Source organism: Phaseolus vulgaris, chromosome 8, assembly GCF_000499845.2.
Source record: "Phaseolus vulgaris cultivar G19833 chromosome 8, P. vulgaris v2.0, whole genome shotgun sequence".
NCBI lineage: Eukaryota > Viridiplantae > Streptophyta > Magnoliopsida > Fabales > Fabaceae > Phaseolus > Phaseolus vulgaris.
The window spans coordinates 55325034-55397122 of NC_023752.2; the positions used below are offsets into that span (position 1 = coordinate 55325034).

The 72089-nt window shown below is 31.1% G+C and overlaps 6 protein-coding genes across 11 annotated transcripts; 4 read left to right on the forward strand and 2 right to left on the reverse strand.

The window, feature by feature from the left end:
• Positions 1-4876: 4876 nt before the first annotated feature.
• On the forward strand, positions 4877-12089 carry LOC137824233 (CBL-interacting serine/threonine-protein kinase 3-like). 3 transcript variants are annotated; one of them, XM_068629772.1, is made up of 15 exons: positions 4877-5033; positions 6612-6822; positions 7074-7136; positions 8004-8075; positions 8385-8492; positions 8607-8687; positions 9474-9527; positions 9622-9747; positions 9830-9919; positions 10271-10393; positions 10485-10595; positions 10850-10963; positions 11062-11118; positions 11202-11276; positions 11709-12089. In XM_068629772.1, exons 2-15 carry the CDS (start codon positions 6652-6654, stop codon positions 11787-11789), a joined length of 1326 nt encoding a protein of 441 aa, XP_068485873.1. In that variant the 5' UTR covers positions 4877-5033; positions 6612-6651; the 3' UTR covers positions 11790-12089. The 3 variants fall into 3 exon arrangements, with proteins under 3 accessions (XP_068485873.1, XP_068485871.1, XP_068485872.1); XM_068629770.1 differs by having other exon boundaries at positions 4880-5356; XM_068629771.1 differs by having other exon boundaries at positions 5020-6110.
• A 10360-nt stretch (positions 12090-22449) lies between these two features.
• Positions 22450-25395, forward strand: LOC137824235 (protein TRIGALACTOSYLDIACYLGLYCEROL 2, chloroplastic-like). 3 transcript variants are annotated; one of them, XM_068629774.1, is made up of 6 exons: positions 22450-22520; positions 23116-23704; positions 23977-24306; positions 24581-24696; positions 24907-24997; positions 25081-25395. In XM_068629774.1, exons 2-6 carry the CDS (start codon positions 23180-23182, stop codon positions 25171-25173), a joined length of 1155 nt encoding a protein of 384 aa, XP_068485875.1. In that variant the 5' UTR covers positions 22450-22520; positions 23116-23179; the 3' UTR covers positions 25174-25395. The 3 variants fall into 3 exon arrangements, 2 of the variants coding, with proteins under 2 accessions (XP_068485875.1, XP_068485874.1); XM_068629773.1 differs by lacking the exon at positions 22450-22520 and having other exon boundaries at positions 22576-23704; XR_011083222.1 differs by lacking the exon at positions 22450-22520 and having other exon boundaries at positions 22647-23704; positions 24570-24696.
• A 376-nt stretch (positions 25396-25771) lies between these two features.
• On the reverse strand, positions 25772-33029 carry LOC137824236 (oligoribonuclease). Of its 2 annotated transcripts, XM_068629776.1 has the most exons (9): positions 32813-32983; positions 31330-31464; positions 30406-30482; positions 29610-29691; positions 29308-29363; positions 27739-27831; positions 27126-27216; positions 26922-26982; positions 25859-26115 (listed from the first exon to the last, which is right to left on the reverse strand). In XM_068629776.1, coding segments are annotated over exons 1-9 (669 nt in total). In that variant the 5' UTR covers positions 32886-32983; the 3' UTR covers positions 25859-26114. The 2 variants fall into 2 exon arrangements, with proteins under 2 accessions (XP_068485876.1, XP_068485877.1); XM_068629775.1 differs by lacking the exon at positions 26922-26982 and having other exon boundaries at positions 25772-26115; positions 32813-33029.
• A 950-nt stretch (positions 33030-33979) lies between these two features.
• Positions 33980-34942, forward strand: LOC137827144 (uncharacterized). The gene is made up of 3 exons (XM_068633363.1): positions 33980-34037; positions 34281-34382; positions 34596-34942. The coding sequence occupies exons 1-3, from the start codon at positions 33985-33987 to the stop codon at positions 34849-34851; spliced, it is 411 nt and encodes a 136-aa protein (XP_068489464.1). The 5' UTR covers positions 33980-33984; the 3' UTR covers positions 34852-34942.
• Positions 34943-48851: 13909 nt separating this feature from the next.
• Positions 48852-51014, forward strand: LOC137826289 (calmodulin). The gene is made up of 2 exons (XM_068632200.1): positions 48852-49134; positions 50302-51014. The coding sequence occupies exons 1-2, from the start codon at positions 49059-49061 to the stop codon at positions 50673-50675; spliced, it is 450 nt and encodes a 149-aa protein (XP_068488301.1). The 5' UTR covers positions 48852-49058; the 3' UTR covers positions 50676-51014.
• A 5850-nt stretch (positions 51015-56864) lies between these two features.
• LOC137826290 (SNF1-related protein kinase regulatory subunit beta-1) lies at positions 56865-61862 on the reverse strand. Its single transcript, XM_068632201.1, has 4 exons — positions 61359-61862; positions 58274-58452; positions 57987-58149; positions 56865-57342 (listed from the first exon to the last, which is right to left on the reverse strand). The coding sequence occupies exons 1-4, from the start codon at positions 61551-61553 to the stop codon at positions 57025-57027; spliced, it is 855 nt and encodes a 284-aa protein (XP_068488302.1). The 5' UTR covers positions 61554-61862; the 3' UTR covers positions 56865-57024.
• Positions 61863-72089: the final 10227 nt, after the last annotated feature.

Here is a 72089-nt window from a genome sequence, read left to right on the forward strand (position 1 = left end):
TTTGTCACAACCTCTTTTTCAGCTAAAATTTCTACACTTATTCTTCATTCAAGCTAATTTTATTTTAATTCAATACAATTAGTATAAAAGTAAAAATATTTCTTTCCAATATATAATAATCACATATTTGTCTAAAATAACATAATTTTATTAAAATATATTATTTTTAATATTTAATTTGTCTCTAATGGTTGGATTAGAAGTGAGACAAAGGAGAAAAAACAATCATCTTGTTTAAATTAATAAAGTAGAAATTGAATTATTAAGAAAGCATGAGAAATCTTAAAATTATAGTCAGAATTATTAGGCTTGCCTGCTGGCAATTAATATGACGGTGCAGGTTAAAATTTTAGGGTAGGTATTCTTACTTTATCAATTTATTTTAGAGTATTTTATATTATATAGATATAAATATAAATATTATTATAATTTAAATTATTGATATTTACAAATTAAATTTTAGTTAATTTTTTTAATTTAATTAAAATAAAATCAAATCAAACATATGATTTTCATATCACATCAATTTTTATAATAAATGTCCATTACACATATAATCATATAATTACAAATCTATCTATATATATATATATTATTTTCAATGTCATTTAATACTAATAAAAATGGACTAAATTACAACTAGACTTTATAACTTAAAATGAACATGTATTAATGGTTCAATAAAATCATATTCACATCATATTCAATAAAATCAAACACAACACATTGAACTTATAAATATTATAAATATAGTTAATAATACCATTATACACATTTATATAAATTCATCCACAAATGAAATGAAGTATTTAAATATTTTGAAACTTCACTAAACCAAAGGGGAATAATATTGTTGGAGAGTGCTCTTTTCACTTTGATGTGACTCAAAATCAAATCATCCACAATAAATTCCTATTATAAAATACTTTATCAACTCAAAATCAAATCATCCACAGTAATAATCATCATGACTAACCTAGAATTTATTTGCTAATAAAAAAAACCTAGATTTATTTTAAAGATAAAACTTCAACAATGTTTTAAATTATTCTTAGGAAATTTTATTCAAAAACTAAACACATAACTATAAACTTACTTTAACGAAGACTCATATTTGTACATTTAATCGCACATGCGACAATAAAATATCATTCATGCAACTAAAGCGAAAACAAAAGACTTGAAATAAATAAAAAAATCTTATTCATAAAAAAAATGGTTGAATAAAATTGATCTAAACTTTATTGTCTTATAAATGATGATTTTTTTAATAAAGAAAGAAAAAATAATTGAGTAAAAACTTAATAAAAAAATATTTTAATATTTTATAAGGTTGATGCTTGTTTAAACCATTATATATATATATATATATGAGGTGGATTCATATACACCTCTTCTTGTAATGTCCCATGAAGGAATGCATTGTGCACATCAAGTTGATGGTATACCATTTGCGGGAAGCAACACCATTTAATAAACAACAAAGAGTGGTGAGCTTGGTAGTAGGAGAAAAAGTTTCCTTATAGTCTATACCTTCAACCTGGGTGAAGCCCTTGGCGACCAAATGAGCTTTATATCATTCAATGGTTCCATCATAATTATACTTGATTTTATATACCCAACGACAACTGATTGGTTTGTGCCCTAGTGGAAGGGAAACCATATGCCATGTGTTGTTGTGTTCTAGAGCTTGAAGTTCAACAGACATGGCTTGGCGCCAAAGTGGATTGTGGCCAGCTTGCTCGAAGAAAGATGGTTTTTTTTTGTGTTCTTAAGAAGGCTAAAAAGGCACAGTGATGTGGAGAAAAACGAAAAACAAACAAATAAGAAGAAAGGGGATACCTTGTACCTTTAAGAGAACTTGATTGTGTCGAAGAATGATTAATATGGGAAGACAAGTCATAGTCTTTTTTCCATGCAGGAGGTTGAATATGATGAGTGGAACAACAGAGAGGAGGTTCATCGGGGGTCGAAATTGGTGACAGATTGGAGGGTTCTGACGTCACAAAAGATTGAGAAGACGGAGTAGGCAATGAAGAATGAGATGAAGATGGTATGGTTGTTTCTGGGGTTAAGGATTCTGGAATAACGACATCAGAGGAATGTGTAGTTGATTCGGGATTGTGATCAAGTAAAGGAAGCGTGAAATTGGAAGAAAAATCAAGAGAGGATATTAGTTGAATTCAGGATTGTGATAATGGAGATTTTTGGATAACAATGGTGTTGGAATTCGATTTATGAGGTAAATTGTAATTAAGACACATTCCTCCCAAAATTCAAGTGGGACATTTGATTGAAACATGAGAGAACGATCAACATTCAAAATATGATGATGTTTTCGTTCAACAACTCCATTTTGTTGTGGGGTGTAAATGCAAGAATTTTGGAGCTCAATTCCTTTATTTTGAAGAAAACTACAAAGAGGAATAAATTATGTGTCATTATCCACTCTTATTGTTTGAACATTTGTTTGAAATTAAGTTTTGAGGAATTGTATGAAATTAGTTAATAAAGTTATGTTCTAATTTATGATGCATGAGAAAAATCCATGTGCAACGAGAAAAATCGACAAAAATTGTAAGCAAGTAACGCAAACCAGTGTGTGTAGGAATTTTATGATGACCCCAGACATCACAATGCAAAAGTGAAAAAGAAAATTTTGTGGTTATTGAGCTCTTGGGAAAAGGCAGACGTGTCTGCTTAGCCTTTGGACAAATTGTACAATTATTTCCAAGTTCTTTAGGATGATTAGGGAGTAAATGTGACATTAATTTAAAATGATAAAAAAATGGATTACCCAGACGTAAATGCCATAAGTCGAACGACTGAGAGACATGGAAAATAGTTGATTTATTCTTTGATGAATGCATGTAGTATAGACCACCACACTTTCTACCCAAGCCATGTTTGTTGTGAGTTGATAGTTGATGCCATTTGATTTGATAGGAACCAAGACATGGTTTGGTTGATCTGAATGATGAATATAGAACTAGCGTGAGATATACCATGTCAAGAATAAAAAGATTGATTTCAAAATAGGAAAAATTCTCATGGAAGGAGTGTGGTATATATACAAACAAAATTGTAACTACTGAAAAGAAATATAAAACCTAATTATGTTTATTCAATCAACTAATTATGTCACGTAATAACTAATTATACTAATATGATAACTGATATTGAGTCATGTTTAAAGTTTAATTCTCAATATGACATAATCATTTTGAATCATTCATAACAATAATTGTTGGATTTTCGTACCACTCAAATTATCCACAAATATTTAATTTCACATATTGACAGTCTTAGTGTAAAAGATATGTTAAAAATTCTACCTTAGCTAAAGATAAAATAAATTCATATAAACATTTTTTTATCGATCACTTTAATCAGAATTATGAATAAAGTCAAACCATATACATATATAATTGTTTGAAAAATTAAAAGAAAAAAAATTAGAACTCCGACGTGTTTGACTAAGGAAATGTTAAGGTGCACTTATGATTTCTCTACATTCATATCCTTGTTTGTTATTCACGTGAACATAACAATTTTCTGAATAAGAAAAGTGAAGATATAATGTGTTTCTCAAACTTTGTTTCATAATAAAATAAGGAAGATATTTGGATAAGAATCAAAGAAACTTAAGGAAAAGGAGAAATATTACTACAAATACTTTCTTGTACGTAAAATAAAACAAATTTAAAATCATAGACTATGTCAACTTATCTAATATGAAATTTGACGCGCAACATAAAATATTATGCATGAAAAAATTATGGCAAGATGAACTGAAAAGTTGTTTACATGATTTATTTGTTGTTTAACGTAAATATAAAAATAATAAACATAATTTTATATATCATACATGAATTACATTTTTAAATTATAATAATATATAAAAACATTTTATGTTAATTATTTTGAATAATTACATAGATATTTTCAATATAAAAATGAATGAAGAAGTTTCAATATAAGTTAATAACTAATGTATAAAACGAATTTGTTGATTGTATAAACTATGTTATTTTTGTTAGTATTTTTTTAAAATATCTAGAGTCTCTTTCCTTTTGAGATATAAAATGAGTTAAAAATATATTAAAAATTTTAAAGTAATATTTTTTTAAATAAAATTAAAACAAATTAAAAATATATGGATTAAAATTAATTTCATATTCTTTAAATTTTATTATTTTTTCCATGTTAGTTTTATATATGTATTCTGTTTTTATCATGTCCATATTTTTACAACTCTACTCATAAACTCATTTGTTTAACATTTGATGCTTGAATAATCATTAACATGCAATTCATTTGTTCTTAACAAAATAACATAATTTTTTTACAGAAAATAATATAATACTAAAAATAAAAGATAACACCTTTTATAATTTTTTAACGTTGAAAATGCGTAGTAAAAATCAAGTCAAACATGTTGAAAATACCCCAGACTGTTTTTTAATAAAAAATTATACTAAGATTTAAAAAAAAAAAAATTCAGTTTTTACTGAACTTTACAAAATTTAGAAATTTCTGAGTCCTTTGTGATTTTTCTGAATTTCAAAGCAATTATATACAGTACGAACATACCTTGCATCATCATTCACCAGTTATAGACACAGTATGTTTTGAAAACAATGCTTTCTAAAATTCGTTTCAGGAGAATGGTTAAAATAGAAATTATATAACAAATTTTTTTGTAATACTCCTAAGAAGAAGAAACTTGTCTTTTTCACAGTGGAATAATTATTATTATATTTCCTTAACTGGCTGGTAGACGCCAATTACTGCCCACTCTGTCGTGTTCTTAGTGTTTCTCTAAAAAATCATTAAATTTCTCACTAAATCTAACTTAATAAATATCAAATTTATTGTGGGGGCAAATGAAGCTGTTCATTTCAATGCATCACTGTTATTTCTGCAAATTGAAATTTTGGCAGTGGAAATGTGGCAAACCAAGTGGCACTGTGATTTGTGACCACATCAAATAAATACTGTGTGCTTGTGGTTCAGACCAATCAACCCCAGAAGTATTCTCTCTCTTCTCTTCATTTTCCTCAAATATTTTATTATCATTACTAGACATACATTCCATGGAAACAGATAAACATTGATGAGTAACTGTTTGAAGTTGTTGCTCCCAGCATAAATAGCAGAAAATGCAAAACTAGACACTTTCTCCAGTTCTGTCCGATTGCATAACATTGGTTGGTAGTTGTTACAAAAATCTCTTGCCCTTTGGCCATAATCAAAAGCCAAGCAACTGTTCATCAAGCTACACAATCATCAAGCCAACCTTGCTTGGTTCCGCTGCAAAATTTCAGTTATTCTTATCTTCGTACGTTGGATTGAAGTATTTCTTCTCCTCTCTCTCTCTCTATATATATTTCTATCTCTCCACTTTCCACGTTTTTTTGTCTTTTGTCTTTTTTTTTTTCCATCTTCATGTCTATCTTCTTCTGGTATGAGCCTCAAGGTGTCGTATATATAACATACTGCCTTGTTCAGCTTTTGTGGCACTTGAATTTTGAAAACTTGATCTGCCTTTGCTTTGTTATTTCATTATCAGCATCCCTTTGGGTCATATACTGGTTACCTCAACTGTCTTTTGTTCATCTTTCCATAATTGTTTTAAAGTTCTTTTTTTTGTTACTTCTGTCTTTTCATTCCTTTTTAAAATCTCTTCATTTCTTTTGAAAGTAAAATTCTGGGTTTTTTTTTTTAATTTCAATTGAGGTCACAGAAATTAAAGAACTGGTTGAAATTTCCATTTGTGTTGCTGGGTCTTGAGATTTGAAGCTTTTTGGTGGGTGGATCCTAAGTTCATGAATGCCCCCTTTTCTTCTACCAAATTTTTTTGCTGCTGAATAAATTAACCCTTTCTGGCTAAGGTTTTTGAGTCTGTAGTGCTGGATAATTGATCTTTGTATATTGTTTTAACTTAGGACCTTCAGTTTTACCTTTTCATCATTGGTGGTTTTCTCACAAATCTAGTCTCCAAAGTTAGGGATTTCAAAGAGGTGTGCGGTGTTAAATTTCCTGTTTGTTTCATATTCAAGCTCAATTCTGGTTGAGGGTTTATCTTTTACTCGAAGACAGACTTTGAGGTTATCTTTCATCCCAACAATTGTTCTCTTCTCTGCAACTTAAATCCAGTATCAATGGATTTTAAATTTCTCGAAGTTCCCTCTAGTTTACTTCATTACTAGATAAAAGTGGGATCTCTGGGTTAAATCATCTATGATTGATTATTCATGTTAGAATAGGGACCGTTAATTTTTAGGATGTATGCTGAACATGAATTGAGAACTGTTTCCTAGTTTTCATCTTCGACATTGAAACTATTGCTTTGTTGTAAGATTTGTTTTTTATGCACTGTCATTTTACATTTACACTTTACACTGTTAATCAATCAAAACCCCATCATCTGTAATTGGACTCCAATGTAAAAAGTCTTTAACAATGTACACACTATTTTCTCTTGTTTTAATCCATAAAAATAGCAGCATTTCCTAAACATTAAGATTTGGATTAACTTTGTTTGTTGTTCTATGGCTTAAGTTGTGGATAAAATTTTGTTAGGAACTAAATTCTGATTTGCATTTCAGGTAGACTCCTCCTAAGTGTGCATAAGTTCATTTGTGAAGAATGAGTCAGCCTAAGATCAAGCGCCGAGTTGGTAAATACGAGGTGGGGAGGACAATTGGTGAAGGTACATTTGCAAAGGTGAAATTTGCAAGGAACTCTGAGACAGGAGAACCTGTGGCTCTTAAAATTCTTGACAAGGAGAAGGTGCTCAAGCACAAGATGGCTGAGCAGGTTGAATACCTGAGGAACTTCACTTGGGATCTCACTCTGTCCTTAATTTTATTACTTCATTTATTACTTCGTTTAATTAGGAAACAAACAGTTTAATGACATAATGCCTCCTCTCATTTTCCAAAACCTTTCAATATGTTGAGAAAGTCTAGTTTTTGGTCATATACTAGTATTTTATACTGGTAGATTCTCCACAGACTCTGACAAAATTAAGTCAAGTTTCTTAGATGTTTTTAATGTATTTTTTGCAGATCAGGAGAGAGGTAGCTACAATGAAATTAATCAAGCATCCACATGTTGTTCAATTGCATGAGGTCTCTCGCTCTCTCTCTCTCTTGCTGGACCACATATGCAAGGATTTGCCATTCCCTTTTTTAAATAACTTTTTTCTTTATTTTATTCTTGCTTGAAGTTTTGCTATTTTTAAAAGCAGCGTATGGTAGTGGTTGAGTATAGAACGTTCTTGTTTGTTTCACTAAGAACTCTGCCTAATGCCTACCATTCCAGAAATGGTTTAGAAAGTGTCTTGGTAAATAGTTAGTCATTAGATGATTTGAAATATTATATTTTTTAAAAAGCCAATAACTTTGTTCACCTAATTCTGTTATGTTTGGATAAACAGAAAAGAAAATACAGATAACATTCTTTTCTCTAGTTGAAGAGAAAGTGCAGAGTAATTGGAGAAAAAGTTGATTTCTAGAAATAAACATTCAAACCTTTTACTTCTATCTCTTCTCCAATTCAAATTTTAAACTTTTGTCTTCGCTCTCATTTTCTTCCCACCCTGCCAAACGTAGGGAAAGTTCTAAATATGTTGAATGCTTAAATCATCATTATGAAAAGAACTTTCCAATCCTCTGTTGCCACTGGCTTGATACATTCTTCCATCATGAATTGTCCACGTGAAGAAATTTTTTATATATGCAAAAAAAAAGTTATTAGTTAGAATACGTGTGAAATACATTTCTCTTTCAATGTTATTTCATCTCTTTAACTCACCATTCTCAGTGTGTCAGATAATTTGCTGATGGTGCTGTTTTGTGTGTTTATCTTATCATCAAGACTAAACAGAAATGATTTTCTTAGGAAGTAGTATACATGCAACTGGAAATCAAATTAATTATGAACACAGTTTACTTTGTTGCGTAACTCTATTTCTAATTTAACATTTTTGTTGGCAGGTCATGGGAAGCAAGACAAAGATATATATTGTTTTGGAGTTTGTGACTGGTGGGGAGCTCTTTGACAAAATTGTAAGTGTATAATTTTGTTGGTTTCCTTTAATTTTCAATTTATTCTACAATTTTGGAGAAAAAAAAGAACACATAGTATCTTTTTAACATATATTTGCAGTCAACCAATCCTATTTAGCTTATGAAACTAGGAAAGTGTTGGATCATGAGAATATGATCCTTATCCATTCATTCAACACATCATCATCATTCATTGTGTTGTTGTGTATAGGATTGTCTTAGAATTAGATCATAGTACATTACATGCTCTCCATCTTTATTACACCGAAAAGTTGTTGCATATGTTCCAATGGACTTTTTGTTGTGAAGGTAAACCATGGACGGATGAGTGAAAATGAAGCACGTAGATATTTCCAACAGCTTATAAATGCTGTTGATTATTGCCACAGCAGGGGTGTCTACCACAGAGACCTGAAGGTAAGGCTCCTTTACCTCACACACACACATGTGCAGGTGTCACAATTATTTTTGAGTTTGATTTTATAAGATATAACCTCTTACAATTAATACCTATTCACATGCTTTCTGCAGCCAGAGAATTTGCTCTTAGATACTTTAGGGAACCTTAAAGTTTCCGATTTTGGATTGAGTGCCCTCTCGCAGCAAGTTAGGGTAATAATGAATTTCATTGACTTCTGACTTTCACTTTTGTTTCGTGTTAATCTTTGTTCAGTAAATTATCTTGCTTTTTGAAGTAAAACTATGGCCCAATTAGTGATGTCGTAGAAGAACATAAAACAATTAGAAAGTATGAACACGTGTGTGAGAAATGGGGAGAATGCTATCTTATTCAGGTGATAGTAAAGTATATGTTCAGCAATTGCAGAAGGGAGATCTATGAAACACAGGAAGATACAACTTCCAACAACCTTTTAACCTTTTTATCAGTGATAGGTGATTTATTTTAACCAGAAACATGATTTGATTTGTCTTGAATCAGGAGCTTATGCAAGTAATTAGTTAAGATTTAGGAAGAGAAAGAATAATAGCATTATGAGTGTGACATTATTGAAGTTGGAACAAAGAAGAGTCAACAGCATCGAAAAATTATATTAGGATCATTCACTCATCATCCATAAAAATATTTAAATCCTTTTACTCACATTCATAATAGAATAGGACACAATTTTATTCGTGTGGAATATGTAAACTTGAAACTTTTGAATTTAAGAAGACAAGAAGATATGGTTATCAAGATTATTACGTTTTATTGTAATTAATATGCCAAAATTAGAGTTAGTTTTACTTAATGAAAACTAAGCTGGATCCTGTCTAAGACACTGCTCTCTCTTCCCCGCATGTCAATTGTTATAAATTTGAACTTATTCTATAATGTTAATGAAAAGTTGACAAAGTTTTCTTGCATTTGAAGAGATTTTATTTATTTAATCTTTATAGGATGATGGGCTTCTCCATACTACATGTGGGACACCAAATTATGTTGCTCCAGAGGTACAGACAAATGTCATGCTATTTTTGTGAGTTGTGTACCAAAATTCATACATTTTTAGTCACTCTTCTAACTGTATACTCTTGTTATATATAGGTCCTTAATGATAGAGGATATGATGGGGCAACTGCAGACTTGTGGTCATGTGGGGTGATTCTCTTTGTATTGGTTGCAGGTTACTTACCTTTTGACGACCCTAATCTTATGAACCTGTATAAGAAAGTGAGCACAATTCAAACTTTATTGCACTATTTTAGTCTTGCCTTTGTTTTCTCTCCATTACTTTTTATTTCTTGATCCACAGATCTCAGCTGCTGAATTTACTTGCCCCCCGTGGCTTTCTTTCACTGCCAGGAAATTGATTACACGAATCTTGGATCCCGATCCCACAACTGTAAGTTGCAACATTTGATATGTGCTTACTTATTATCATATAAAATTGCATGTTTGTTTTGTTCTGAATGTAAAAGGACACTTTTACTTATAACCAACTTGTAACTTTCTACTCATCCTTGGTGACTTCCAATAATCAATAATGACCAAGCTATATCAGTTTGATTTCATAATTAAAAAAATCAGGATAATAGTCCTTCCAGTTGCAGAATCACATTTAGCTAGTTCCCTGCACCACAATAAAATTGATGGAGAAAAGATAACTGATCCTCAATATACAGTATTATGGTTATTTTTTCTGTATTAGTTAAATTTTGCTCTTGATTTTTGATTCACCCTGACTGTATCGCAGCGTATCACTATACCTGAGATTTTGGATGATGAATGGTTTAAGAAAGATTATAAGCCTCCAGTTTTCGAGGAGAATGGGGAAACCAACCTAGATGATGTTGAGGCTGTCTTTAAAGATTCTGAAGTAAGTTGAAGATTACTAGATATGATTTTGGTATTGATTTTCTATGAGTTCTGGAATCTTCTCTCATAAAGGATTTTGCTTGCATAATCAGGAGCACCATGTGACAGAGAAGAAAGAAGAGCAGCCAACGGCCATGAATGCGTTTGAGTTAATTTCCATGTCCAAAGGGCTGAACCTTGAAAACTTGTTTGATACAGAGCAGGTTCACAGCTTCACATGATAAGATGCTTTTATTTAAAATTATTTCATGTAAAATTCAAATACAGGGAAATCATGCAAGTTACTATAATTTTGGCTTAAACTAATTTATTTATTTTATAAAACCTAGTTATTAATGTTGAAACTTGAACTTAATTTGGGAGAGAGCTTTCTTTTAAAGTCAAATTTGTGCAAATTATGAGATACCTTACTAAATTTACCATGTTTTCTTTATTCTTATGTCATTATTGACCGCAGGGGTTCAAAAGGGAAACAAGATTCACATCAAAATCACCTGCAGATGAGATAATCAACAAGATTGAGGAAGCAGCAAAACCTCTTGGCTTTGATGTGCAGAAGAAAAATTACAAGGCAAGCTATTTTTGTCCAACTTATAATGAGCTTCTCTACTACTCAGATAGCTTTATATGAAATGGTAGTTTGTGAAATTAATAAACCATCACCTGCAGATGAGGCTTGCAAATGTGAAAGCTGGAAGGAAGGGAAACCTTAATGTTGCCACTGAGGTATTGTTATTTGGTGATATGGAACACTATTTGTCACATTATTGTACCTGAAACTGAAACTTAAAAGTGCTAATCATAAACAGATATTTCAAGTGGCACCTTCTCTTCACATGGTTGAGGTACGGAAGGCAAAAGGAGATACATTGGAGTTCCATAAGGTTTGTCTCTGTCCCCTTCTTTGCTTAATTGCTTTACAAAGTATCTGCTTGCCACTTCATAAATAACTGTTCTATGGTTTATATACTTTTAAAGTTCTCTACAAGGGAATAATTTTCCCTGGAAGAATACATCAGCAGTTAGATGGGAATGGAGCATCAGAATTATTCATTTGTCAATATCAAATATTTTTCTTTTTTTTATGCTTGTACCATTAAGAATTTGTTTCTGCCTAGCTTATACTTCATATCTGTGTGGTACACAATTACATATTTCTGAAGAAAAAAGAACTTAATTCAAGTTTCTGATATCCTCATCATGAGGTTGTTGTTGAATTAAGAAAGGGATGTAGATCTTCTGTTGTTCTTGAATAACAAGGTCAGGCCCTGCTGGAAACAGAATCTAATTGAAATTGTTTGTTTGATCTTCTGCAGTTCTACAAAACGCTTTCAACAAGTCTGAATGATGTTGTTTGGAAAACAGAAGATGATATGCAAATGAGAGAAACAAATTGATATTGATATTTTTATTGCTATCATCATCATCATATTATCAAGTGTAATTTTCTTCATTTCTGAAGTAATACTATTTTCCAATTTCTTCATTCTTATTTCCTCTTAGGTTCCTTCCTGTAGGTTTGTTTCGACATTCTCATAATATATTTTGTACCATGCTATTATTTTTGGAAAGCATGCGGAGTTTGTGCAAGAATTTTACTCATCAACACTTCCAGTTATGTTTATGAAACAAAAATTGTAAGAAAATTTGGATATTGTATATACCTATCTATTTATCCATCTTTTCTTTTGCTGTCACTTTCTTTCTCATCCCTGTCCAGCAACATGGTAAAAGCCCATTGCAGCAACTGGAAACTAAAAACAAAAGATTGAAGAAAAAAAAAATATTTTGACAAAAAAAAATCAACCCATGTTGGAATTGATGGTTGAGAATGAAATGAGATAAATTGGAATATAATAGTAAATTGGGTTGAAATCAAAGTGTAACTCTATTGTTTGAATATTTTATAATGGAATAGAACAAAAGTTACAATTTCATCTTTAACAAAAACGGATGATCTTTTTTACAATATCATATGACCTTTATTTTTTTAAAAAAATAAAAGCTCTCGTGTTATACATTATTATGTAACTTGACATTTCAGCTAAACTGACACTTCAAGCAACAACAATCATCTGCTGTCACATGAAAAAACAATATTATTAAAAAAAAGAAGAAGAAAGAAAATACAATAATACAAGGACTAGACCAAAACCAATATGCTAACAAAAATAATACATAGGTAGACTATATTTATTCATAAAAAATTCTAAGAATAAACTAGTTGGAAGCCTATTATAATAATGAAAAGATTATCTATGAATATTATTATTATTATTATTACTATTATTATTATTATTATTATTTATTATTATTATTGTTGCTATTATTATTATTATTATTTATTATTATTATTACTACGGTTACTATTATTCTTCTTATTATTATTTTCTTATTGTTATTATTATTATTATTCTTATTATTATTAAAAATATTATTATTATTATTATTATTATTATTATTAGTACTATTAATAAGAATAAGAATAATAGTAATGCTAATAATAATAATAATAACAATAATAATAGTAATAATATCATTAATATTTGTCACTCTCTCACATAAACTCTCTTTTTGTCACATAAACACTCTCTCCCACATCAGTAATACTTGACGTCGTTAGGTGGGAAAATAACAAATTTGAATACATTTTAAGGAATATAGGGACTAAATTGATTTTTTTTAAAATTAGTGTACTAAATTAACTATTGACCCAAAATGTAAGGACGAAAAAGATAATTAAACTTATAATTTATAATAAAATCAATCAAAATAATAATACAAAACTTTTACCAAAGTTATAAAAAATTGTGTATATAAAAAATATTTTAAATATTTTTATAATGTTATAATGGAAGAAATTATAATTTATGTATTAAAATAAAAGATAAAATTATAGTTAAATTTTTAAAAATAGTTATAAATATTTTAGTGTTTATTAATTATTATAATATAAAATTAAAACACTTGAAGTTTTTTTTTAGATAAAGAAAAATAGAAAAAAAATGTTTAATGAATATAAAAGATAAAGATATTGAAGAAGGTAAAAAATTGTGTCTAGAGTTTTTTTTAAAAATAAAATATAGTCATTACTTATTTAAATTTTGATGTTATAAATTTATTTTACATATTTTCAAACTTATTAATCTATTGACTCTTGTAGATATAAAATAGATTCACAAGAATAAGGATGTTTTTATAAGAAAATAAAAATGTAAGAAGAAGAGATGTTTCTTATTATCTTATGAGTATCACTCCCTATATAGAAAATATATATGAAGTTATTCTATCATTATTAAATTAATTGCATAGTAAATATATAGAGAGTTATTCTATCATTATTAAATTAATGGCAAACAATATCGTACAATATTGCATACAATAATTATATATAATTTGATAATTATTATTTGCTTAATAGCTTTAACATGAAATGATATTTAGATATTATGACTTCATCAAAATTTAGTATTTTTAAAATTGCTTATATTTAAAAATATAAAATAATTATTAATTTGATATTTAAAATTTTAATATTTAATTGATATTTATTAAGATTATATACAACATTAAAATCTAATTGTTATTTAGATAATAAATATTCGCTATAAAAAAATTCATCTATATAAAAAAAATATTTAAATTTTAAATTAGAATTCAAACTCAATAGAAATAAGTATCAAAATTATATTAAATGCTTAATATATAAAAGCTTTACCTAATTAAAATATTTCCGAAGGATAGTAGTCAAATTTGGGTGACAGTAAGACTGAATAAAGTCTATAGTTAATACCTTTTAGTTTGGTTCTTTTGTTGTTCTTGAGTTTCCAATCGGTTTATTGTGTTCTTTGGATGATTTTAATCGGTAGATATGTTTCCTCTTTCAATTCTGTCCAGTTTTAGTTAATTACATATTTCAATTGTGTTTCTATTTGTGTTCTTGATTTGTTCTTGCTTTCCTTTCAATTCCGCAAGTGTTTGTGAAAAGGACATGGCACTCATTGTTCAATGAGTTTGGCTTCTCTCTTGGATGACATTATCCTCCATTGAGATGACCTTAAGCCTCCTTAAAGTGTTGTTTCTTGTTAAGTGTCTATCCAGCTCATATAATGTGGTATCTAGAGTTATGGTTGTGTGCAAATTTTTTTTTTTTTTTGAATTGCTGGACACTTTGATTCTGTTTTTGTGATTAGTGATTCTGTTTTTGTGTTTTTTGAGTATTTCTTGCTGTTTTAATTGTTGTTAATTCATTGTGCTTGAGTCATTTTAATTTTTGAATCCCTACTTGTTTTGTCCAGTCATGTTTTTTTCTATAATGTCATCAAGTCCTTGTAGTACTTTTCTTGCTATCTTTGGTTGATTGCTTTTATTTGAGTACAAATTTTGGTTTCTGTTTTTTCTTGATCCTTTGGTGCATTTTTTTTTAGTTTTGAGTTCATGTTTGTGTATTAGATCTATACAAGTTTTTAAACATCAATTCTATTGTGTCTTTTGAAGTTTCTCCATTCTGTTTTTCATTCCAGTATAGGTTCCTATGTTTTTCTTAAAAGCGTGCTAACTGTTTGGTTTATCAAAATTTCTGTGATTACTAGAAAATTCTGAAATTCTGGATTTAAGTAGTTTGAGGTGTTATAAAAGAGTGAAAAAAAGAAATACATCAAAATTCAATATAAAAAAAATGATAAATGAAATATGTACAGTGTGGCTTACTGTTTTTGAGTGATTTCAGTGCCAATTTTTAGATAACATCTTGCATTTCCAGTGGTTAAAATTTCACATTCCAGTTCGCTTTCTACCGTTACAGTTAAATCTTTAAAGTCACGCACAGTTTTAACCAAAAATTCCAGTAGCATTGTTTTTGTTTTCTTCGATCTATTCTAGTACTATTCTTTAGGACTCCTTTGTGTGCTATCCTTTCATTGTGTGCCTTACTTTTCTTGCTTGTCTTTTAATTCATATTCTTTTCCAGTTTTGTCATATATTGCATTCTGTTTTGGTTTAGCTTTTCTTGCTTATATCTTTTCTTGCTTGTCTTCTTGTTTCCTCTAAGTTTTATGGTGACTTGTTCAAGTGAGTGTGGTTTGCTTTGACATTTTTCATTTGAAGCTCATCCAATCCACAAGAGAGGCTTGACTAAGGAAAGAACACTTTTCTTGGAGTGGTTGAGTACATTCTTTTGGTCTTTTCCAGCAAGCTACATTTTGCTTTATTCTGCTAACAAGTTTCCTTAATTGTTTGTTTCTTTTTTTGTGCCTTTTATTATCATGGATAATTTTTCTAGTGGAGAATCCTCCAAACCTTGCTCACCTCAAAAGGCAGCTCTCTTTGAAGATTTAAAGAATGCTAGACAATCAAATGCACAATATCTTGACATGATAAGACAAATGGAGGCAAGGCTCCAAAGCTTGGAGATCGCCCGTGAAGATGTTCATCAAAACCGGGAGAGAAGACATCATCATCATAGGCATTCTTCAAGGACTTCTCACTCTTCTCATGGATATCATGAAGGCAATGAACGGCGAAGGCACCATCATCATGAAGAGAGGCGTCAACATGTGGCTGGCCCTTATTCACCTATTGTAAAACTACCTATCTTTAGTGAGAGTGATCCTAATGTGTACTTAAGGTGAGAAGCCGAGAATAAAATATTGTGTCTAGAGTTTTTTTTAAAAAAAAAATATAGCCATTACTTATTTAAATTTTGATGTTATAATTTATTTTGCACATTTTCAAATTTATTAATCTATTGACTCTTGTAGATATAAATTAGATTCACAAGGATACTTTTATAAAAAAATATAAAGAATGGTAAGAAGAAGAGACGTTTATTATTCTATGTAGGTTACATCACTTCATATATAGAAAATATATAGGGAGATATTCTATCATTATTAAATTAATTACATATAATTAGGTACAATATCGTACAATATTGTATACAATAATTGCATATAATTTGATAATTATTATTTTCTTAATAACTTTAACTTGAAATAATATTTAAATATTATGACTTCATCAAAATTTAGTCATAAAACTGTGTTCAGTACAACATTTTAAAATCACTTATATTTAAAAATATAAAATAATTATTAATTTGATATTTTAAAATTATAATTTTTAATTGATATTTATTAAGATTATATACAACATTAAAATCTAATTTTTATTTAGATAATAAATATTCGCTATAAAAAAATTCATCTATATTAAAAGGAAATATTTAAATTTTAAATTAGAATTCAAACTCAATAGAATTAAGTATCAAAATTATATTAAATGCTTAATATATAAAAGCTTTACTTAATTAAAAATATATATGGGCCCTCCAAGCATCAGATAATCTCACGTGCGAAAAGAGTTGTCTTTTCACTTTCCGGTGTCACTGCAATATAAAAGGAGGAGTGTTAAAGAGTATTAATGTCGGTCAACTTCCCGGCGCTTACATTCATTTTTTGTGAGTGAAGAACAACTTCTTTAGCGCATTTAACGTTTCTTGCTCGATTCTTCTTCTGCTAATTTCACTTTCTTTGTTTTATTCATTTGCATTTTATGTTTCTTGCCCGATTCTTCTGCTAATTTCACTTTCTTTGTTTTATTCATCGTTTTTTGTGTTTATATGATTTTTTTAAAGTTTTATATTGGACAATTCATCGTTGTTCTCGTTCTCGTGTAAAAAGAAGAGAGGTTTTTTATTCTCTTATGTCTATGGTTACATCACTTTATATATAAGAAATATATAGAGAGTTATTCTATCATTATTAAATTAATTGCATATAATTGAGTACAATATCGTACAATACCGTACAATATTGCATAAAATAATTGCATATAATTTGATAATTATTATTTCCTTAATAGCTTTAACATAAAATAATATTTAGATATTAGGATTTCATCAAAATTTAGTCATAAAACTATGTTTAGTACAACATTTTAAAATCACTTATATTTAAAATAATTATTAATTTGATATTTAAAATTTTAATGTTTAATTGATATTTATTAAGACTGTATACAACATTAAAATCTAATTTTTATTTAGATAATAAATATTCGCTATAAAAAAAATTCATCTGTATCAAAAGGAAATATTTAAATTTTAAATTAGAATTCAAACTCAATAGAACTAAGTGTCAAAATTAAATTAAACTCAAATATAATTAAGTTTCAAAAATATATTAAATGCTTAATATATAAAAACTTTACTTAATTAAAAATATATTTGGGCCCTCCATGCATCAGATAATCTGACGTGCGAGAAGAGTTCTCTTTTCACTTTCCGGTACCACTGCAATATAGAAGGAGGAGTGTTAAAGAGTATTAAGGTCTGTCTAACTCTCCAGTGCTTACACTCATTTTTGGGGAATGAAGAACAACTTCTGTAGCGCATTTTACGTTTCTTGCCCGATTCTTCTTCTGCTAATTTCACCTTCTTTGTTTTATTCATTTGCACTTTATGTTTCTTGCCCGATTCTTCTGCTAATTTCACTTTCTTTGTTTTATTCATCGTTGTTTTTGTGTTTATATGATTTTTCTAAGGTTTTATATTGGACAATTCATCGTTGTTCTCGTGTTTATATAATTTTTTTTAAGGTTTTATATTGGACAATTCATCGTTTAGATCAAAGGATGTGAGTGGATATCCATGGTTTAGATCAAGGGATGTGCAGGGAAGTGAAGGAGAGAATATACCTGTGAACAGTAAATATCCTCCCTCAAAATGAAGAGATGTAGAGGGAAAGTCATGTCAGCATCCCTTATTTCCAAATTTACCCTCATTTGAATGTATCACAATGCTTCATTTGAATGTATTAGTATTTTAAAAAATTTATTGTACAATGTTTAAAATATATATATATATATATATATATATATATATATAATATTTAAAATGAAGAAACAAATCATAATAAATTTTAAAAAAATTTTAAGTTTGTTTATTATTTTATAAAATATTATAAATCAATGTAAAAAAAATATAGTTAAATAAAATCTTCCATTTATATATTAGTTATTATAGTAGATGAGGTGATACCTATTTTTCAAGTTCTAATCAGATATTTTATTAAATGTGGTTGGATTTTGTTTTTTTTTTAAGAAAAAAATATACTATATCTAATTAAAATTGAAAATATTACCTGGGTTGGATCATGATCATCACCAAAAGATTATACTAAACATTTTTCATTTTTTATACTAAATATTTAATTTATTTAATACAAAAAAATCCCTAAAAACAATCCATCACTTAAAATTATTTTATTCTAACATAAATTATTCATTAGAAACTGAAAATATAATTAATATATTTTCACGTATTTTTACATAATTTATTAATAAAAACTACACTTTATTATAAATATTAGCTATTAAATAAATTTAACTAACACAAATATTTAATAAAACAAAATAATAATAATTAATTATTGAACTATATCGGATTATACTACTAATACGTTTTTATCCTTATTTTTTATTATAATTTTTTATGGAATCCTTTTCTATGGTTAATTAAGTTATATTTTTGTCACTATTGTATTTTTTAGATTGCTTTATTGTGAAGTTTTTTAATATTAAAAAATAGTAATTTTTTATTTATATAAGATGTGATTTATTTTTTTAATTTTATAGTATATGTTTAATATTTAAAGAAATTATTTGAAATTCTGTTTTTATTTTTTATTTTTGTTATGTTTATATTAATATATTTCTATATATAGTTATTATGTTTATGAATTATAATTTATTTTATTATAATTTTTTATGAAATTTTTTTCTATTGTTAATTACGTTATATTTTTGTTGTTGTGGTATTTTTTATTTTTCATTTCTAGAGGGTTTTTAATATTAAAAAATAATATCTTTTTATTTATATAAGATTTGATTTATTTTTCAATTTTATTACTTGAAGTTATGTTTTTATTTAATTTGTTGAATACATATTTTTTTTTTCTAATTATAGTTTTTATATTATACATTATACATATTTACATTTAACATATATTTTTTAATTATAATTTTTAAATCTACGAAATGTGTGAAAGTTTTTCATTTTTAAACAAAAACAACTCATTTTATTATTAATTTTTTTAATAGGCAAGGGTTAATCTGTAAAGTAACACATTTAAAAAAAATTAAAATTTTCTCATAACCATCACATCACTCACAAACTCCCATAAACTTTCTTCACACATCCACCCTAACGTACCTCAATCCAAACACACTCACTTTTTTCACACTTTCCTCACACATCCACTCCCTCAAATCCTCACACATCCCCTCCCTAATCCAAACAGAGCCTTTATGTTTCTTGCTCGATTCTTCTGCTAATTTCACTTTCTTTGTTTTATTCATCGTTGTTTTCGTGTTTATATGATTTTTCTAAGGTTTTATATTGGACAATTCATCGTTGTTCTCGTGTTTATATGATTTTTCTAAGGTTTTATATTGAACAATTCATCATTATTCTCGTGTTTATATGATTTTTCTAAGGTTTTATATTGGATAATTCATCGTTGTTCTCGTGTTTATATGATTTTTCTAAGGTTTTATATTGGACAAATGGTTGGTTCCTTTAGTTTTTATGTGTCGCATGTGTATGAACTTCTATCATTATTTTTCTGTGTTTATTGCATTTAGTTGATTACTTGTTTTTGTTTTTTCACTCTCTTTTCTTATTTTGCTTAAGTTTCCGCAGTTTTTCTTAAGTTTTCAGAGGTGTTGTGATCGCAATTTTTCTTAAGTTTTCAGAGGTGTTGTGAGTCTAATAAATTGAATGTTTAGAGTATTGAGTCTATTCCACACTTTTCCGTTTCAGAGGTGTCACATGTGTATGAACTTCTATCATTATTAAATTTTTAATTGATTAAGATTATATACAACATTAAAATCTAATTTTTATTTAGATAATAAATATTCGCTATAAAAAAATTCATCTATGTAAGAAATATTTAAAAATTCATGTATGTCAAAAGGAAATATCTGAGCCCTCCATGTCATTCCATTAGATGATCTGACGTGCGAGAAAATTCCGTCTTTTCACTTCCCTTCATAGTTTAAAGGAAATAAACAGGTGTTAACAATCTCTAAGGGCTTGTTTGCTTCCAGGGGTGGTACTGTTGTCGACGACGGAAGTCACAACACCACCCCATTTGGATCCATGTATTGTTGCGGGTGAGGGTGGAAGGAAAGAGAAAGGGGAGTGAATTTCGGTTCTCCCCAAAGATGAAGAGAAAGTAGAGGAGAGCGAGTGCCACGTCATTCATAGGAAGTTACGTTGGTGCCCTAACTTTTGTGCTGAACAGTGCCCTTGCATGCAAGCCACATGAAAGCATTAGATTACTGACTTGGCTCAGGAATCGTTTGACCGTGTGAAAGTTGAATGAATGCAGTGGGTGAGGTAGGTGTGGAATGAAGCTAGTTAAATGCTATATAAAACGATGCATGAAGCTGGTTCCTCCATTCACAGATAAGCAAAGAAAGCGAAGCCATTAGAGTGTGTAGTGTAGTGTGGTTGGAGAGATTCGTAAGCCATCATAGTGTGTGGTAGGGGCTTGAGTTACGTATAGGTTGTTCATCTCACGTGTTGGGTTCATCTCTGGGTTCATCAGAGGTGAGAGCATGTATTTGAATGGTGCTTAATCGATTATGGCTGAAAATGAGCGTATATCATCACATAATCGATTATCTGTAAAAAAAAATCGTGAGATAATCGATTATGGTCGTTTTTGCACTTGAAGCATAATCGATTATGTGCCATAAAGATTTGGATAATCGATTATGTCGTATTTTGCACTGGGTTGATAATCGATTATGCTTATAATTTTCCAAATTTATGATTTTATGTTTTTTGAACTAATTTTTCAATGATTTTTTTTTTCAGGCACAGTTTGATCAATCTTAGACTTGCATTGTGTTGTGGTTTTGTTCTGCTCTCTTGTACTAATACAAATATTTTCAATTAATAAAATTATAAACGAAGAATTTATATTTCATTTCTATATTCTATTTTTTTAATTCATTTCAATTTTATATTATTTTTTAAGTTATAATTGAAACTTACAATTATTTTAATTATGAAAATTATGTACAAAAATAATAATAATTTTATTATTATTTTTTTACACACATGGACAAAAGTATACTTTATTATTATATATAATGTAATAGAAATTAAATAATATAATACTAATTATTTTAATTAACTTAAATATCTTTAAACTAATTAATATTTCATTTTCCTATTTATTTATATACAAGGGTAAATTTGTAATCTTACAATTTACACTATTCAAAATATATTAAAATACTCTCACAATTATCACATCATTCACACTTTTCAATAAACTTTATTCACACATCCACTCTAACATATCTCAATCCAAACACCCGCAACTTTCTCCACACTTCCGCTCACTCACACTCTCAACTTTCCACTCCCCCACACCCTCTAATCCAAACACACCCTAAGGAGATTCCATTCCAGTTTTAGAATCTGTAAATTTTTTATTTTATTAATACAATATTTTATCCTTATTTTTAACCATGCAATATTTGACTTCCTTAATTTATTTAGCCAGTAATTTTTAATTGTATAAATATTTATTCAGTAATAATAATTTCATGCATTTTACAATGTAAAGCACAAACTACTTCCAAACTAAAATTAATCTTAATTACTAAAATCGCATAGTTTGTAATATCTAATAACTTAATTGTAGCAATTAAAATTTGAAGATTAAAATCTCTCAATTAATAACTAAACTATTTTTAGGTATAATACAATGTCAAGTGAAAAATAAACAAGTCAAAATTATTTGGTCATCATGAAGCACTAACATAATCATGAGAAAAACAAGAATGTGATGAATTATTGCGAATAAAGTAGAGTAATAAACTATTATTATTTTAAACAAATTAAGTGTAATCTCTTTATTCTCAAACCAATAAAAAAATATCATTGATAAGATGAAGTAATAGAAAATTAACTATATAACATATTAAACGATTATTTGGCACACAAAAAAAGCTGCATAGTTTTTAATAAAATATTTATAAGAATTTACTGAAGTGAAAACTGAAATGGCTCATCTTCGATTCTGTCTATGATTATTAATGCAACATAGGTTTTTTTCTCATCCATTCCCAAACTATATTATGTTTATGTCTCTTCTCTCTGCAATGTCTCTTGCTTTTCGATGACGCCAGCAGTGTCATTGTTCTCTAAACCAAAACTAGTATTTTGCATTCCTGACATTACTCACATTTTTCAATTTCACCAATGAGTTTTTTTATTGGGTATTTAATTCATCTGAAAAGTTTTCATTTTTCTTGCTTGTTAGGTGCAAAATGGTATCTTTTTTTGGAGCTGAATATAATTGAAAACACTTTTATGTGTTCCCCGGAATTTCATTTTGTTTGGGATTATGGTGTAACCAAGAAAAACCCAATATCATGCTACCCTCGAATGACTAACTTTCCATTTCTGCAATAATATTGACATTATGGAATGGAAAAGTCTAAAGATTTTGTTTTGTGTTTGTGTTTTAATCCTACGTTTAATATAACTATTTCTTGGATTCGGTTCTGTATACCTCACTCTCTGTAATTGTGCCTTTTGGGTTTCTATTTTGTTTTTCATTTTATTTGCTCACGTAATTTTTTTGGAAGTGTTGATTAGATTCATGTGATTTTGATTCTAGTTTAGTGAGATTGTTGTAGGTCAAAATTTTTAGCTTAGTGTGTGTGGATGATAGAACTTCGGGGCTAAGAGGTTGTTTAGAAGATGGTTGGGAGCATTGCAATCCGTGTTTCATCATTGCCAACTTCTTCTTCTTCATGTCTGATTACCCTACCAAGAAATTCTCCAACTTTTAAGCCTTTCCCAATTAGACACCACCAAATACACATCAACAGAACAAGAGCTACATCTGCTGCTGATGCAGGTCATGACCAAAGGTCATCATCTATTGCGGATGCAAAAGATCCAGCTGCAGCTTTGTTGAACATTCCACACACTGTTTGGAGGCAGACATTGAAGCCATTAAGTGATTTTGGTTTCAGCGATAGAAGCATCTGGGAAGGTGGGGTTGGACTGTTTTTAGTGTCTGGTACTGTCCTATTTGTTCTTAGTTTGGCCTGGTTGAGGGGCTTCCAAATAAGATCCAAATTCAGCAAGTACACAATGGTGATTCTGTTTGCTCAAGCTTGTGGCATAAGAAAAGGAACACCTGTGAGAATCAGAGGGGCCACTGTTGGCAATGTCATTGGTGTTAATCCTTCTTTGAAGAGTATTGAAGCAGTTGTTGAGGTCTCTTTCAATACTCTCGTATATTAAAAGTTTGATAATCTTTGATTAAGGTCTTGTATGGATGATTTCTTCTATAGGTTAAAATGAACTTATGTACCAAACTTTTACAGAATTTCTTTCACCTAATTTCTCAAAAAGTTGAAGAACATAATGTACTAGAAACTCGATTTATTTTATCTTATATTCTTTTCTTATAAATGTTTACTGAGAAATTTCTTTGAAGAGAACCTTAATTGTTGAATTATATTAAACCACGAGTTTTCAATTTGCAGGTTGATGATGTTAAAACAATTATACCACGGAATTCACTGATTGAGGTAAACCAGTCAGGTCTTTTGATGGAAACAAAAATTGACATCACTCCTCGTGATCCAATTCCAACACCTTCTGTTGGTCCTCTTGACCAAGACTGTGCTAAGGAAGGTCTTATTGTGTGTGATCGTGAAAAGATCAATGGCCAGCAAGGAACAAGTTTGGATACATTGGTTCGGATATGCACTCGCCTTGGGCGTGCTTTAGAGGAAATTGGTATCAGCAATAGCTATTCATTGGTAGAAAGAGCACTTTCCATCATTGAAGAAGCAAAACCTCTTCTCACACAGGTATGGGGCTCTTGAATGGACTGTTGGATCAGACAATTTTCTTGGCAAAAGAAAAATTGATGAGTGTATGATGATGATGATGATGAATGAAATTTTAGTTTCTTCCATCTCCAAAAACATAATAAAATAATAGTGGTGAATAAGCATTTGTTGAACATTTATGTCATTCATTTATCATATGCAGTAGGTGTTTCTTTCTTTCTTTTTTGTTGTTCAATTATTCTGTCATGCATTCTCATGCCTATGTTTTCACTTTGATGTAGTAATGCCTCAGATCAAAGCCATGGCTGAAGATGTTCATCCTTTGTTAGCTGAAGTCCGCGATAGTGGTCTGTTGAAGGAACTCGAGAATTTAACCCAAAACCTTACCCAAGCTTCTGAGGATTTGAGGTTAATTGTCTAAACTTCTAGAGCTCTAGTCTATCACCAATTCTCATGCTGCCCATATTCAGATACCCATGCCTATCCAGAATGTGCTTCTTTGCCCATTATGACTGGACAAAATTGGACTGATTCCACAGTTCTTTCTATTCTTTAATTTTACACTCCAAACATTATCCAAGTATAATGTCTAACACAAATCATGCTTTGTGTACGCAGAAGGGTACATTCATCCATTATGACCCCTGAGAACACTGAACTGGTTCATAAGTCCATAAACACACTTAGTTTTACCTTGAAGAACATCGAGGTAAGACGCTAATGTGCAAAATCCAATTATTATGAATAGTATTTGCCTATCTAATTATTTGATTTTTGGCTGTATCACTACAGTATATTAGCAAGGATATTGTGGGTTTTACTGGGGACGAGACTACTAAAAAGAATTTGAAATTGCTTATCAAGAATCTCAGCAGGCAGTTGTGAAGTCAAAATATGGAGATAGGTAATAGTATTGTGAACAATGTTTAGATCTACTGCAACATTGGAGAAGAAAAATACACTTTCATCTATTTTAGCTATTTCTTAGGTCCCTATGTTTCTTGCATTCTGGTGTCATAAAAGTTGTCTTTCCTTGTCACAACGAATGCAGGTGGTACTGACCAGTTTGGAATTGATTTCTATGTGAATTACCTTGTTTTCATGAAATAGTTTCCACTCATTTGTGTTGCAAGGACTAATTTTAATGGTTGAAACTCTAAGCCTTCAGAAGGAAAAAAGTTACTGGTTACAGGCTCATGGCACATTCAAAGCGGTTATACGAACGGAGTTTTCTGTATCCATTGTGATTTCCAACACTATAATTTGTGTCCTAGTTACCTTTAACATCACATGCACGTTCAGTTTGTTACCTTGAACTTGATATTCATGCTCATTTAATCTTTACAAAAAATTTAAACGCATTGTTTTCAATCAGAAAAATATTAATTTTATTACAGATAAAAACAATATAATTATCAAAAGAGTATGGCTATGTTATTAAATTATTTTAACATATGATATGTTTATTGACACTTTTAATCCGTGTAAAGAACTAAACTTGTTTTATATTTCTTTGGGCATGGTATTCGACAATCAAAGTTTTTTGTAAGAGTTGTGGAAAACATCAAGGTTTCCGACAAAGATTTAAATGCGATTTTGCAGTAACTGCCAAAAGTACAATCTATCCAAGATCACAAGCCATACCAATGACATTTACACATGAACTGGAAACCCATAACCATTCACACGCTGGTTCTCTGCAACCCGATCACTTTCTGGACTTAGGCTTAAAAATATTTTCCTTGTAGTATCTAAGTTCCTCGATGCTTTCTCTAATGTCATCCATGGCTCTGTGTCTGTTTTCTTTTGAAGGTGCGTTCTTCAGATCTGCATAAATGACAAACCTTTTATAATTTGCAAGCTGGCGTATCCTAAATTCTTTCTCAGCTCTCACTGATTTATTAATAATTAGTCAACAACATCGCTTACGAAACAGGAAATGACATAATTGTTATGATCAATAAGTAACAGAAATCCCAGAACGCAGGTATTCATTGTTTCTCATCTATCGAAATTGTGAAACTAATAACCATGCAAGATAAAACTGGTGGCAAAGAATAGTCAAAACTAAAACAAAGTAACTAACTACGATCAAATCATACCCAAAAGCAAAAGGGATGGCTGGTGAGATTCCAAACTTCAAAGTTAAAGCATCAAAAAAATATCTATAAGCACCTACGTTAGTTACCTTGCCAAGTTTCTAAGCATCTTTACGCTATCACATAATAATATCTCTAAAGTCGTTGCACTTAAAAAACCAATTTTTTCCCTCTATTTGTTCGTTAGTTGAATTTTTTGCTGGGGAGAGGGGTAGCAAGTTTTAAATTATCCCTTCGGTTGGTAGCTTTCCGGATTTCCACATTCTCAACTTTCTTTTACCCACAGGGTGTTGAGGGAAGGTCAGAATAAAACACAGTAAGGTAAAAATGTGAAAATCTCTGATTCATGAGCAATTAAATTTGTCCAACAAATATGCCTTGCATAAAATGGGAAAACAATACCAGGAAGTCAAATCAGAATTTTGACACAAAGGACCAACAGACAAAAGGAATTCTTTATATTTTAGTCTGAAAAGGGTAATACTTAATTCATAATCTTTTTTATGGAAATGAGATGTTTCATCATTTACTTACCAGTTCAACCAAATAGAAGAATAATATTCACGTAACAGATCCAGTAATGCAGTGATATGCACTGAAACGGCCAACAATATCAAGCCCAAGCAATTCCTTAGTTTTATGGGGGATAATTCAAAACAAATACAAAAAACTATGGTATGATTTAATGCACTAACACCAAATAAAATTTCATTACATACTAATTGTGTAATTTCTCACCTTTGGGAAACCAGCGAATGCAGAGAGCTTTAACACTACTAACATCAACAAGTACATGAGAGAATAGACTCGCCAATGTTGGCATGTATTTCTGCAAAAGTTGATCGAGTTATGACAGTTAACGGAATATTTCAAAGAGGAAAAATAGGATATATGGACATACTAAATAAAAACAGCAATATATGCTTTCAATAAGGCTTGATAAGGTTATGCATAAGGGAAGAGGAATTGGTTTAAAATTATAGACATTATATATATTCAGATGACAAATTTTCATGCGGCATCTCAACTTGATCTTTTACCAGATGTGCAAACTTCATAAATGCTGTGATGTATTATTTTGATCAACATTATTAATTACCATGACTTGGCAAGCATGACATAAACAATGCCCAATAATATTGTGGCATTGTAATATTTTGTTATTTAAAAAGTTTAAATTTGATGGTGTGTAGGACTGATAATTTATACCAGAAATTTACAAAATAAATCCAATGTATACGGAATACGTCAGAATCTTTAAAGAAAAACAATATTATGATAATTAGAATTTGGAAATTAATGATACTTCAGCAAAGCCACGATCCTCAAGTTATAATGGCAGAACCAATACCTTCAGAAATTGAAAATCAACATATATCGAATTTCCTGCCAAGAGAGGTGTGTGTGAATCAACATTAAGATGTCTCTGTACAAATTCAATAACCTGCAGTTTTGCAAGATATTACAAAATTTCATCATAACATAAAACAATGAATGAAACAAATAAAGGAAGAGATTTAGTCATTGCACATGCACTCCAGTCAAGACCAAATGTAGTACTTCAATTTGTCACAGATAAAGTGCCAACATAAAGAAAAAAAAAAGGATATCAGTTTACAGACACTTCCAACAAAACAAGCAAATGTCACATGGGGGATCCATGAATACTCCCATATGACTGGAACTGATAGCATCGGCTTGATGCAGGAGTAGGATGCCAAATGCCAACTGGTTTTTTCTCCAGCATACTTATTGGCTTTCGGCTTGCTAGGATCCAATTGTAAGGTGTGGGACTTGAATCCCACATTGGAAGTATAGGATTTGTAGGGCATTGGGCTTTTCAACTACAATAGCTAGATTTTGTAGTATGGTTCTCCCAAGGCTCTTAAAAGGGTAAGCACAGGATAGGCCATTCCGTAGAGAAAAGAATTATCTCTTCCTAATTTTAGCCTAAATTTGACCTATAATATTAGATGCATCATTGCATGGATAATACAACAAAAGAAACCATTAGTGCAATATTTATCATCAGTACAGGATAGGTCATTCTGTAGATAAAAGAATTATATCTTCTGAAGTTTAGCCTAGATTTGTCCTATAATATTAGATACATCACTGCATGGACAACACAACAAAAGAAACCATTAGCGCAATATTTATCATCAGCCTAGAAGAATGGCAACAGCAGCACTCTCCGGATTACTGTATAGCCCTATAAGTTATAACTACTTAAATAAATCATACACATTACTTAATGACTAGATCACAGACTACTTATGAATGCATTTATTTCAACTATTCATGTCAATATCAAGAATCATCAGAGAATAGATAATAGGTTTTCTGGTAGGGAGTCTGCCAAAAAATTTCCAGCCTGGACTAAATGTACTTTTAATGAAATTTAAGGATAATGAGAAATTTAATTTCCTTTTGCACACTAAAACTCTGATAAAACTGGGATTGGATTTGGATCTAGAAAAACTAGAGAAACAAGAATGCCTTTATTGATCTTAAGGAACTACTCACTCAGAAACAGTTCTCAATTGAATTAGTCTCAAGTATTTTGAGGAACCTGAACCCTCCAACGCAACTATACAATTTTTCTGCCAACTACTACTAACAAACTTCCCTTATTAATAGTCTCAGCTTAAATAACTGACAGCTGACCCAACTGACTATTACACATTTTAATATTTCTTATTCTTTATCTCATAGACATATTTAATAGAAGGTTGTCTATTCTATCACTTTAATACCTGATAGACAAGTTTAACTATTTCATCTGTCAATACGAAAAGGATAACATTTTTTCTACTTCATTGAATATGTATTAAAAAACAGTATCCATTTAATGTGATAGTAGATTGAAAGTAAAATCCTACAAAAAGAGAGCTTGCCACATAGTATAATTACTACAAACCTGCTTTTCAGCTTCTCCTTCACTAATGGTACTCTGTTGCACCTTTTTTGTTAATCCTAAATTCATTGAAAATGGTTAGTCAATGCCCTTTAAAATCTTATTCAACAGAAATAAAAGACCATGTTAAGAAAAAGCAACCAATCAACAATTCATGAATAATACAGTATTAAAGTCTCAAATTTCTTCATATTCAATAAAATATTGAATTATTTTATCTATCTTATACTCCTCATGGCCATCTTCCCAATATTTTTTTTCTATGAATAAAAGTATAGTATCAAAACATAGCATTCACCACTTACCACTAGATCCATGATGATTCTGACACCATTCTCCCATCCTGCCAAGGCACTCCTCAGTTTGATGGATGACCAAATCAGGACCCTAAAATAGCAGAATCAGATACTTTCTTTCATACACACACAGAAGGGATCATACATACTGCATTACTATACTTGTAATATACACAACATTTCATCCTTTGCCAAAAAAGAGTAGGCGAAAAACAAATGATTTTTTTGGCAGAGACAGTGTAAGGAATTATGCTTCCATAAAATAGTGTTGGAATTCCTCTCTTAATTCCAAAAAAATAGATAAAATAGCACTTTTCCCTCCTTTCAGTAAAAAAGGGTGGGAGCTAAGATCGTAAGTTAAAATTTGAATTTGAATTAAAAAGTGCCATCTGCATAAAAAATGAAAAGCCACCAAGGTACCCACTGCAATAGTTGATGTAAACAACAGAGAATGAAAAGAAAGCACAGGAAAGCTAAGGATCATTAAATGCCGTAAACTCTATTAACACTTTGGTTTAACTTATTTTGAAAGAACCGTCATCACCCACTCCTTGGGATAGCATTCCAAGAGAAAATGAATTATTTCCTTGAAAAAAGTTATACCAAACATGTGCTAGTCTATGGAATAAGCTAGTTTTTCCTTACAGATAAGCAGAGATGAAGAAGAAAGAAAAGTAGAAAAGACAAATGTCATTTCATTAGGTAGAGAATGTAGAAACTCACTCAAAATATAGTGTTGCATGGAAACAACCACAAAACAAAGAAAAAAAAAATAACATGAAAATTGCAACAATGAATTAAGTACCTCCACTGTTTTGGTCAAATATCCATCTGTAATAATACAAGCAATCTCTAGTATTCTGTCCACTTCAATATTTAAACCTGCACAAACACAGTTCATTCATATGTTGTCGTTATTGTTATTATTGATAAGTAAAACAACAATAAAAAAATTATCTGGTACTAAACAATTCATATGTTATCCAAAGAGCCTACTTGGTGAGCACCATTAAATACCACAAAACAATGTATAATCAAATGTAAGAGGCAAGTGCATTGTATTGTACCCGATAAAATCTACAACATGGAGAAATGGTATCAAATTTGATGAGAAACAAATTAAGAGGATGAAAATGATGAAATTTAAATAACATTCAGATCATAGGCTGACAATCATTCAAACAAGAAAGGACATGTTTTTAGAAGGTAAAAGGAGTCCAGTTAATAAATCCAACAAAAGTAAATGTTACATGGATAGACATGAAGTAAGTATATTATAAGGTTTGTCCACACACCATAGGCTCATATAGAAGCATAAATAAGATAGGGACTACTATCTGGAAAAGCAGTTTCTTAAAGAAAATAATCCTCAGAAAGATAGAATACTAAACAAATATTCACCTTCGGTAAGCACATGTTTACAAAATATAAAGCTTATCTAAATTGCTAGGATGAAGGCTCACTTGAGTTTAGTTACTCTGATTCTACTTTAGATTTACAGCCATGTTAAAGGGAAACATCTTAACTAGTCTATGACAGGTATTTATTAAGATTATGGATACCGTATAAAAAGTGTATGAGCTTTGTTGCTGAAAGATTTGGAGGATTCTGAACAATACAGATCAAACATAAAAAAAAAAAAAACACAATGAAAAATACTTTCTAAATTAATTTTGCAATTGCAATCACAAACAAGTAAAGCACCCTCCTTGTTATTCTACAAGCTTACCAGTCATTTCCAAGTCAATCCAGACAAGAGGTAACTTGTATTCACAAGGAGTCACTGGATCTTCTTGATATTGTTTCTTTTTTTTTACTGGTATAATGCCAATGTCTGGATTAACTCCCTTGTCACCATTACTACCTGCACCATGAAAGTATATAATAGTTGTTGGTTCACTCACAAAGTAATCAACATAATGTTTCCACTAGAAAACATCCATCCAAGAAATTTATGTAACCAAGAAGTAAATATAAAATAGAGAGCAACAAGATCACTAGGGAAGATATAAGCATTAGGTAACATCTCAGCGAGTACAAAGTACCAATCTGACCTCCAAAGTAAACAATAAAGACAACAACCTTATCCCACTAAGAGAGATTAGCTACATGAATAGTTTGAGTCGTGTATGAGAGAGGTTGACAAAATGTATCATCTTGGTCCTTCAGCCCTATCTAAACCATTTTTTTTATTTCCTATAAAAAGAGTTGTCTAAAGCACTTGGGGGACCAAATGTGGTACATTTCAAAATTAAAGGGACCAAAAATGGACAAAAGAAAATAGAAGGACTAAAACTAAAGTTTAGATATGTTAGAGAGGCCAAAAGCATATTTTTCTCAAACTTAAAAACAAAAAAAAAAAAGAATCAATTCTAATCTAAATGGTCTCTTCGTGCCGAATTCTTCATCTTCTCCAAACAACCTTGAATGCTGCTCACGGGAACTCCCGCTTAATCTCACTATGACAAAAACTCCAAATCTACTGATTACAAGCAACTGTGCTTGAAGTTGTGGTTGGCACCACACAAAACATGGGTTGAATCTTTTTCATGGAGCCACACCCACAACCTCTTCCTCATTAGTGTGGAGTCACGTGTTTAGATTGAAGATCCAAAATCATTTTGGATAGATGCATACAAAATTTAATGGAAAGAACTCTGAAACTACTACCGGAAAAAGAAAGACAAAATTGAGAATTATAAATTTCCATAATCCCCCAAGATTTGTGAAATTCAACTGATTTTTTTTTATTTTTTTTTTTTTGGTCATTTGCAATTACGCATGTATCTTCAAATGCATGAAATGGACAAACTCCTTTTTCATGTTTTAAATAATTAATGTGTTTTAATGTTGTTGCAGCAGCACTCTAGTCAAGAAATGAAGAACTATAAAATAGAACTGAATCTTGCAGCAGCACTCCAGTCAAGTAATGAAGAACTATAAATTAGAACTGAATCTTACTCCAGCATTGGAACAGTGCACTAAACAGCCAACATGCAAGGAAAACACTTCAACACGAAAATTGAACAAAAATAATTTCCATAAATTCTCAAAGTTCTGAAAGAAACACTGGATTCTCTCAGAGATGCGCAGATCAACAAGAACATGTGAAACCCTAACCCAAAGTTCATCAACTGCGCTTCAAAATAAATAAAAAATAATAATCTAAAAAGTGGAAATTGAACGGAAGAAAGAAAAGAGAAAAGAAATACCCGCAGTGGTGGGAACGTGACTATCTTCGGCGTCGAGTCCTAACACTGAAAACGAATTTGCGAGTTTCTCCATTTTTTCTTTGCTTCTTCTTTCTTTGTTTCTTTGCTTCTGTGCTTCAAACTCTTTAACTTTGGCGCTGTTCGAAATAAATGAAGAGAGAAGAAAGTTTCATGTTCAAATTTAACTACATAATTTCATTAAAATTTTGGAGCAGACAGAAAAAAAAAAACATACAAAGTTTATATATATTTTGGACATAATCAATTAAAAAAATCTAATAATAATAATAAATAAAAATCTAATAGTAATAATAACCAAATCTCTGGACCTGTTAAAATTCATATTGATTTTTATGTAAATAAAATTCATATTCATTTTTAGTAAATAAAATTCATATTCATTTTTAGTAAATAAAATTCATATTGATTTTAATGTAAAGATATAATCCTATCTTTGTTGCTCTTGGAAAGAGACAGCATTAAAATAATATACTTATACTGTGAGAAAGTAACTTGCATTTAAAGATTATTAATTTTAATTTTATATTACTTTCATTTTAAATATTTTATAATTTTTTATTTATTATGATTTCTAATTAGTTAATGATTTAAAATTAAATTTTATAAAAAATCTACTTTCTAAACTAATCACTATTAAAAATTAATATATATTTATTGATAATACAAATATTTTTTACACTGCCATGTAATAAAAAAGGTCATATATGATAAAATTATCATAATTAAAGTTTTAAATCATATATATATATATAACATATTTTTCATATTATTTTAATATTATGAATAAATATTGCAAATAAATATAATTACACCTACTGACACAAACTTCTTCCAAATTTAACCATGTAGAGTAATTATAAGTGATCAAAATTAAAACTGAATAAAATCAATATTATCCATGCATGATTAAAAACCTGCAAGTCACATAATTAAAGACACTGATATATATAGATTTAGAATTAAAAATAATTTTTTAGAAAAATGAATTAAATCATAGAAAACAGATCCAAACCATGTTTGCATGGAGGAAAAAACTTATTAAATCTGCCTTCAACTTCCCATTACTGCATTTCCATCTTCTGAAAATTTTCAAGCATCTTAATCTTGCTACTCATTCTTTCCATACCCTTTGGGACTATTCTTTTTCAGCTATGCCTCCAAAGAATAAAGGCAAAGCCATTGCAGTGAATGATTCACCACAGAGGTGAGGTTCATCCATTCTTTTGACCCTTTTTCTTACTTTGTTTTTTATCCTTATTCTTGTTTTTATCTGCATTTTGTCTTACAGAAAAACATAGTTCTTGCATGAATTCATTTTCCATCTCTATCCTGCTGTTACGTACTGTTTATTTTTCTCCTGTTCACATACATTGTAATCTTGAAGCTCACTGTTGATTCTTGTTTTCATTTTCTGATCTTTCTTGTTCTTCTTTTTGGGTTTCACCAGTTCTCCAAAGAAGGTGACTGAACCCGAACACTCTCCCAATAAACGCCAAAAGATTTCAATGATTTCAAAGGAGGGTGCACCACCACCACAATCCTCACCGAGGTGATGACTCATCATCATAGTAAAAATAGTTCGACACTGAAATCACACACAGCACAAATGGTGCAAAACCAGTTTTCTAATGAAGTGATTATTTTCTACATGTGACTGTTCCTAACTATTTTCATTCATGTGATTGATTCTCTTCACCCTTTTCATTGCTGCATGGTTATTGATCTTGACCCTTACATGATGTTCACATTTTTTTCCATGAAGGATCATACAACAGCAACCAATGGATCCATTTGATGTGTATAATCGATCTCGTCATAATGAATACTTGGAGCATGCGATAATGCTTTTCAAAAAACCAGAGCTTAAAGAACCAATGATTAAAGTACCAGTGATTAAAGAACCAGAGATCCCTGATGTTCCTCTGCCACCACCAGTGCATGAGGAACCTCCACGTAGAACTGGGCTTTTGGAAGATATTGTGGAGTCAGCAAAGCTAATCTGCAGGAAAAAAGATTAAATGTACAATATTTGTTTGTGTTGTGTACATTGAAAGTGTAAGCAAACACTCCTTCAACATAGGATGTGAATAAGAACACAGTTTGTCTTTATTCTGTGTGCAATGAATAAATGTGTGAGCACCTTTTGAAGCCACATCCCCATTTGCATATTCTTGTAAATTATGGTGCTAGAGTGTTAGGGCTTCATGGTTAAAATATTTGTTTGTGTAAAAAAATACAATTTTGATGGAATTTGTATATGATTGATGAGAAATATAAAGAAAATTATAGTTTGAGAACCCCAAAAACTAAGCAAAACCAAAAAACATTACAAACACCTATAAATGTTTAAACTGACCCAAAATCACTATAACACGCATAGAAAACCCTTATACAAATTTTGACCGAAAATAACTTTCACAATAAAGTTTATCTAACACACAATGTACCATTACTCTTCTTTGGTCTTGATCTTTATTAGCATTCACACACATTTCTGATTTTTTGTACAAAAAACACAATAATATACCGATTCTTCAGGGACATTGTTGTAAAAAACAGAGTTTAATTTTTGACATTGGAGAAATCTGAAACATATCCTGACCCAAATGGGTGTGTAAATGTGTAGGCATGACGAAATGATTCAAAATGAGATTGCCCATGCTATTTGTTCTTAACATCACTTACCAAGTACTACATCCAAAAGGTTTTGTGGTTTTTTGCCTTCATATTTGAAACTACTTTGCAAAATGTTTTCCAAACTATAGAAAAGAAACAAAGACAACATTCATACTCACACTTAATATTTTTGTTGTTGTAAATTTGCTTTGCGGATTTTTACAGTTTCTTCCAAACTCCACAAAATACATCTAGATCCATTATATACAAATTGAAAAGGATCTAGTTGTTGTTATTTTTTTTTTATCAACAAAAAAAAATATGAACTATTTCGGGATGATCTAACTTTTTTATCTAACAACTCTTAACAAAAGAGATACCTCATAACTTGTCAAAAGTTGTCAACTCAAAACCAACAAAGGCTACTTAAAAAAATATCATAAATCAACCTACTCAAATGTTCTTGATCATAAACAAACAAGTCCACGCATCAAGACACCAATCAGAAAAACAAAACCAAAAAAAAAAATTCTCAGAATAATTGAAAAGGATCTGGTTGTTGTTCATGAAAAGGGCTTGGACATGACAAAAGACCAAATAAGAAAATATAGAAAAAAGGAAAAGGGTTGAAAAACTATTATATCAATAATTAACAAGATTAAAATGAATGAAAAAATATCAATAATTGTATATGAGTTTAGTGTTAAACATTATTTTTTAAAAGTAATTATATATATTCTTATAAGATCAAGATACTTTTCTTAAGTTTAGTGACTAAAGAATAATTTTCCACTTCAGTTACTAAAAGAAGAGATGAGTTAAAAAGACACTTTAGACTTCTCAAGTTAACAAGGTAATATACATAATTAAAAATGTTTCATATTTGCAAAGTATTATTTTAAATAAATATTTATATATTCTAAGATACTTTATAATATTTAACTCTAAACTTACCATGTATTATATATATTTATTTCTAAATTCATCAAAATAATTGTCAAACTATATTTTTCTTAATATTTCTCATCAATCATATACGAACCCCGTCAAAACTGTATTTTTTTTACAGAAACAATAGATATTTTAACCATGAATTAGCCCTAACACTCTAGCATCATATCTTACAAGAATATGCAAATGGGGATGTGGCTTCAAAAAGTGCTTACGCTTTCATTCAATGTACACAGAATAAAGACAAAAACCGTGTTATTATTCACATCCTATGTTGAAGGAGTGTTTGCCTGCACATTCAATGTACACAACACAAACAAATATTCACATTTAACCTTTTTTCCTGCAGATTAGCTTTGCTGACTCCACAATATCTTCCAAAAGCCCAGTTTTACGTGGAGGTTCCTCATACACTAGTGGTGGCAGAGGAACATCAGGGATCTCTGGTTCTTTAATCACTGGTTCTTTGAGCACTGGTTCTTTGAGCACTGGTTCTTTGAGCTCTGGTTTTTTCAAAAACATTATCGCATGCTTCTCACAAAAATGGCCAATTGCAGTAAAGGAGCAATAAAAGAGAGAGCCAAAAGCAAGAACTGTGAATACAGAGAAGCTTAGAGGAAGAGTGAAGAGAAGCTTTGAGAGAGAGAAAGAAGGTTTCATTAATTGATTAATGAAAAAGTGTACAGTACAAGGGTTATACAGAAAAGAAAACAATATAGGCACACGTAAGAGCCCAAAGACCCACAAGGGCCCAAAAACAGAAAACCAGCAAAAAAGAAATGGTTGCAGTAACAGAAATAAACTCTAAAACAAATACAATAACAGAAAGATATTTTAACATCCCCCTCAAGCTGGGAATAGATATTCTTCATTCCCAGCTTGGAATATAAGGTCTTGAACATCTTAGGTGGTAGAGGTTTCGTGAAAAAATCTGCAGTTTGCATGGAGGAGGAGACAGGAAGCAACTTGATCAGTCCTTGATTGAGTTTTTCTCGGACTACATGGCAGTCAATCTCTATATGCTTTGTTCGTTCGTGGAAAACTTGATTGTGAGCAATCTGGATTGCTGACTGACTATCACAGTATAAAAGAGCAGGTTGAATGAAGGGAATTCGAAGATCTTGTAAAAGGTAGACCAGCCATTGAATTTCGCATGTGGTAGCAGCTAATGCTCTGTATTCTGCTTCAGAGGAGCTTCTTGAAATCGTTTGCTGTTTCTTTGATTTCCAGGAGATCAAAGTCTCACCCAAATATACACAGAAGCCCGTGATGGATTTTCTGGTCTCGGGGCAAGTAGCCCAATCTGAATCGCTGTACGCTTTGATCTGCACAGGAGTATTGTTATGGAGAAAGATACCAGCACCAGGTGAGGCCTTTAAATATTTGAGAACATGAAAAGCTGCTTGAGAATGAATGTTGGTAGGTGCAGATACAAAATGACTGAGGTGGTTGACAGCATAGGCAATATCTGGGCGTGTATTGGTAAGGTAAATGAGGCGTCCTACCAGTCTTCTATAGGATGTAGCTTCTTCTTCATTGAGTCTTTCTCCTTTATCAGCAGTGAGGCGAAGAGTGTGTGCCATGGGTGTGAGAGAAGGAGCACAAGCAAGCATACCAGTTTCTGTAAGGAGATCTAAGGTGTATTTTCGTTGACTAAGGTGGATACCAGTGCTGTTCCTTGCAATTTCGAGGCCTAGAAAGTATGTAAGATCCCCTAAATTCTTGATGCAGAAATGCTGATGAAGCAAGGTTGTGATTTGATTAATTTCAGCAAGGTTGTTCCCAGTTAAGACTATGTCATCCACATAGACAAGAAGTGCAGTTATTTTCTCTCCATCATGTTTCAAGAAAAGAGAGTGGTCAGCAGTGGAGATATTATAGTTATGAGATTTGAGAAAATTGGAAAGTTTGGCATACCATTGGCGTCCGGCTTGCTTGAGGCCATACAGAGACCTTTGAAGTTTGCACACTTTATTCCTATTTGCTACTGGAAAACCAGGGGGAAGCTTCATGTAAACTTCTTCATTTAAGTCTCCATGAAGGAAAGCGTTGTTCACATCCAATTGCTTAAGATCCCAATCTTTTGCTGCAGCAAGAGCCAGGAGAAGCCTTAAAGTGGTTAACTTTGCTACTGGTGCAAACGTATCTAAGAAGTCTAGACCCTCCATTTAATTGTAGCCTTTCGCTACTAGCCTGGCTTTATATCTTTCTATAGTACCATTTGAGTGATATTTGATCTTGTAAACCCATCTACAACCAATGGCAGATTTTCCAGGGGGAAGATCTGTAATACTCCAGGTCTTATTAGCTGCAAGGGCTGCTAACTCATTCTGCATTGCTTGGACCCAAAGAGGATTCTGAATGGCTGCCTCATAGTTTTGAGGCTCATCATGAGAAGAGATAGACATTATGGTATATCTAAAATTAGAGGATAGGGAATTAAAATTAATGTAAGTTTGTATGGGATACTTGGTACTAACCTGATTATTGCTAGTCTGGAAGTCTTGCAAATAGATTGGTATCCTTCTATTACGGTCAGATCTTCTGAGTGTAACAGCATGCACGTCATTGTTATCAACACAAAGATCATCATCATTTTTATCAGGAGAGCTATGGTCATTATGCAGATTTATGTCATCATAAGTTTGAGCATAGTGTTGTGGTATGGGAAGCGAAAGACTGTTAGGATCTTTTTCATTTTTCAAAGAATATGGAAAACAATTTTCATAAAAAACAACATTTCTGGAAACTTCAATTTTGTGATTTTTTAAATTTAGAAAGACAAAACCTTTGGTGTGTGGTTTAAAACCAAGAAAGACACCAGGAACAGCGCGGTTGTCCAGCTTCTTTCTATGGGCAACAAGAGTAGAGGAATAGCACAAACAACCAAAGATACGCAAGTCAGAAATGTCACACAACTTTCCATGCAATTTTTCATATGGTGTTTCATTTTTGAGCAAAGTAGTAGGAATACAATTAATTAAGAAAACAGCATGTTGGACAGCAAAATTCCAGAAATTAGCAGGGAGTTTTGAATGAAAAAGGAGAGATCTTGTAACGTTTAAAATATGTTGATGCTTTCGTTCAACAACACCATTTTGCTCGGGTGTTTCTATGCATGAAGTTTGATGTAAAATGCCCTTTGAAGCAAAAAAATCTTTCATCACAAATTCAACACCATTATCAGTACGAATAGATTTGACTTTTGTTTGAAAATGATTTTCAACGTAAGAGACAAAACTCACAACATTAGCTCTAACTTCAGACTTATTTTGCATAGAGAAAATCCAAGTAAAGCGGGAAAAATCATCAACAACAGTGAGAAAATATCTATGGCCGTGCATAGAGATAACAGAACAAGGACCCCATACATCCATGTGAATTAAATCAAATATATGTGCATAATGAGTAGTGCTAAGAGAAAAGGACAGTTTCTTTTGTTTAGCTTGATGACAAGCATCACAAAAATAAGGTTTTTCAACAGATATATCAGGATAGTAGGTTTGTAAAGTCTTTAGTCTCTCATCAGAAGGATGACCTAATCTTTGATGCCAAAGACCAACAGTTTTAGTTATACAATTCAAGAGAGGAGGAACATGCTGTGAAATGGATCTATCTAAACAATATAAGCCACCAATCAAATCAGCTGAACCAATCCTGTCTCTGGTTCTGCTGTCCTGTATGATACACTTGTTAGAGCAGAAAGTTAAATGACATTGAAGGCAAGAAGTAAGTTTTGATATAGAGATTAGATTGAAAGAAAAAGCTGGAACATATAGAACATTTGTGAGGCTAATTTTGTAATTGAGATTAACAGTTCCTGAATAATTGGAAGTAACATAGTGGCCATTGGGTAATTTTATGAGAATCGGATTGATACGATGATAGGAGGAAAAATCAGATAAAGTAAAACAAACATGATCTGTTGCTCCAGAATCTAAAATCCAAGTATATTTATTTAATGAAGGAATCTTTAAGGCATGTGTGTTACCTGCAGAACTAGAGTCCCGGTCTTGTTGACTTGTATCAGCAGCAAAAGACCCAACCTGATTCACTTGAACTTGTCCAGCAGAGGTGTTTGCTTGTTTGAGCAGGTTGGTTAAGATTTGATATTGCTGATGAGTAAAATGAGTATCACCATTCTCATTGTTATTGGAATCATACTCCTCTTGGGTGGCAATGTTGTTGACAGAATAATTTTTACCATTTTGGAATTTGTAACCGGGTGGGTAACCATGCTTCTTATAGCATGTATCAACAGTGTGGCCAGTTCTGTTGCAGTGTGTGCAGACCTTCCTATTACTATTGTGACTGACCTTTTTCTCATTCTGATTGGGAAAACCATGTTTCTTAAAACACACACTATCATTGTGACCATTCTTACCACAAAAGGAACAAACAACATAAGACTGTACATTACTCTTGTTAACCATGGGTTGAACATTCTTTATATTAGCAATCAAAGCATGACTACTCAATTGTCGCTCTTGTTGAGCTACTAAAGAAAAGATTTTTGATATAGGTGGGACGGGTTCCATTAAAAGGAAAGGACATGGGATTTAACGTTGCTATACTGATCATTTAGACCTCTCAAAAATTGCATGGCTTGGTCTTCTCTTTTTCGTTGAGAAACAATAGAGGAAATATTGCAAGTACAGTTCTTGCAGATGCAAACAGATTCGGGTCTGAAATTCTCCAAATCACCCTTAACTTTGTAAAATAGTCGGTTATTGAGAGCTCACCTTGGTTTAAGGAGGATGCCTCCATTTGGAGGTCAGAAATGCGTGAGAGGTCACCTTGAGAATATCTTGTCTTGAGATCGTTCCAAATTTCTACAGCTTTGTCCATCCAGACGATGCTTTGACGAATGGGGACGGAAACAGAGTGGACCAGCCACGAGACCACCATGTTATTGCACCGATTCCATGCCGAAAAGGTGGAATCTGTCTTTGCTGGTTGTGTAGCGGTTCCATCGACGAACTCGAGTTTATCCTTAGCGCTTAACGCCGTGAGCATCGACCGACTCCATGGATGATAGTTGCTAGGGTCCAACACCGGGGAGACAAGAGGAGTCGCTGGATTCTCGCTTGGATGAAGATACAGATAACTTGGGGCTGATTTCTCCTCTTCCTTCTTCATCCCGAGAGGTAAATCTGTTCAAAGGAAACCAAATCAAGGATTAAGATTAGAAGAAAAGGAAAAAAAAAAAAACAGAACAAGGAAAAAAAAAACAAGAAATCAAAGAAAATAGAGGAGAGGCGGAAGAGTGAAAGAGAAGGGAAAGAAAGATCGGTGAGACAGGATCAATGAAGAATCAGAGATGAAACGCAGCAGAGAAGAGCTCTGATACCATATTACGAAATGGACTTTAAGCCTAACTCAACCCCATAAAACCGACTCAATGGGGTGAGGTTTGCACCCACTTATATACTATGAAAGGCTCTCATCTCTAGTCGATGTGGGATCTCCAACACACCCCCCTCACGCCGAGACTGCCAACTCGTGCGTGGGACTATATATTTTGGGTGGTCCGATAGCGGCCCGATAGCGGGTGGCACGATAGGCCCAACAAATACTCGCTAGGATAGGCTCGAAAATGGCTCTGATACCATCACAAAAATGGCCAATTGCAGTAAAGGAGCAATAAAAGAGAGAGCCAAAAGCAAGAACCGTGAATACAGAGAAGCTTAGAGGAAGAGTGAAGAGAAGCTTTGAGAGAGAGAAAGAAGGTTTCATTAATTGATTAATGAAAAAGTGTACAATACAAGGGTTATACAGAAAAGAAAACAATATAGGCACACGTAAGAGTCCAAAGACCCACAAGGGCCCAAAAACAGAAAACCAACAAAAAAGAAATGGTTGCAGTAACAGAAATAAACTCTAAAACAAATACAATAACAGAAAGATATTTTAACAGCTTCAAGTATTCATTATGACGAGATCGATTATATACATCAAATGGATCCATTGGTTGCTGTTGTATGATCCTTCATGGAAAAAAAATGTGAACAACATGTAAGGGTCAAAGATCAATAACCATGCAGCAATGAAAAGGGTGAAGAGAATCAATCACATGAATGAAAATAGTTAGGAACAGTCACATGTAGAAAATAATCACTTTATTAGAAAACTGGTTTTGCAACATTTGTGTTGGGTATGATTTCAGTGTAGAACATTATTTTTACTATGATGATGAATCATCAGCCTTCTTTGAAATCTTTTGGCGTTTATTGGGAGAATGGTGGGGTCCGGTCACTGTCTTTGGAGCACTTGTGAAACCAAAAAAGAAGAACAAGAACGACCAAAAAAGAAGAACAAGAACGATCAAAAAATGAAAAAAGAATCAACAATGAGTTTCAAGATTACAATGTATGTGAACAGGAGAAAAATAAACAGTACGGTAACAGTAAGATAGAGATGGAAAATTTATAGAGAAAAGAGAGGAGAAATGGGGTTTGAAGGAAAAAGTTTTGTTGAATAAGTGAAAAGAGGATTGACTTAATTATGTTTACAATTATTTTATAATTCAAAATTTAAAATTTAAAATTCAAAATATAAAATTCAAAATTCAATATTCAAAATTCTATATTCAAAATTTAGTTTTTAAAAATAAAGAAGTCACAAAATGATAAATATCTTCTCTCATATATTTTTAAAATAATAAAATAAAATATAAGGATAAGGATAAAATTGGAATAAAATAAAATAAAAGTTAAAAGGGAAATTCCATTTATATATAAGTATAGATAGATATAGATAATATGTATATTATTATTATATGTGTATTCTATCTTTTAAATATCAAATATCATTAAGTAAAAATAAGATAGAAACATTTTCTTGCATCATCTATGAGTTTCAACATACAATTTTAATAATTAAATTACATTAAAAAATATGTTAAACAAATTTAAATAATAATATTAAAACAATTACGTCATATGTTTTATTCTTAAGACTGGTAAATTACTAATTTTGATTTGTTGTTACTAATATAAAACTAAAAAAGAGGAATATAAAAATAAAAAATAAGATGAGAAACTTCGACGACAAACCCTAAGAAAATATTTATTTTCTAATTTTTTTTCTCTTCTTTGCGAGAATCTCGTCGAACACATACGCATCCATCTCCTCCAACGAAGCTCGCATCAATAATGACATCAAGATAACTCTATACCTATTTAAAAATCTGAATGTTCTATATTCAAGTAACAATTTTGGATATTATGTTGCCCACATCAATAATGACATCAAGATAACTCTGTACCTATTTAAAAATCTGAATGTTCTATATTCAAGTAACAATTTGGGATATTATGTTTCTCTATCTTCTTCCTCTGCATGAAAATGAGTAAAAGAAATAAAAACGATGAGCATTAACAGTTAAACAATCAAAAAAATAAAACTTACTTACATAGACTAACGTGAGTGCTCTTCTTTTGGGTTTTATCTTGAAGAATGAATTTTTTTTATCTCATGGAAGTGAGATAAACAAAGGGGTGGAAAGATAATAAAAATGGGCAGAGAGAAAAACAAGAAAGTGAGTTATAAGGAGTGTGTTGTGCTTAGAAGTGTATGTTGGGATGGAGAAAGAAATGTGTGGAATGAAAGAGTATGTGAGATATAGAGAGCATGAGAGTCATGTTATTGGGTTTCAAGAGATTTGAGGAATAAGAGAGATAAAGTGAGAAAGAGAAAATCCCAAAAATTCAAATTGAAAAGCATTTGTCAGTAAAAATTGAGGAAATGGATTATTTCAAAAAATTAAAATCAAAACTTACTCTACATTCAAAACTGCCCTATGATAACGGTTTTAATATTTACAAAATTACAAAAATAACTAAAACAAAATCTATACCTATATAAAGGGGATTCTTCTCTTTAACTGCCATTTTATTTTATTCCAATTTTATCTTTATATTTATATTTTATTTTATTATTTTAAAAATATATGAGAGGAGATATTTGTAATTTTGTGAACAGTTTTAATTTTATATCTCAAAAGGATAACAAAAGAGATAACACTATTTTTAAATACAAAATTAAACATTTGCAAAGTGAGGTTTGCTGAGGAGCATTGATCAATTGCATCTTTTTCTCCCGTTCATCTTCACTTTCATCCCATCAAAACATCTTTTTTCGTTTTTTATTTTCATATTCAAAATTCATCAAAATATGAGAAGTCGTAGTTTCCTTCCAGAACCGCAAAACCAATCAGTAAGTGTTGTTTTTTAATTATAAAGTAGAAGATGAAAATGCAATGTCTGAATTTACTTTTCTTTTTTATTCATTTATGCATGTCTTTGGCTTTGTATGATGACAATATTGTTATTATTGTACTGACACAAATAACATCATCAAATACACCAAGAGAACAATTTAATCAAACTTATAACAAAACTATTAAAGAAAACAACAACAAAAAAAGAATAGTAGGATTTTGTTCACTAAATAAAAAATTGAAAGGAAAAAAAGTACCAAATAAAAGTGCGTTGGTGGGAGTGAGAGGGGTTAGTCTATGAGAAAGAAAGGGGTTAGGGAGAAAAGGGGAGGCGCGTTAATTTATGAGCGAAAGGAGTGAGAAAATGGATCAGGAGAGGGGAGAACAAACAAGCAAAACGCTAATATTTTTGTGATTTGATTGGGAGGGTTAAGAATAAAGGGGTGGTGGTGATGGAGGACATGGAGGGGAAGTGGTTGACAGTGGTGGTAAATGATAAGAACGATTTGTCTAAGTCCGAGTCCAAGGCAAAGAAAAGATAAACATATTTCATTATATTTTCTTCTTTTGTATATAATATTTTTCATGATTAATGTTGATTGGATGAATTTTTGGTTTATTGCTTAATGTTGTCACATGTGTTGTAATGATAAAAATAAAAAATATTAATACACAGGCGTTTTCCTGTTAGTATTGATATAAAGATAAAATTAAAAAAAAAATTGAAACCGGAAGGAATTTTATGTATTTTTTAATTTAATTTTGGAATAATTAAAAAAAAATCATAATGTAATGTTGTGTTAAAATTTCAAACACAGTGACAACAATTTCTAAATGGAATCCCTCATATTGAAAACCAACTACCGCTGCATCACCGCTCTGCAACAGTTCTACACCGGTGGCCCATTCGTCGTCAAACTCCTTCATCGCCTATGCCTACGGGGAGTCAATAAAAATCGTCGACTCCATCACCACCGCCATCCGTTCCACCCTTGATGCTGACTCCGAGTTCGTCACCGCCATGGCACTCAGCCTTCACAACTGCACCCCTTTCGAAATTTTATTAAATGAACAAAATTTTACGATTTTTTTTTCTTTAATAGTTTTGTTATAAGTTTGATTAAATTATTATCTTCATGTGTTTTATCGCGTTATTTGTGTCAGCACAATAATAACAATATTATCATCATATATGCGCATAAATGAATAAAAAAGAAAAGTAAATTTAGGCATTGCATTTTCATCTTCTACTTTATAATTGAAAAAAGTACTTACTGGTTGGTTTCGTGGTTATGGAACGAAACTACGACTTCTCATATTTTGAATTTTGAATATGAAAATAGAAAATGAAAAAGACGGAAGAAAAAGATGCAATTGTGCAATGTTTAGTTTTAAATTTAAAAATAGTGTTATCTCTTCAGATATAAAATTAAAATTGCTCACAAAATGACAAATATTTCCTCTCATATATAAAATATAAATATAAATATAAGGATAAAATTTGAATAAAATAAAATGACAGTTAAGAGAGGGATCTCCTTTATATATATATAGGTACTAAGATTTCTGAGTTTTATGGATATACCTAGTGAAAGTATTGAGACAATTTAATTATAAACATTTATAAGTAATTCAAAAAATGAGAAAGAAATTGTCTTAGAAACATGTGAGATAACTTAACTAGTATGCAAGGACTAGCATACCAACATAGGGGAACCTTTTTGCTATTTTTATGACCATTGTTAGTAAATCTAGGATTATGACTCTTCTTTTACCCCTTGAGATTTTATTAATGTTGAACGTAGCTCCCTTATAACTACACCTTGATAGTTGGACATTTGTCTGAGCATTTCACCTACTTTGTACAAATTATGAGATAATCTTGACTACAAATATGTTTTTCCACTTCTTCATCCTCAATGTGAGATGCAACTGTAAATTGAACTTTTTTCATGTGTTTAGTTAGTCTCTAGATCAAAGATTCACCAAAAGGACCTATTGATAATCCTTTCAAGAAGGTATCTACAAACATCATCTTATTTGGTCGGTTGATAACTACTATAAAAAGGTGTTTATACTATGGTTTTTAAAGTTGTTAGATGACAATTCTAAAACTATAATCTATGCATATGTCCTTTAAAGTAATTCAGTATAGACAACAACTCAAGTTGTCGTCTATATTTTCCATATAGGCGACGATTATTGTCTAAACTATCATCTATTTATACCTCATAGGTGATTGTTCCTTAACCAATTATCGCCTAACTAATAATTTAAGTAACAACTTAACTAATAATGTAACTAATACTTTAAATAATAATCTAACTAATTAATCAAAGAACTTTTTTTATAATTAAACTACAAATCTAACAAATAATTTTTATTTTTATTTTTTTATAAAAGTTTTAATAATTTAAATAATCACCTAACTAATAATCTACATAATAATGTAAATAATAATCTAACTAATTAATAATTATATTATTTACAATTAAACTACTCATCTGACTACTAAATTCATTACAAGTAATAATTACAAATAAGAATAATTTATAAAAATCCTAAAACTAATAACTTGGTAAGGGAGGTGTAAGGGTTGTGGAGGAACTACAAATAAGTTTTAAAGAGCTTCAAAGGTGACTTAGGGTTGTGGAGGCGAGGACCATAGACCTTAGAAATAGGATCTACTTGTTCTATCACTGAAAATGGAGAAAACTGAATGAACAAACCATATTAAGCATAAAAACTTACAGCAACACAACAATGAGCAAACATAAGTACGAATGAGAGCAATACGGAGGACAGTGAAATGCAAAAGAAGAAAACAATAACCATTACGAGAAAATCATTAAATATTAAATACAAACCAATTTATTGACTAATTATTTTTTGTCTCTAAGATTAATTTATATTTAATAATTTTCTTGTAGTGAACGAAAAAAAAATGTAAAGGAGAATATTGTTGCAAATTGCAAATAAATAAGCATATAAAACAGTAATTATTAGGTTATAATTTGTCGTCTATACTCACCTATTGGGAATATTCAAGTATAGGCCAGATTCTCTCTAACCTATTTACATAGAATAAACTACAATTATTTAATACAACTGTTGTCTATACCTTCCCTTTTCAAATATGTGGTGATTGTCATCTATTTATTATCTTTATTCACAAAATTGTCATTATATTTTATTAGACGACGGACTCATCTCAATTGGCATTTATGTATGTCGTCATACACATTTTCTGCACTAGTGGATCTTTGTAGTGACAAGAAAAAAACTTTCTCAAGTATTTCTTCACTGACTTCAAACTCCATCATTTGACATGAAAATTGTCACGAAACTTAGACAACTTAAACATGTTACTCCAAACAACATGGAGTAGTCATCAAAAAGACCTCACTGCTTCATCTAGTAGACTGTTCATCATGTTGGAAATTCATTCTCGATACTCATAAAAAAATGTCATTGGTTCCACAAAAAGATTCTTGAATTTTGCATGAGGACCAATGCTTAATGATAATCCAAATAAGTAATAACATGACTCTTCCCATTACTAAATATATGGTTAGTCATACTTGATAACTAAAGAGATCAAATGGCACATTAATTAAATACCTAAGTTTTAAAATTAATAACTTAATCGCAAAATCGATAAATTAATATAGTATTATTCAAATAAATTATATAACCAATTGTGAGAGAAATAAAATAAAAACCCAGTTAAAATTTTGAAAAATTCAACTAAAAATCCAATAAAAAAAACCACGAAGGACTAGTAAAATAATATTAAAATCTTACGAAGTGATATTCTATTCTTATTTTTTAATCTAAAAAAATTATGTGTTTGAAAATGATTTTATGTAGTAGTTAATTAATATTTTTATTTTATTAACGAGATTTAATTACAATTCAATTATAATAGAACTTTTGAATCTTAAATGATCACGTATATATTAACTGGTATATTTTCAAATATATAGATAGAGTGTTTCTGAAATTTGAGGAAGAAAATAATTTTATTTTCAACATTTCCATAAAAGAGTTAGCTAAATCTGTTTGAGTAAGAACAAGACAATTAGATCAAAGCATAAACTTACAGCTATTAATATGTCATTTTCTTTGTCCAATTTCTCTTCTATAAAAATAAAATTATGTATTCGGTTTATCCAAAAAAAATTTGAAATTGGAATTAGATATAAGGTGAAAACACAATTAAAAGAAAAAGATGATTTATTTTTTGATATAATTGAGGAAGTAGAATGATTGATGATGTTTGAATTAAGGAATTAAGTACCACAAAAAGAAAGAGAAGCCCTCATTCGTTGGTGTTTGTAAGAGCATATAAATACCATACTCCTCTTCTCTCCTTTTCCACATCACATACACAACGCCCACAGATCCATCATTTCATCCTCTCTTCTCTTCAATCCAATGGCCGATCAACTCACCGACGAGCAGATCTCCGAGTTCAAGGAAGCCTTCAGCCTCTTCGACAAGGACGGCGATGGTCTCTTTTCGCAGATCCCTGTTTTTTTTCTCTCGCTTAGATTAGATCTCATTTCAATCTCTCTTTTTTTTCTAACCCTTTTAATTCTTTTCATAAATTTCTAGTTTTTCCCTCTCTGGGTTGCTTCCCCTTTGGTTTTTCGCAGCTTGATTTATGTGGGTGTGGGAGTGAATTGGATTTGCGTTCTCGTTGAAATTTCCCCCCTTTTTCCCGTTTTGTCCTTTGCTAATATTGCATGTGATGTGATTGATTGTCTTTGGTGTTCTGAGATTTTGGGGTTGGTTGGAAGGGATGTTTTCGGTCGTGTTTGACTTGAGATTTGGTTTCTGGGTGTTTGATTTCTCTGAAGGAATTGCTTGTGTAGATGTGACATTTGGTGCCGCATGTTTGGATTTGTAAATAAAACAACATAGGATGGGAAAAAGTTAACATCCACCCCCATTTTAGGTGGATTTATAGGATATTGTAAGAGATAGAGAAGGAAAGTGATTGGTGTGATGAGTGATCTAACAAGAAAGAAAGATATGTGAGAATGTGTGTTTATAATTGTTCATTCAGGATTGACCCCTTTATTATTAATTTTAGTTAATTTCGGTCACTTTTATTTGATTTTGAACATGTATCCGAGAATCAAATAGCAATTGGGTGGTACGTGGATCTCTGATAAAGGATTGGAAACTGGGATTTAGGATTGATTAAGTGTCGACGCTCTTCTTGATTACTATTGTTGAGTTGTGTGTGGTTATAATGGAAGGAATGGATCCTTTTACCCCCCCCATTGTACTTGTTTTGTGATAAATTGACCTGGACAATTATGACCTACACCCTCCAAGTGCACATTCTTGCCACGAGTGTTGATGTGTGTTTTGAAACTTTTGAACAAAACTGGGGATTGTAATTTGAGCCTAAAGGCAAAATTTTCGATCTGAGTGTTCATCATATAGCATGTTTGGTTGCACATTGTTGATGTGTTTTTCCATGTTCAACCAGAAAGGTAATTGTTATAGTTGTACTGCCTTTGGGCTAAATTAACGAGATTTATTTCTTTGTGATGAGTTTCTGAACATGCACTGAATTCTTTGTGTTTAACGTTGGGATAACGCAGTAGTTTGTTGTGAGGCTGAATCTGTTGTTTGTGTTCAACTTTTTCCTGTTCAAATGATTCAGGTTGTATTACAACCAAGGAACTTGGAACCGTGATGAGGTCACTTGGGCAAAACCCAACTGAGGCTGAGCTCCAGGACATGATAAACGAGGTTGATGCTGATGGGAATGGTACCATTGATTTCCCAGAATTCCTGAACCTCATGGCGCGCAAGATGAAAGACACTGATTCGGAGGAGGAGCTGAAGGAGGCCTTCCGCGTGTTTGACAAGGATCAGAACGGTTTCATCTCTGCTGCAGAGCTCCGCCATGTGATGACCAATCTCGGCGAGAAGCTGACCGACGAGGAGGTTGACGAGATGATTCGCGAGGCAGATGTTGACGGTGACGGGCAGATCAACTATGAGGAGTTTGTCAAAGTCATGATGGCCAAGTGAGGACCAACCAACCATAACAAAAAAATTTGAAAAGCACATGAACAGAAAAAGGACAGGGCAGATAAGTTTTGATGAGAATTCTATTTTCATTAGGACAATCTTCATTTGGGGTCATTAGTTTTTGTTGGTCGGGTTTGTTTGCTCTTATTTAATTGGTATTGCTCATTAGTATTTCTACTTCTACTTGTGTGCTATGTCCCTTGTTTTAGTAGCTTCACCATGCATTTGTACTTCACTTGTCATCTTTTTTTGGGTTACTACTATGAACCTCGAACAATTGGTTGCAATTTGTGCTTTTACATGTGAGTGACTTATACTGTTAATACCATCCTTATGCTACATGATTGTCTGTGATATAATTTTGCATTTCTCGACTTTACTCCAACAATGATGCAATGCAAAGCTAGTGAAGAAACACTTTTTTTCATACATATTCTCATGTGAAAAATATCATGTTTCGCCCCTTTTCTTTCTCCCAAGCTCATAATGCAGACGTCAAACTAATGTACACATAAAATACAAACGTCAAACAGATACTCGTTCCTAGGAACCCAAACAGATGACAAAAATCTTGCGTAATTTGCTCTATATTATAACTGAATTCAAGCTCACAAAACCCAAAAATGTTTCCTTAGCAAAACAATAATAAGAAAGTTAAGACAATGGAAGATTATTACATTATTTGTTGTTGGATTAAATGGTTGTTGGTGGGACATTGGTGCCGCGCAGTTGAACCTGAGGAGGAAAGATTTTCCCTTACTGATGGCAAGAGATTATTAATTTATTTCAGAATGAGGCATTCTCTTCGCAGAAGAAAATCCAAATCCAAATCCAAACCCAAATTCGTTGTGAAAGCACAAGCAAAGTCAAAATCCTTGCGCCAAATGTTAACTTCCTGTGGCGGGAACTGCTGCTTTTGAAGACACAAACCACCATGCTGCTTTTGCAAAAGACTGGTTTGGTTCATGCCTTGGGTAGAGACTCAAGGAAGTAAGAGATGAATCTCAAACGATTGTGATGTGATAAAGAAAAACAAAAGCAAAAAGAGATATATATGTACATGGGTGAAACCACAGTTTTGTGTGATTAATCAATCACACTACTCATTTACATATATACATATAAACTTCTCTTAGCACAAATTACTCATTGTTAGTATTTTTCCTAATTCAGGAAGATTCATCACTGATGACATCCTTAAAAAATAAAAACAATGTTTACTACATATCATAAATACTACCATCACACCATGTGTTGTGGCCTCTTCATTTTTTTCATCTTCTCTGTTTCAATTTTGCTTCTTTCACGCCATGCACTGTCTTTTAGGCCAACTTTCAAATACAGCAATAATGTCTTCAAGTTAATCACCAAAATAGAACAATAATTTCTTCAAATCTTTCTATTATTCAGGACCAACCCATAGAAAGTTAAAGGTATCCAATAACCCACTTTAGATAACTTGTGCATCCAAAATATATATATATATATATATATATATATATATATATATATATATATTTATATAGATTTTGTACCTTTTTTAGAATAAAAATATATCAACTTAAATCAATTTTACAAATATTATATAAGTAGTTGTGAATAGTGTCATTGAGTGGAACCACTGTTGAGAAATAAAAAATAAGAAGGGTGATATTTGTTTAAGTTTTAAGCGAACTGTTCAACTTTTCTCCTCTTCTTCACATATTTTCTAGCACGTTTTTTTTTTTATATTTTTCTTATTGTTGAAATGTATTAAAATTACAATGGTGTTCATTAAATGATTAATGAGATCTATTGATAAATTATAATTAATAATAAAAAATTATATTCGATATTTTAATCCATTATTAAATGTTCTAACACACCCTTAAAAAACACTTCTTTAAAGAACTTGTTAGCAGTTATCCTTAAGTTCATGTCTAATAATAAGAATAACAGAGGTTATAAATTCATGGGAGTAAATTTTAAATAAAGATTATATGTTTGATTTTAAAATAAAAAAATGGAGAATCTTATGAAGAGTTTAATAAATATACCCTCAAACTGTAACAATCAATCAAAATCTATATTTATTTGAAATTTTAAGATTATTACGAGAAAACTCAACAATCTTGTAATATTATATAATAATTGGGGATTGAATAAGAGTGTAAAAATATTTTATTAATAATGCATATAATATATTTTTTATTTTTTTATTATTTCAAGTAGAGATGACAAAATTGATTTAACACATTCATCTATTTGACTGGCTCAGTGCTTCTCCTTCCCTCAGTCAAAATTAACTATTTCTTTCTGCACCCCCATCATTCTTCTTACTGCAGTTGTCAAAAATGTGAAATGATGAAAATGATCCTGAGAGTTTTTTCTCTCTTTGGGAATGCCTATTCCAAGAAACAATTTTACATTACACAACAGACTCTTTCTTCCTGCACCTCTATATGTTCTTTTCTCACTTCCATAAATTTTCGTATTTTTAAAAACATCCTTTTGTAATATTTTGGATTATATAGTTTGAAAACCTTTTTTCAAATTCCTAATTAGCTTCCAAATTATATAATCCATTAATTTTTTTTAGATGCATAATTAATTTTTTGATTATATAATTTGGAAGTTTTTTTTAAATGCGTATCTAGATTACATAATCTAAAAGATACTTTGAAAGTAACAAAAAAAGAATAAAAAGGTATTTTCACATTTTGTATGGGTATGGGGTGGCTGTAAAAAACAGTCTTGCATATCACCATTCTAGAATGGAATTTTTGTCATTCCACAAAACAACTTTTCATTTTGGAACCCTATTTCAGAATGTGTTTTTTACTTACGAATTTTTAATTTAGAATTCATTTTATCTTTCCAAAATACCAATTCCATAACCCAAATTTTGAAAGCACTCACATCACCATAATCTGTGTTTTAAAATAAAATGTGAAGAATAATTTTGGGATTTAAAAAACGATGGGGTGCAGGAAGAAGAAGGATGGGTGCAAAAAGAAACACCCTCAAAATTATCGTGGCAATCAATTTCCAATGCGGCATGGCTCCATCAGTAATTACTTTCTTTCACCCTTTGGTTTCTTCCCTATCTTATATGAGCTGTTAAAAAGTATAAAATGTTCGTATTTTAAATTTTTAAGTAATAAATTTAAAAATATATTCATAAATTATACAATCTCAAATATATTTTTAACTCAGAAACGGATTTTAAATTACGTAATTTAAAAATTTATTATGAATTTATAATCCAAAATAACGTTTTCAAAATTTCATAATGTAGTCGAAATCTTTAAATTAAATTATGTAATTCAAAATATATTTTTAGATTATATAATCTATAATATATTTTTAAACTATGTAATTTATGATTAATTTTTAAATTATACCATTCATAATATATTTTTCATTTTTATAATCTGAAAATACATTTTAGATTATATTATATAATTTTTAATATATTTATACATTTTTAGATTACATAATTTAAAAATATATTTTTGTATTACGTATGCTAAAAATATATTTCAAATTCTGCAGTCCAATTATTTTAAAAATTATATAATATAAACTATATTTTTTAATTCATAAATGTATTTTTAATTATACAATTTATAATATATTTTTTAATTTATAATATACTTTTTAAATTATATAGTCTATAGTATTTTAACAATTTGGATTTTTGCAACATTTATGGAAAATAAGATATCCCGCTCCATTTGACCTCTCTCCACCCATTGCTATCCTTGTTTCAATTCGAGAGAGTAATGACATCTGTTTCAAGTTTTATTTTGGGTAACTTCTTCCTACACCTAATATTTTTAACCTGACACCCTATATAATTATTTTTATTCCGAAAATGCCTTTCATTCTGAAAATAAAAATCCAGAACTGAAAATAATACATTTTGGAAAAAATATATCCAGAATTCAAAATTCAAAATCTCATTCTGGATAAAAAAATCTGTAATACATAAAATTTGTTCCAGAAAAAAAAATCTGGAAACATTCAGGAAAAAAATATCAGTAATGTATAATCTATTTATTTAAGGATATTTTCGTTTTTTTAGCTGAAAATGGGTGCATTAATATGGTGCAGCAAGTAATTGCCTTTATTTTGTCACAAGAGATCACCTAAAGCCCAATTACAAACAAGTTCTATTTTATCGCATTCTACATCCCCATGATTTGAAGTGGCATCCCAGTAAAGATGGATATATATCCAAAAATAAGGGTTGCAAGTTATGTGATTAGACACCGTTACAGTTAGATAGTGTTATTCATATTAGGGTAATTTTGACAATTATCCTAGTAAGTCATTTGAGACAATATCATTGTTTTCAAGATACATCTGGTTTAGGATCTATTCACATCGTTATTGTCAAAACGTATTTTGCGACAGTTTGGGTAAGAACATATGATTCCTCAACCTCTCTTGCAATTTGAAGGAAGTGCAATTAATGATTGTTATTGGTACTCAATGATTGCACTTTGTTGACCACCTCAACATGTATAATCAAATACATGCACTATCAACATGTACAATCAGATACATACACTAGTTCATACCAATTTCACACCCATATATATTTTGTGTGATTGTATGTATAGACAGATCTTCAGTCATATAATCAAGATGATGATGAAACATAACATACATAACAAGAAGAGCTTGCTTGTTTATTAAGTAATTTATCTTTTATATATATTGTTATTTTCTTATAATTTTTTTTTAATATTTTAAGCATTTAATGTTATTTCAATAAATGCTAGATAGATTAAAAAGGATTGTTAACATCCTACAATGCATAATTGACTGCATAATTATAATTGGGTCTGAAATTACTCTAGCATGGACAAAAACCTAGAATGACAAAAACCTAGAATGCACTGCAATTAGTATGTGAACTCGAAAATAAGAAAATAAGAGGACAGTCTGCACTAAATGTTCACGTGTTGTAAAATATTGGCAACATGGACATAATGCTTAAATAGTTTTGTTATGCACTTAAAGGTTTGCATTTTTAAGTTACATTTTTAAGTTAAAACATATATTGTACATGAACTTTTAAACATTGATATATAACACTCTAATTGTTTATGACAATCGTGTTCTATCTACTTAATTTATAAGAATATTGGTATTATTGTAATAAAAATAATTTTGTATTAGATTACTTACAAAAAAAAATCACAAAAATGTAGATTGTATTATCAATCCAAAATACAAATTTTAAAAAGATACAATAAAATTTCAATTTATATGGAATGCCTGTTCAAATAATGAAATAATGAGGGTGTAGAATGCAATGGCCAGATCACCTAAAGCCTAGTTCAAACCAAAAACCAACGCTATTTCATAAGCGGAACGGAAGTTCATTCTCACTACCGGTACTCTGATCCCCGTAGGTGCAATGAAACAATATAAACTATACTTTAAAAGTAGAATTATTAAAAATATAAATAAATGTATTCAATGACAATTTTATATTTAAAGAACTTAAAACTTACTTTAGCAAATAAATGTGAGAAAATAAGATATAAAAATACAAAGAAAAAAAAAAGAAATAGGAAATCAAAACCTCGAAATATTATGGATTTATAGTCTTAAAAACATAAAAAATTACTAGTTTTGAAAACATTCCAATAGTGTTATCTTCTTATCATACAATTTTCAGCGTGGTCTTTCAAAAAAATAAAAGATTTTCTTAAGCAAGAGTTGAACATATATGGTTAATGCATTGGACCTGAAGTGGAATCATTTAGACAGGACCTATATTCAATCCATCAAATCATTTTTTCTCCTTTTTGACTTTTTTCTTTAACCATCCACATTTTATCTTCCTGTTTTTTTCTTTCCTCTTCCTATTTTTGTTGACTACAATGCAAACGAAAAATTATAGCAATACTCTCTAAAGAATACAAGTTGCATGCAACATAACCAACTCTAACTCACGTTTAACGAGGCCAATTTCACGACTTACTGGTGCGGAACGAAGCTTCTATAAATCACATGCACTACCACACTACACCATAATTTCAGCTATTCTTTTGCTTGTGTACAAATAGTTCGTATATTATAATGCAGAAAACATGACCAGCAACCTACCTACTTGAGTAGCTCTACTAGCATCATGTTTAAGGCACATCCCAGTGTTGTTTCAATAATTCTAGAAGGAAAATAAGAAAAAAGTGATTGAAAAATCATGAAGGTTAAATTTATCAATTCGAACAGAAGTCTCGAGCATATCTATATACCGCCTGTCAGGACTATTATTTAAATTTTTCATCTTTACAGACTGAGGCTACCAAAAAAAACAAAAAGTTTTATATAATTGACAAGCGTCACATATTTACCTCTTGAGTGGTTTGTAAAGGACAACTGTCACGTATTTGGACTGGAATCTGTGAGTCAGTCCCAGGGCAACAACAGACTTTGAGGCCAAATTTTTCTCGATGAAGACGTGATTTAGCACAACATGTTGGGGCTTGGAAGAGGAACCTACGTCAGAGTTCTCCATACCTAGGACAGTAAGATGCAGTTGCGAAGGAACAGACATCGGCTCTTTTGCAAAATCCTCGTCAGCTGGAAATGCTTGACCATAACTAGATTCGGGGGAGGGTGGCGCTTCAAACTCAGAGACCCCACCAGGGTTTTCTGGCACATAATCCTGCAGAAAAACAATAACATTCAAAACAATTTCTGGTAGAGAAATTCCCCAAATGGGATAGGGAAATATTTGTAAAGTTGAATTTTCTTTTCATATTGATAGTCGTCAAGTCAATTTCAAAGTAATGCAAAGCAAAATCAAGAAACAATTTGCAAAATTTGATTCCTCAATTTCCATTTAACACTCCTATTAAATCCCAACCCCTACTAAAGCACAAAATCACATGAAAACTAGCTTTACAAAACTTAAAAGTTGTTCCCTGAACCAATAGTATTGTGCAGAAACCAGTGTTTCCCCTGTCTATGTTCGACCTTTATCTCCATATGTGGCATGCAGACATGACAAAATAATATAGTATGTGTTACTCTTTCCCTGGCCCACCCACCTTGGCTACATGTCCTGTTCACCCTCATCGTCGAACACAAAACAAAGACCTAGAAGAGCACAAGGAAAAACTTTGGCATCTTTGTATGCCATGTTCATCTTAAAACCCAAGTGAAGCAATCACCTCACACGGAAGAAAAGGACTCCAATGCAGGCATACAATTAAATTTAAAATATACAGGAGAATGAATTTCAAGATGAAAATACGTTCAGAAAATAATATTTTCATCAAGAGAGGAACAAGTAAGGACGATACATACATTAACATCAAGAAGATTGCAGACATGTCCCATCTCATCAGTTACATTAGGAAGGTCTGGAATAAATCTCTCTTCACCATCGACAATGAACCTATAATGATATATGCCTGGTGGAAGGACTAATAAGATTGAGTGATCCTTGCCAGCTCGCTGCAGTGCCTTCCTGCAAATAATAAATTTACTGGTACTGATCTAATTGTAGAACGTATACAGTTATGATAACCTTTTTTGTTCAAATACAATCAATCTGCTTGTCACTGACTGACAAAAGAGTGGTTAAATCTCACCTAGAGGTCCAGTTATCCCAAGATCCCTCCACAACCACGATGTTACCACCATAGTTCCATGTAATCATAACAGGGATCCCTTGCTCAGGAGGTTGATTGACAATACCGTGAGGCTCATTCTGCCACATTTGATTGAGAAAAGGAGGGCCGTTTCCTCTTTGTAATGGAGGTAAAGGAACCTGAAAACAAAGAAAGTTAATATTTATTTTTTAAGTAATGCCAATTTGCCACTGACGAAACTTACATACTAATTTCCTAACCCAAAAAACAAATTCTTAACTAAGAAAGAAAATGAAATTTCAGTGAGGCATATAGCAATGGTGCAAGTTACTTCATGAACAACTTTAAAAAGTGTTACGTGTCATCCTCACCCTTTATTTTCTTATAGTTTAATGGTTGAAGTGGAGCTACATATCTGAGCACAACAGTAAAAAAATATATAAAACAAAGCATAGACGCCTCTCTGACGTGAACAAGAACCACTGCCGAAGGATGTCAACTGAGACCACAGAAAGGTGTGCCAGAGTTTTAGAGGGTGGGTTGTCCGGGAAACGCAGCTGAGAGCTCTGGGTCAAATGATCAGTGTCTAAGAGAATACAGCTACATCAATGAGACTTCAGAAGAGGCGAGACTGGGAAAAGGGTCTAATGAAATAAAAGAGGGGGAAAATCCCAAGATTCACCCCCACCAAACGATGCCACTCCACGGAACAAAAATAGAGGGGTTTTAGCCTCATGCAAAAGTGGTTATGACTGCAAATGGCATCAATTAATGCTGCTCTAGACACATCGGGGTTTCACATAGATTCGTTAGTGATGTTAGTAAGGGCAAATAGCTATGGTACATAAAGTGCCATCAATCACTCTGGATTTTGCGTACAAGATATTATATAAAACCAAACTAGTTTGAGAGAGTAATCATCTTGCTTCCAGATATGCAAGTAGTGGTTATTAATTGATATGAATCATGCAGAAGTAAATGAATTTAAATGTCATAATCTGGGCATTGCCAAAGTTGTTTGAAAATACAGAACAGTATGAACAAGAATAAATTTATACCGAGAAAGTTACAAGGTCTTTTTTCTACATATAACAGGTTCTTTTTAGTGACTATAAATGATTTACCACTGATCACACCCCATAAACCAGAAAATGTGCAGAGTGCAAATATTTTCACAACATTTTACATTAGGAGTGAAAATCTTTAGACACAAAATAATTCAACATATATACATGAGGGTAAAAGATAGATTCAGATATTTGTATTAAATTAAATTATACATATCCATTCACCTTAAAAGAACTAGAGGGCAACTGAAAGATCAGGTAAAAAAAAATATAAATTTTGAATCATTGGAAAAGAAAACATTAAAATTACTAAAATGTGTTTGGAAACATGTTTCCCACCGATATACAACCGCTCTCCTGTAAAGCAAGACAAAGCTGCTTCTGCGCCCCTTTTACTAAATTGACACGAAAGAATCAACTTATACACGTCTGAACCCATACCGAACATAATATAAGCATGCAAAATATGACAACCAAAATTCATAAATAGTGAATGGACAGTAATTCATACAAATTAAACTAAACCATCAGTCTTGTTTTTTTAGCTTGGATGGAAGTACATATAAACTGCACAAGATAGAGGTGCCTTCAGAATAGAAGTTTTCTTCTCCAGGTTATCCGCAAATCAAAAACCACAAAAAAGGACACTCAGAACATTGATAGGTATAAAGGAGACACTGGGCAAATATTTACCAAACCCAGGGATCAATAGAACATTGGATAGGAGGGAATAAATGCACAGAAAAATATTGATCGCACATTATATACCAGACTTATAATCTTGTGTGGCACTTTTGAAACTACATCCTCAACTGTTATTAGAATATAATAATCACAAAGTATATTATTGTCTCGCCTGCAAAATTCTTTTAAATTACATACTAATGCCTTAATAACGGTATCCAAAATTATTGCAGCACCATTTGTCTGCATTGCAATATTTCACGTGCTGTTCCTCAAATGGAGAAATGTCGAGGAAAGACCCAGGACATATGTCACATAAATTGATATAAAAAACCCCATACCGTTATAACAATAAAATTGATTCTGTGAAAAATTAAAATTGGTCGGATTCCAAACGGCTTTCACAGACGAATTTAACTGGTTGAGCCCAGCAGACAAGAACTATCCAAGCGCATTTCCAAATGGTGTAATAATCCAGTCACAAGTCACAACCATCCACAATGTGCTTGTTTAACCAGAGAACCATTAGGTGGGACAAGTTAAACTTATATGGAGTCATTGTGTAGCAGTTGTATGAACTGTGAAGTTGAGACTATCGTTAGTCCAGCAAAGTTTTCAACCCTCACTGCACAGAAAAGAGATTGCAGCATTGCACAGAATCTACAAAATAGTGAGGTAACTCTCCTAAACAAACAGATGTGAGTACGTCAGAATTCTGAAAAGAAAAAAACAGTTTACAGCAGTACTCTCCAAGATCCACACTACCCGCCTCTCAACATTCAAAAGAATTAAACCATAGCTAGACAATCAAAAATAGCAATATTCAGGTAGGTCACTGTCATGTTTATTGCCTGTTTGGTCAGGTAAGTTGGACATTTATTTCTCCACCAATGAAGAAGCAGTGAATTGCAGCTTCCAATTTGTTTCCATATATCCAAACACACTGTTGTTCAATCTGAACCCATGCTCGTGACGATCCACGCACGAAAGAACCAGTTCATCAACAACAAAATTACCAGATCCGTTCGACGACATTTTATTTTTTTCAACTTCGAACGTGTGAAGATAAACTCAGTAAATAATCCACGGTTTCAACAAAAGTAACCCTACCTACACTGCCTCCTAATCTCCCGCTCTCTGTCTCTCACGCACCAGACATTAGTTAGTACCAAAACTCACCAACCGAACACAGAAAGCAAAATCAACGAATAACCTAGTTGACCGAACAAAACCGAAATTCCACCAAAATCAATTCAACACCAACGCATAAGCGTGGCGACACCAAAATGTAGAAAAATCGAAGCAGAAGTAAGAGAGGATGCTGCGGGTAGAACCTGAGGACCGAAGAGGATCGGCGATCTAGAGCGGCGAGGACTTTGAGGCGGGCTATTGGCCATTGAATCGGAGGAGAAGGCGCGAACAGGAGGACGAGAATCCGGCGCGTGAGCTACACCTACGACAGGTTCCACGACGGAGGGATCTGAGGTGGCTGGAATGGATCCGTCTTCTCTGCCGTTAGCGTTTCCCATGCGATATGCTATTTGCAGAAGCAAACGATAGAAAGTTAAGGGAAAACGAACCAGTGCGTGATGGCGTCGCCGTCGTTTAGAGAGAGAGAGAGCAATGCAATGCAATGCGCGCGAGAGGTAAACGACGGAACGAGGATTGAGATTGCGAGTGAGAGTGGAGAGAGAGAGAGAGAAGAAGAATGAGGAGAAGAAAATAGAAACGGTTTCGTTGTTGTTTGTTCTTATCAACTTCTCCTGTCCCAGTTGTGTTCTGTTTGGACTTTGCAGAAGGAGAAATACAAATTAATTGAGAAAAAGAAAACAAAAAAAGGAGAGTAAAAATATAACCCTTTATTTTATTTTCACTATTTTCTTTTCCACGCTCCTTCACGCACTGGTATTAAATTTAAAATGTAATTTATATATTTAAAAATATTTATTTATCGTTAATTAAAACTTATTTATGTCAGTGATGATTAACATTAGAATGTTTAAATTAGCTATTATATTAACTGATGGTCATAAATCACTAATATACTATATATTATAAGAATATATGTGTTAATTTCAAAACATTAAAAACTTAAAATACCAAAACAAAACCTTTAAAAGAACAAAAGAGGAAACAGAATATTAAAAAGGGGTGAAGGACATAAAAGTATTTTAATTATTTTTGTTTATTCCAACCATTGTTATAATAAGTTGGATCTTGAAGCATGGCTATGGTTAACTTAATTTGATAATATTATCAATTTGTCAGAATCACAAGTGGGGTATCTCATAATCAATATTTTTTATTCAAGATCTATTTTATAATCAAATATTAAAATGATTATTAGCTGACAAAATGTCAGATTTGCATGCACAATAGCTTACAAATCACAGAACCAGGATTTGCTCAAACAAATATGCACTTTCACTCTCTCTCCCACACATGTAAAAGAAGAGGGTTTTTTTTCTGTATGGTAAAAAATCTTATAATAAAAATATTGTATTTGTTAATTTAATAAACATAATAATTTACATTATATAATAATTTGAAAATGTTTGGAAAAACCCATAATAGAACCAAAAAAGCTAAACTAAAGATAATTCCAAATGGATCAGCATCACAGATTGGACAATTTAAGTTTGGCAGTGAGAGAGACCCTTGTGCTAAAATTGACTCCTTACCAAATTGTCTTTATTAAAAATAAACAAAAACTCTAAGAAAAAAGTATTCACATTTAATTTCAATCACAACCTGCACTGCATTCAGAGGGATGAAGACACATTTCTGAGACCTTTTAACCTATTTTGTCTGCACTTCAAAGGATCCATTGGAACACAAAAAAAGGTTTGAATGATTAACAACACACACAACACTGAAATAAAATAAGATGATTTTTTTTTTTTTAATTTATTGTTATACATTGGGTACTGGATAAGTTATATCATTTGGTCTCTGTGACTAACCAACCAAATTAGAATACGCAGTTATGATAAATAGTAGTTAAGAAAGTTGCAGAAACTTTCAAAAAATCAACTGGATAAGGTTATGGAAAATCAGAGAACCTCTCTATAAATAAGTTAACACTGGTATTTGATATATTCGACTCATCATAACAGATGGTTCATAACCAAATACTATAAATAAACCCTCTACAAATGAGTAACATATGTTTTTATCAGTTCTATTATACAATCTTTTAACACAAAGTACTTACTTGATCGGCGTCAAAGTACCTTTTACAGATCAATTCCAACTGAGTGAAGAAAAGAATAAGAAGAAACGGTCGATACATCATCAATAATTGTTACTATCACTTCCAAGTACTATATAGACCATTTCTAAATTATACAAGTACAATTGGTATCTACCGTAAAGTTGAAACCCGCAACCATAAGATTGTATTAAAGAAATGGGTCTCCAAGAAAAAAAAGTAAATCTACTATTATTTTTCATATCAATCCAATTTTTTCTTTCATTTTAAGAGGGTTATGAAAAGTCACTTAATTAATTGTTTGGCTATGGTTAGTAAATACATGCGTAGGCTTTTATGTGCAATTTTGTATGATAATAAAAATGAAAATATATATAATTAAATCATTGTAATAAATATATATAAGACAATAAAGAGAAGGTATATGCAGCCAGTGCAGAAGCATCTTCAATTGGTGAACACCAACACCATTCTCAACACTACCAATCCACTTCATTGGTCTCTAACCACCATTTGGGGTTTTACCAATATCTGCTTCTTCAGTTTTTGGACCACTATTACACATTCACCAACACAATTTCATTCCACAGTAAATAAATTATGCACTATCTGCTTCACTTACAAATGCCATTCTCAACTTATTTATTTATGCAGGTTTTTGTGAAACTTTAAGCAGTGACAAAAATAGAAAAACAAATGTGAAATTGATGTTTTGGAACCAAGAGAAGGAGACGCGCATGAGTGAGCGCGTGAGATAAGCGTGTCAACGAGGACACACGTGTAAGGGGCCACCCCATGTTTGATTTTGTCCAAAGTGCCATGATTGTCACGTGACGTACAAGGGATTCAGATAAGATTCTCTCTTTTTGTGGCAAATAAAAGAAAAATAATAAAACTAATGCTTTGCTCCCCAATTACAAAGCTGCACTCACTACAATATAAATTATTTGGATAATCTTATTGAAGAGAATAAGGATATGTTTCTTTTGGAAAAGAGCTATTTTGCATTCTATTACTGGCTCTAGCCCACCATTAAAGAAAAAAAAAATGTTTTCTGTTTTTAGTTGAACTATGGTACTTTATTACAAAGCTGGTTAAATATGTGGAAAAAAATAAAAGCTTCAATTTAACTTTAATTAATTTCTTACACAAATAGATTGGTTTGTTAATTTTGCATCTATAAAAATAACTTTTTGTTAATTATATATATAACATGTAACATTTTGACTTATTAAGAAAAATGAACATTTAGATAATATTTTCTCTGTACTATAAAGTTTTTTTTCAAAATAAACTTCTCTTTTTATAGAATATATATATATATATATTATATAAATTTAAAAAAAAAAACAAAAAAATTGTAATTTTATTCATGTATATATTTTAAACAGAAACACATAAAAAAAGACAAGTCACTCTCTTCAAATCTCATATGTATCTATGTGTTAAAATTATGTGTTTTTATAATTTATATAAGTAATGCATTATTAAGGGATAATTTAATTAAGTATAAATCATAATCAAATGTTTAACTGTTAACCCAATTGGCTACTCGTATAATAAATAACATATATCAATATCATAAATATTTCATTATATTTAAAAAAACACGTGGATTGAATTTGATTCAAAGATCTTCACTATTACACTATACTTTGACCAAGTTGTTTTACACATCAAAGTTACATAATAAAAAATAATTCACAGGATAAATTCATATTATCTACTAGACACAACTTTTTCACATTGTACATTGAGTAACAAAAACTTTCTTTCACTCTCGATGTCTATTTTTTTTTTATATGAGTTCAATATGAGTAGAGTAAAAATATCTCAAACTGAATATCAAATTAGAAAAAAAATCATCTTTACAATATATCACTTAAAATTAATCACATAATATTAATATATATATATATATATTATTTTTTACACAATTGTCTACACTTTACATGTAATTATTTACAAATTATCCGCACACTTGTGTTCGTATATAGTAAAACATTTTTAAAAAATAGTAGGACAAACTAACATTTTTAACCCGTCTTACCTTAATTTTTCTTATTTTTAACGGACTAAATAAAAAACATGTTGAATTAACTGTTTTGTCACTTTTATTAAAATTTTAATAAATATCTTAATTGCAAGAATCATTCAGTAAAATTGTAATTTAATTTTTGGGAATTTTTTGGTATCATATATTTTTAAAACTTTTTGTAATTTCTATTCTTGGTTTTATGAGAACCACACTCTCATTAATGTTTTATTTGATTGTGGCAAAAATATATATTTCTCAGATAGAAAAATCAATGGATGTCTTATTTTTGTATGAGTCTTATTTTTTTATGTTATGTTAGCATATTTCAATGGATGTCTTATAAGACCCAAATTTTAATCTTATTTTTCAGCATATGACCCTTGCAGAGAATAAGCCACAAGTTAATTATGTAGAACCAACAACTCTGGAAAATTCTTCAGAATTTATTCCTAAAACAAAAATCAACATCTACATATCTATGAGTTTAAAATGTATAAAGAACACTTATATTACAATAATTTTATGATTCATAAATGTTGGAAATCAAGATGATCATTCAGAACTCAATGTACCATTTAAGAGATTCAAGCATTATTCCAAACATAACTCAATTCAGAAACAATAAATATAATTATCCTCCCAAATTCCAAAATTCCAACTTAAAATAATATTATATTTTAATATACACACTTTCTCATTATTCAACACTCCAATGTCATCAAATCCCTAAAATTATACATAAGTAAACTTAACCATCTACTTTCTATCTCTGTTCAACTTACCAACATAGTTAATCATTTCCAATAATTCATTAAGGATAACTTATATATCCTGCATTAAAGTATATGCACTCCAAGTAATGGTTAGAGAGGGTTTAAATGCACTAAAATTCGATACACCTAAAACAACATAATCAAGTTATACTGGTAGACTAAAACTGAGAAGTCAGACCAAGAAACAACATCGAAATAATCAAAAGGTTATGTCAATAAATATATAAAAGAATAAAAATAAAACATATATATTATTATTATAACAAGGCCTAAATTAGATAATAAAAAAAAACCTGCGTTAGGGGTGCGTAAATAATAAAACTGTGCATAAAGAAAGTTCAAAGGTAAAGTGAAAGCTCATTAAGAAAACTGTATAAATAGGAGGTCAACATAAGAGGTAAGCAAGAGTGATTTTTGTCTTATGAATATAAAACTATTTTTGACTTTGACATCGAAACGCCTTGCAGGTACACCCACCCATCTGAGTGGAGGAGAAGCCGAGAGCATCCAACCTGAGGAGAAGCCGAGAGAGTCCAGCCCAAGAAAAGACCAAGAGAGCTCAACTTGAGGAGTAACTTAGAGAAATCCAAGATTGGAAGATCCTTGAAAGAAGTTAGTCTTGTCAATCTGTTCGAGTGTTCTTGGTCTTTGTTGTAAGAACACAAGTAATTTTAAAATTCAAACAATAATTAAAATAATTTAAGATAATTTATTTCAAATAACTGACCTAACCAATAACAAGTTCAAGTAAATAATATTTTTTATATTATTTAATTCTAAATTTTTGTAAATAAATAAAGGATATATTTAAATTAAAAGTTGTTGGGTGAAAGTAATTATGACAGCATAACTACTACGATATCTATTTTTGAGAAATATTGGAAATATAATCAAAATTAAAAAAAGGAGTTGGTTAACAATATAGAGAGGCGTGAAAAATAAGAAAAAAAAAGAAAAAGAATAAAGATAGATTTGGAAACAAAGATTTTATTTTCAACGGGTGTAATTTTTTCTCTTATAGATTTTAATCATACTAGTTGAAAATTTATGGATAATTTAAGTTAATTTTAAGATTGATATTTAAGAGTTATGATATGTTGATAATTCGTCAATAAATTATCTCAGATTATAAATGTTAAAAGTGAAAGAATATATTTTTTTTCTTAAAATATAAAAATGTGAGAGGATTAGGAATTTAGAAAGAGATTATAAACTAGTGTTTTGGACTATATTGTTATGAAAATAATATTTTTTGATATTTAATCAAAGGTCATGTCTTATATTGTGGCAAGAGAAGGATCCGCGAAGAGCTTTGTCCACATTACATGGTTAAAAATGAAATCAAACTAATTTTCATACTACAAATTCATTTTTGTATAAATGTTCAAAATTAATTACGAATACATGATAAATGGAGAAATTAAAAAAAGTTTACTAAAGTAATAACATGTTAGAATAAATATTTTAAATCAAATTCAAATACACAATAAATGAAAAACAAATAAAACATCTCACAGATTATGGGACTAATTACAATATTATAACAATTAACAGTAAAAAAAATAGAGTTGGAACAATAATAGGTCAGAATATGTAAAAAAAAATATAAATACAATATAAAGAGAACAAATTTAATTATTTAGCACTTTTTATGACAAAATACAATAATATGAGATATTTAGTAAAAGTCAACTAGCAAATAATTGCTATGAGAACGATAATAGATAATGTGTGTACTGTAACATTTAAATAAAAACAAAAGATAGATATAGCAAATGTTACATCACTAAAATATAAAGGTTTAAGATAGTAATAATAATAATAATAATAATAATAATAATAATAATAAAATATTATAACGGGGACAATAAAAGATTAAAATAAACATTGAAATTCAAATACATAATAAAGTGAATATAAACTCCTAGTTGACGAAATTACTTAACAAGACACTTAATAAGACAAATGTTCAGATTTAAATTCAAATATTATATTTACTTTAAAGGTTAATTAAAAATATATGTGAATTGATAAGTTAATTAAAAATTTGAAATGATTATATAATCCTTACTTAAAATAGAATAAAATATCAATTAACATCTATGTTTATAAATTTTTGTAGTTAACTTGAATATGAGTGAAAAATAAAAAAGGGATAAAGGAGAAGTTTACTATTTTAGCCTTATTATAAAGGAAATCTTTTAATTGCTGTGAGTACTCCCCCGCTTACTAAGTTAACTTCAATATCTACTGACACTTCTGCTTCGAAAGTCTCTTTGTTTTTAGACTACTTCTTCTTACACCTCCATAATAAACTTGATTTTACTATTATGCTTTTTAAGTAAATAATATTAAATAATTAAAATTAAACTTAACTTTTATTTAACCTATGTTTTCACTTTCACTCTTTTAACACTTTCTAATTCACTCCCAGCAACAACACCGGCGGTGCCTACCCCCCAATTTCAATGCTAGACTGCTTCTTCTTACACCTCCATTTCTTCTTCAGCCACCCCATAATAAACTTGATTTTACCATTATGCTTTTTAGTAAATAATATTAAATAATTAAAACTAAACTTAACTTTTATTTAACCTATGTTTTCACTTTCACTTTTTTAACACTTTCTAATTCACTCCCAGCAACAACATCGGCGGTGCCTACCCTCCAATTTCAAGGCACCCCCACCCACCCACCTTCAAAGCACCAACAACGGCACCCATTCCCACTTCAAATCTCTTTTCTAATCACGCTTCAACCATTGACCTTCTTCATCTAGCACAAAGACTCAAAGAGGTTAGTAAGTCTTGATTCTTCAATTGTAACTCTTTGGTGGTGGAAGTGTTTTAAAGCATTACATATTTCTCTTCGTTTAGTTAGTTATGGATCATGTAACCCGTGGTTAGTTTTGGTAGTTGTCATTTTGTTGTCAAATTAAGATGATTATAGCGTAAATTTGTTTAACGCTAAAGAGATGATAGTATAAAAGCGATCAGATGACCACAAGTCGTCTTCCAACGAATCCAATAGTGAAATCAGTAAATAAGTGTCGCATAACTCCCCATTTTGGGTTAATTCTCTACATATGTGCTCTTAAAGTACAACAGAGTTGCGACAATTTTAAGTGAGTTACTAGGGGTGGAGGAGACTCGTGGGAAGGTTGAGATGAGGCAGTGTCGAGGAGTCAACGTACGATTGAGCTGGCTCCGAGATATATACGAGGGATGTTGCGCTTAGGAGGCTTGGGAGTGTGCTGCCAGGACTTACTTGTTACATCTGGTTGGATGCACTATTTTTGCAGATAAAAGTGTCACCTATGTATTTGTTTCGTACTTATTGTTATTAAAAAATCTACATATGTGCGGTGTATACGCATGGGGAGCAACAACACTTACACATCTATATGAGCAATTGGTGGATGCATGCTATTTTAACACGAAACAGTTGGGCGGTTATGCAACACTAGTTCATGTATGAAACCATACAAATAATTAGCAATCACATGTTACATTCCATAAAATTTTATATTAAATATTTTATAATTAATATGATCGAATTACGCATGCATGGATATATGAGCACTTTTCGGCATGGGAAGAAGGGATATTAATTCCCCATATAACGAGGTACACCCGCGTGCAACACAATACATTGTTGCTTATCAGATTGGTGTTGTTGGTGATGTGCCAGTGCAGTTGGATGGACTCACACACGATGACCTCATCTGGACTCCGTATGAGGACCACAAATTGAGCAGGCCATTTGAGACCATTTATTTATTCTCGAGTCACCTGTGATTGGGCAGCTTATCACAAAGACATATGTCTGAGCGTGTGTTGCACCAATTTAGCTATCAGCAGAGCGTTCCACCATCACTGATGTCGGTTGAGGTCCTGGTTCACATGTCATTGACCAAAGGTGGTTGCAGTTTGATAACCACTTGGTGACAAGTTTGACAGTTGTTTATAGTCCATCTGCATGTGTTCCTGAGTACATCTCTTGGTTTAGGATGTTGTCACACTCATACATTCCTATATGTGAGCTTGGAGATCAACTCACTGTTGTACCACGTCGTCGCCTTCGTAGTCCAGATGCTGAGCAGGCAAGTCCCTCGTCTCAAGATGAGCGTGCACATTCGGTAAGATTTTTTTTATTTTTATGTGATTAGATAATATATTTGACAAGTTTAATTTATTTGAAGTTGGTGCATGGCATATTTAGGCACATTGTCAGTATCCTCTAGCACATGATAGATTCTCGTTAGGTCACTGAAGGCACTGACGCATACGAGGGTACGGAGGTAGCGTTGCAGTTAGTTTGGAGTGTGACCAACGACCTTTTGATATCTTTTACCCGTTGATGACCACCTAACAATGTCGCGTATTTTTCATGCCACTGATATATTTCTTTGAATAAATCCATTTTGGTGAGTGACCATGACTCTTCACACATCCCCAACAATGAGGCAATTGCACGAAACCCACAATGTTCATCAACTTTGACATTTATTACATCCAAAATATAAGGGTGACATTTCGAATGAAATTGATCAAGCATGAGAATTGCATTGGTGTTGGTCACCACCTTAACCTTTCCCTAAGGGGTCTTAAAAGAATATGAGCTATCGTTTACAAAATGGATGCGATCAACATGCTCAATATGAAGGGGTGCGTTTTGTAAACCTCTAAAATTTGTTTGCTTGACTCTTTTGGGATCCTTTTGTCTTAATTGCATCTAGTGGTGCACATAATGTTGTAATGTCCGGGTAGGCAAATTCAGGCAACTTGTTTTTAATTGTCACTTTGCAACAAATATCAACATGTTTGAACCGGGATAGAATGACATCTCATTCTTGTTGAATTGAAAACTCAAATGATAAATCACATTTAAATAAATATGAAAAATCTAGTCTCGTCTACATAACATGAACTTCATCAAGTGGAGTGATGACACCCATAACATATTTGGCTAACTGACAAACACATGGTAATATGTAAGTCCGTCTAAGTACACATCCACAACGTTCACTATCAAAACCCACATCGTTGTCCCATTCAAACTCTTCAGCAATGAGAATCAAATCATGTTTAGATACAAAGTCAACCAACATTTTATACAACTGCACATTGAATGTGTGTCCTATGACATGTAGACTCATCTGAAAGGATGCCTTGATTTTGTTATGTTGAAGTACAATAATATTCTTGATAGTATTCCAACACGAGCACAAGTCTCCCATACTATCTTGTAATACTCGTTTCAAATATGAATGAGTTGATTCAACTTTGTATAAGTATAAAACATAAAAGAATTAGACATTATACATGTTCTAAACAAAGTAAAGACATATTTTGATATGCATGTTTGATGTTGTATTTCCCAAATGCATTAACGAATTTTTCCAACACTTCATAAACTTTTCTTTATGCGGAATAATCCATGTGTTCTTCACATATTCAAAAAGTAATGGCCACGGTAAACAAATAGTTTCAAAAATTTTAACAAACCCATCAAATTTAGCAATATATGTACAGTCAATGATAGCGGTCCATGAATCCATCACAACTTATCAAGGCTCAACGAAATCTACCAACATTTTACACTTTGCTTTAACATTCTTATTAATGTGAAACCGACAAAGAGAATTTGTTGCTTTAGGAAACATAATATTGATGTCATTCATCAAAGCGAGATCTCTATCACAAACAATGACTTTAGGCCCCATATGCGATGTCAAAAGTGACCCTCTAAATTTTTGTAGTGCCCGTATGAAGTTCTTTTCTTTCTCGCCAGATAAGAACGCAAAACCAACAGAAAAGGACAAACCTGTACAAGTCACACCAACAATCTCAAGCAAAGGCAGACGATATTTGTTTATTTTGTAAGTCGTATCCATCAAGAATGCAATGTTAAATGGATTCAAAAGTTTCACAGCATCAGGATGAGTCCAAAAAATATCACTAACAGTATTGAAAGACTCATGAAACGTACTCCATTGAAGATAATTGTCAGGTGTAACAACATCATTAACTGTTGTAATTTC

Bases quoted from the DNA above. Each gene is read 5' to 3' on its own strand.
- LOC137824233 (XM_068629772.1), top strand. From the start codon at position 6,652: ATGAGTCAGCCTAAGATCAAGCGCCGAGTTGGTAAATACGAGGTGGGG. The intron at 8,688-9,473 runs GTAATAATGAAT...TAATCTTTATAG, and splicing joins CCCTCTCGCAGCAAGTTAGG to GATGATGGGCTTCTCCATAC. The intron at 10,596-10,849 runs GTTCACAGCTTC...TATTGACCGCAG, and splicing joins ACTTGTTTGATACAGAGCAG to GGGTTCAAAAGGGAAACAAG.
- LOC137824235 (XM_068629774.1), top strand. From the start codon at position 23,180: ATGGTTGGGAGCATTGCAATCCGTGTTTCATCATTGCCAACTTCTTCT. The intron at 24,307-24,580 runs GTATGGGGCTCT...GTAATGCCTCAG, and splicing joins CAAAACCTCTTCTCACACAG to ATCAAAGCCATGGCTGAAGA. The intron at 24,998-25,080 runs GTAAGACGCTAA...GTATCACTACAG, and splicing joins TTACCTTGAAGAACATCGAG to TATATTAGCAAGGATATTGT.
- LOC137824236 (XM_068629775.1), bottom strand. From the start codon at position 32,885: ATGGAGAAACTCGCAAATTCGTTTTCAGTGTTAGGACTCGACGCCGAA. The intron at 30,483-31,329 runs GTAAGCTTGTAG...GTGTTTGTGCAG, and splicing joins GATTGACTTGGAAATGACTG to GTTTAAATATTGAAGTGGAC. The intron at 27,217-27,738 runs GTATTGGTTCTG...CAACTTTTGCAG, and splicing joins TTGATTTTCAATTTCTGAAG to AAATACATGCCAACATTGGC.
- LOC137827144 (XM_068633363.1), top strand. From the start codon at position 33,985: ATGCCTCCAAAGAATAAAGGCAAAGCCATTGCAGTGAATGATTCACCA. The intron at 34,038-34,280 runs GTGAGGTTCATC...GGGTTTCACCAG, and splicing joins GTGAATGATTCACCACAGAG to TTCTCCAAAGAAGGTGACTG. The intron at 34,383-34,595 runs GTGATGACTCAT...TTTTCCATGAAG, and splicing joins CCACCACAATCCTCACCGAG to GATCATACAACAGCAACCAA.
- LOC137826289 (XM_068632200.1), top strand. From the start codon at position 49,059: ATGGCCGATCAACTCACCGACGAGCAGATCTCCGAGTTCAAGGAAGCC. The intron at 49,135-50,301 runs GTCTCTTTTCGC...CAAATGATTCAG, and splicing joins CTTCGACAAGGACGGCGATG to GTTGTATTACAACCAAGGAA.
- LOC137826290 (XM_068632201.1), bottom strand. From the start codon at position 61,553: ATGGGAAACGCTAACGGCAGAGAAGACGGATCCATTCCAGCCACCTCA. The intron at 58,150-58,273 runs GTGAGATTTAAC...TATTATTTGCAG, and splicing joins TGGGATAACTGGACCTCTAG to GAAGGCACTGCAGCGAGCTG. The intron at 57,343-57,986 runs GTATGTATCGTC...GTTTTTCTGCAG, and splicing joins GCAATCTTCTTGATGTTAAT to GATTATGTGCCAGAAAACCC.